Source organism: Lissotriton vulgaris, chromosome 6, assembly GCF_964263255.1.
Source record: "Lissotriton vulgaris chromosome 6, aLisVul1.2, whole genome shotgun sequence".
Classification (NCBI taxonomy): Eukaryota; Metazoa; Chordata; class Amphibia; order Caudata; family Salamandridae; genus Lissotriton; species Lissotriton vulgaris.
In genome coordinates this window covers 630260927-630333015 of record NC_141694.1, presented here as the reverse complement: position 1 = coordinate 630333015, position 72089 = coordinate 630260927, and positions in this window count along the sequence as shown.

The following is a 72089-nucleotide window of genomic DNA, read 5'->3' as shown; positions in this document are numbered from 1 at the left end:
AGGTCTCGCCTTATCCAAAATTGCCTGTCGAAGGACAAAGTTACCCAGGGAGATAATTATCTCCCTCTTTTGCGTTTCTTCTTAAATTGAAGGGAAAACGATGAACTCTTTGTAACTCTGTTGACCAATCCCAACTAGATAACTCTGGAAAAGCTTGCTGAAATAGTTTAATCATGTAACCTCTTATGTCATTTCCTTCAGCCCCTTCCGGAACACCCAAAACTCTCAAGTTGTTTCTTCATAACCTGTTTTCCAATGCTTCCAGCTTCCACTGAATATCTGACATCTGAGCACATTGAGCATCCACTTTAGAAACAGCCCCCGCAACCTCGGTTTCAGCTACCACTACACGCTCCTCAAGATTAGTCACTCTATCCCCAGTAGTAGCAATGGCTTTAGAGAGTTTACGTACCACTCCCTGCATCTTCCTCATCACCGCCTGTGATTTCCTGCTATCCTGCTGCGTCTCCTCTCTGTGTGCCAATATTTCTTGATGAATGGTTTCTAACAGGGACAATTGTGTCTGTTCCATTAAAGGGCTTCCGATTAGAGGCTGGGTGGAGGAGTGATCCCAAACTAACTCTTTTTGTTCTAGCTCTTGCCCCCTAGCAGTCTGTTTAACTTTCATAGCCGTCGCTGGGAAGTCATTCTCGAGGTCAGTATCCGTCTCTTCGCATGAGCTCTGCTCTTCACCTTCTTCTGACCACTCTCCTCCGGAGACCGAGAAGAAAGCCTCACTAGGCTCACTCTCCTTATCACCAGTGCCTCCCGCCACTGCCCCATCAGCCTTATCTTCAGAATCAGACTCTGGGAGCTCTGACAGCATTTCTACTATACCAGGGATTTTTTCCATTCCGGCCGGTTTAACCCCCAGTTCGCACGGCGCTGGCTCATTTTCTATGGTACTAGGCAGTGACTCTTTTAGACAGCATACTTCCTCGGGCTCTTGCATAGGGAGGGATGTGGCTGGGCTCTCTGGTGTATTATTATCAGCCACATGTATATTTTCATCAGGAGCCCTCTGTCCCTTCTCCTTACCGGCCTTTACTAATAGATCCAAAACGGTAGCTGTAGCCGCACAGGTTTTAGGGGCACCCTGCTGTCTCTTACTCTGCTGCTCTGTATTTTCTGCCACCTCTTCGTCTTTCTGTGCTTTTTTCCTTATATTGCCGGTTTTGAGGCTGGAGTTCTGCTTTGGAGCCATTATCCTTCCGTGTTGCCTTTGCTGCCTCTGCCGAATGAAATCTGCCCCGCTGGAACCACACTCGAAACAGCAGAATTCTCGCTCTCTCCCCCGCCTCTGCCTGAGCCGGGCTGAGCTTCGCAGCCGCTGATACCGCTGACTCCGCTGACCCGCCCACCTCTCGGCTCAAGGCAGCTGGGGATGATGGCTTCGAGCGCCCGCAGTGCAGCCCACAGACGCCGTCTCGAGGACCCGATCCGAGCGAGGATCTGCCGCATGTCCCTTCACTTCGCTCCGCCTCAGTTCAGTTTCGAGTTGCCAGGTTAGTGTGTGTGTCAAGCATTCATGGATTCGGGCATACTGGCTGGCTGTCTGGCGTCCTCGCCGCAAGCTCTCTGCACCAGACGCTCAAGCGGCCGCCATCTTGCCTCTGCCGCATAGAGTGATTTTCAGCGAGTCTTATAGGCATAGAGTTGAGAAATTGTATGAAACAAAAGCTTTTGGGGGTATTTATCCTGCTACTCTGCCTATACTATACTGTGCATGAGATTATTTAAAAGTGTGCTTGTCTTGTGGGGGTTGAGTTGGTAGAGGTGGAGGTTGAGTTATTTGTAGTGAAGGTTGAGGTGATGCAGTTGAAAGTTGAGGTGTTGCTGGTTGAGGTGGTGTGGGTGAATGTGGCAGAGGAACGTGGTAGGTAGGTGGCGTTTTCCTCCTAGGGGAATTGCCTCTGTAGAATCTTGTGCATCCATTGGTCATGAAGAGTGGCATTGGCATATTTTGCCTATTGCCTCTGTCATCTACATGGCTAAAGCATGTTGTCTTGCACTCTCTTCCCCAACACTTCGAAGATGTTCTTGGTGTGTCTTTGCCATGTCTTTGTAGCATTTTGCAATGTTATTCAAGGCACAGGTTTATCTGTCAATTATTTGAGGGAGTTGTTTAAGGGCAATAGTTATCTACTTCAGAGCAGCCCCTAATGGAAGGGTATCTTCTCACACAATAGACTGCTGTTGGAAAAGATGATCCTCTGAGAGAGCAGCACTAAACCATTCAAAACCCCCACATGAGTGCCCATCTGACTAGGGTTGCAGGTTACCCATCTTGGTGAGGGTTGCCATCTGCATGATTGTGGGGGTGGGAATGATGAGCAAGGGATATCTGATCCTCTGTAGGGGTGCTCTTTCCCACAGGTGAATCAGAGAAGATCAGAGATATACCTTTATGGGGAGTCTGCAAGAGATTGTACAAAGGTACCTGTCAATCCAGGGGTCTATGAATGTGAGCCTTGCATAGACAGAACAAGCATCAATGGCTGCTTAGCTAATGACTGGGGAATTCCAATCTTCAGAAGGATTTTTGGAGAAAATCTGCCAAGTTCTCCACTTGGGAATAGTTGTCCCTAGTACCCGGAAGAAGAAGATATAAAGTTTGTCAAATATACTTTCGTGTTTAAAGTTCAACACAGTACTTCATTGACATTGTTCTATAAAAAAACAGTGAAGCTGTGTGAACATAAGGAAACATCTGCAATTAAGGATTGACCCACACATGGAAATATTATGCCTTGACAATGGCAACTTTCCACCTCCAGCCACAGAAAATTGATTTCTGTATTCTTAAGGTGTGTTGGTGAACCTGTGTCCTTATAGGTGTTACTTTCAAGGTATCAACTGATCCAGCAATTAGGAATTATGTTCAATTGATATTGTTATAAAAATAATCATTACCACAAATGCTGATGCATTAGAGATACACACTCGAAAGATAAATGATCAACACCAGTAAAGAGCTATTTACCATTTTAAAACAAAAGAATTAGATGATAAGTTATTCAAAGGACTAATGATGCAGTGCAAAGGTTTCATAGATTCCCAAACATACCGGTCCAATGGATAGTAAAGGGCCTTATCACTGCTGTCAGGATGTCTCTGGTGTCTGACACCAGGGGAGGTTGTATGACAGAAACTGACAGGAGAAAGAAGCACACATTGGCGAGTATCCTATTATAAATAATACAAGAAGATGCTATTTAGATGGTATAAATACTTATTTTGATACCGCTGTAGATTCCTCTCTTGCAAGTTAAAACATAGCCAAACAGATCTCTTATAGTGCTTTCCATACTTTGGCAAATAAAAGGACAATATTATAAAACAATGTATAACATTTACATACATATTGACCAGGGTGCAAATAGAGATTTGTGAAAAAAAGGTGCAGCTACTCTGCCAGTTACAAATAATGAGGTAAGACCCAAACCCAAAACAACAGACATTTGACTTACCAGTCTCTCTGTCTGCTGTGTGATTCCAGGGCCGGTTTTGGTGCAATACTAGGATCAGAAGTCAATGTTGTGACAAGTGATGGATGGGATAACAACATAGGACGTTAACACAGTTAAACATATGTCAGAGCATATATTGGGGTTCTAATACATGTTAGAGTTAGATTTTACTACAATAAACAGCCATTATAAAACACATTTTACAAAGGTAGTGTTAGGGGTTTCCACAAACCAAGTGGTAGAAATCCCACACTGTGTTTTAGTAACATTGCTAGCATAAAGACACAGATGTGTGTGTGTAGTTGAGTTACATTGCAAGATCTGCCCTTGTTTTGCCCTGGTGCACTTGCAATGACTTCTGCCACAGTCAAAGCTTCCAATCTACTTTAAAGAATAGCTTTTGGAAAAGAGTAATGATAAAATAAATATATTAAAACATCTATGTATGGTTAGTATGTCTTAGATTTTCTGAGAGGACTGTGTGTGATATGTACCTAAAAATGTAGGTATGGCTGAAGAACAGATATGGGCGAATGACTGCTGGTTTGTTTTTAGTCAGAGGGATTGAGAGTTGTTTAGAATCTTATCTGGTACCACAATAGTTTTGTTGAAAAAAACGCAGCTAATATAGTCGGTGATTATGTTTTGTGAAGAGGACAGCCTCCTGGAGGGGGCTGAGATAGAGATGTGATCTAGGAGGCACCCCAGGATGACCTTGTGCCAGGTGAATTTAGATGAACTGAAGTAAGTATTTAATTGCAGATTAATTAAAACCATTGCACTTCAAATAAAATATCTTGTTAAGAAAACATTGTGTGTTAAAAGTAATTCCTGGTTAAAATGTCATTACATTGCAGGAATGCGATGGTCTGAAAAAGAACAATTGTCCATGAAGTGCTCTGTGGCATTGTCCACGATTTTAATTTAGCAGCTTTGTTGGCGATTTTTTAAATGCTGCGTGACGGGGCGTGGCTAAGGCGCCAAGGAAGATGGCCGCAGTTCCGGGAAGCTCCGGTACTGGGTGAGACGACGAGAGCCCTTCCGGGCACCTTACTCCCTTTTGTTTCGCCGGAACAGCATTGGCGCATGGCAGAAACTCTCTGGTACCCGCGCATGTGCTTCCCAGCCTAAAAGTCGCTGCGCACACCGGTATTGTGAGCCTACATGTTCCTGGCGGCTTGCGTTTGAAGCGCAGCCGCCATTTTGATGATTTTTCTACCGCATTTACCGGTTATATGAAGGAGAGATGCCTCTTTGGATTACTCAACCTCTGCTGTGCTGTGAGTTCACTTCTGGTGCATACTGGTCATTAATTGATTTTTGATGCATTTTCCCCCATCTTGAGCGCTGTTTTTCATGCTGAATGACTAGCATTAATCTCCTTTTCCTCAGGATGTGTCCACCATTTTAGTTACTTTCTTACTTTTGCCTCCTGGTGACCTTTACTCCCTACTGCATATCCAAAGATCCTCCTCTGGACTCATATGTGATTATTTTTCACTTTTTTGTTTTTACTTTTTATTATTGCGATGAGTGCGTCAGTGTTGAGCCATTTCTATTGACTTTTCAAAAATTCTTCTCCTGTTTTTTCTCCTCACATATTGGTAGTTTTTGGAAGTTTTACTTCTGGCATACTGTGTTATCTAGTAGATCTCCTCATTTCAGTGATTTTTCTCTGCCAGTTGACTCGCTTTCTCAATGGCAACGTCACATACCAATCATACGGCTGCCCTTCACCAAAGCACTACTTCTAATGCACCATTGTAGGATGTTAACCCTTTTAGTGTTTTACAAGACACATTGGATGATTCACAATCCGATAACACTGCTCTCAGGGGTTCCTCTACTCCTGCTTCACGCCCATCTTCAAAACAATTATCTAAATCTTCCTCTCCATCTACTTCCACCAACTCTGGAAAGAGGGTCAAAGCCAGTCCTCCATCTCCCACCAACGTGTCAGAATCCATATCTATGGAAATTATATTGGAGGAGATCCGAGCTCTTAAACCTTATATGACAGAGACTAATTCCCGCCTCCAGAGTCTTGAGGATAACTGGTCTCACACACAGCAGAGAGTGGATCACCTTGCGGGTTCTTTTGCTTCAGCTCAATCGGTCATTGCCCAGGTTCCCACAATGCAAAAAGAGATCACTTTTCTCAAGCAGCAGGTTGAAAATTTGGAAAATCGAAACAGGCGTAACAACCTACGTATTTATGGTCTTGCCGAAAATCTTGAAGGAGCAAACCCAATTATATTTTTTCAATCCTTTCTTACCACTCTTCTTGATCTCCAAGCGTCACCGCCCCTAAATATTCAACGCGCTCATCGTCTAGGCTCAGCCTCTCGACCCTCAGCCTCCACTTCCCCAGTGAAACCTAGAGGTGTTATCCTGTATTTTCTGGAATACACGGATCTTCTTTGAGTCCTTCAAGCAGCTAAGCAAAAAGGGAAGATTTTTCACAATGGCTCTAATCTCTACTTTGCTCAGGATTACGCTAAGGCTACTGTTGATCGTCGTAAGACATTTTTGGACATGAGACCTGAGACCTGCTTTACGGGCCTTGAATGCCCGCTATGGTTTGTTTCATCCCTGTCTTTTTAGAGTCACCTACAATAACAAGACAACGTCTTATGAAGATCCTACTCTTCTGCAGCAAATTTTGGATTCCTGTAATGCTGATTCGATGGACATCCCTCATGCAAGTCAAGTCAAGTCAAGTCAAGTCATAAAATTTATATAGCGCACTACATACCCGGAGGGTTTCAAGGCGCTTGGGGAGGGGAGGGGGGCTAGATATCCTTAGGGAGGGGGATTATTTGTCAAATATCCACGTTTTAAGTTGTTTTCTGAACGCTAGGTGATTCTGGGTGAGGCGAAGGTAAGCGGGGAGTGAGTTCCATGTTTTGGCAGCCAGGTATGAGAAGGATCTGCCTCCCATGGTGGTTTTGTTGATGCGAGGGACAGTGGCGTGCCTCCTTCCTTCTGTGGTTCCTCCATCCCCGGTTCTCTTGGTGTTCTATTGTATGTCTTTTGTTTTTGAACCTCTGTTTTCATCTTCTCTTTGTACCTTCTCCTTTTCTTGTTTCTTGAATCATCTATTTTATTTCCTTCCGTTTTTCTTCTCTTTCTCTCATTACGATTCTCAACACTTCTATATTTCTTTCATGACATTTTGATACCTTCTCTTCCTTATGTATTCTTCTTCCTTTTTCACTAATTTGATATATTGTTGGCACTTGTTCCAGCTATCACTCGCTGTTGATTTTCTTGTTGATTACTATTCATAATGTTATATATTTTTTGGAGTTTTAAATGTCAATTAATGTAATCTCTTGGGATGTTAAAGGTTTGGGTTCTCCCATTAAGAGACAATGTGTGCTTTCCCACTTAGCTCTTTGAAGGGAGATATAGTGTTATTACAGGAAATTCATATCCAAGATGTTGAGGTTTCGAAATAACATCGTAATTGTGTGGGACATGTTTTTGCATCACCCGGGAAAGGAAAGCGTAATGGTGTTGCTATTCTCTGTCATAAACGTTTGAATGTTCAACTTGTTAAGCAGGATAATGACTTGGAGGGTAGGTGGGTTGTTGTATCGTTGTTGGTTAACAAAATTCCTTTAACTATTTTCAATTTATATGCTCCTACTGTGCAGGATAAATTGTTATGGCCTCAAATTCTTTCTTCCACAATGCAATACACAGATGATTATTTTATTTTAGACGGGTATTGTAACATGGTTATGGATCCTTTCCTAGACCGTAAGTCGAATTCCCCCCTCTCCAATGCATGCTCAATTCACATCTGTTATTTCCCAAAGATCCCTAGTTGACTCCTGGCGGCTTTGTAACCCTACCTTGCAAGAATATACTTATTTTTCCCCTGTCCACTCTTCCCAATCCCGTATAGATTATCTCTTTATTTCCAAAGCCCTCACCCAACATATTACACATTCTGATATAGGTTCCATTTTGATTTCAGATCATGCCCCGATTTCCCTTCAGCTTGATTTACTTCCCCCTAGTAAAGGAACTAGGAGATGGAGATTCAATAACTCCCTCCTTTTAGATAAGTCCTTTTCCTCTGCTTTTCTTGACTTTGCTTCTCTCTTTTTTACAGTCAATGAATCTCCCCAGTCCTCACCTCAATTGATTTGGGACACTTTTAAAGCTGCCTCTAGAGATTTCATTATTTCCTATGTTGCCAACAAGAGGCGTTTAGCCACACAAGCTTTGTCCAGTCTCACTTCTCAAATTAAATAATTAGAAAATTTATACCATTCGACTAAATCACAATCTGATCTCAATATTCTTATCACTGCCAAACTCTCCTTCAATAAATTGTCTACTGACTCTGCTAATCTAATTTTGCTTAAGTCTAGTGCTAAATATTATTCTTCACAAAATAAAGCTGGCAATATGCTCGCGAATTATCTCAAAGTTAGAAAGGAACGAATGAAGATTGATTCGATTGTCTCCTCTTCTAATACCATCCTTCATAAAGATGAAGATATTTTAGTTGAATTAACCAAATTTTATCATACTCTCTATACTCCCAAATCCCCTTCTTTATCTTCTGACATTGATTGTTACTTATCTTCTATTCCTTCTCCTTCAGTGTCTGATGAAGATCTTTCCTCTTTAGATAAAGATATTGGACTCCACAGACATTTTGGAAGCCATTCGCTTTCTTAAAAAAGGTAAAGCCCCTGGTCCTGATGGCTTCTCCATGGAATTTATTCTCATTTCTCCAGTTTTCTTGTTCCTAAACTTCTTCGATTATTCACCTTCTTCATATCTTCTCAGAAATCTGAAGGCTCGTTCCAGGAGGCATTGATTTGTCTTCTTCCCAAAGATAACAAGGATCATACTTTATGTAAAAATTAAAGGCCTATTTCTTTGATTAATCTTGATTATAAGATTTTTGCAAAAATGTTAGCTTTACGTTTAGACAAAATTCTACCTCAATTGATTGGTAAGGAACAATGTGGTTTCATCATAGGACGTCATCTCTCAGATAACACTCTACTCTTCTTCAATGTTCTTAATAAGTCTCAGACTTCTGATCATTCCTTGGCTGCTATCGCATTAGATGCAGAAAAGGCTTTGGACAGGGTTAATTGGCCTTTTCTTTTGTCCTCTCTTAAATGGTTTGGTTTTGGATCTCAATTTCTTTCTTACGTCTCCTTGTTATATTCTTTTCCTGGATCTTTTATTTTTGCTAATGGTCTTGTGTCTTCTTCCTTCCCCTTGTTTCGTGGAGTTCGTCAAGGATGCCCTCTCTCGCCCCTTCTATTTATTCTTGCGTTAGAACCGTTCTTGACAAAAATTCAGCTCAATGATGACATCTCTGGATTCTCCTATGGTGACAAACAAGTAAAACTTTCTGCCTATGCTGACGACATTCTCCTTTTTATTTCTAATCCTCTAATTTCTCTCCCTGCTTTTCTCTCTGAAGTCTCGGATTTTGGGGCTGTATCAGGTTATAAATTGAATGTCGATAAGTGTGAAAATCTTCCCCTCAATAAGCTTTGTTTTCATGCCGACTTCCTAATCTCCTCCTTTCATTGGAGCCCTTCCAAAATCAAATATTTGGGTCTCTGGTTTACTTCTTCAATTAAGGATACTGTAGCTCTTAATATTAAACATTTACAAGCTACTCTAACAGAATCCACAACATGATGGCATCCTTTTTTTCTCTCCTGGTGGGGTAGATTAGATTCTATTAAAATGATGTTAGTACCTATTATTTTATTTTTCCTTTCTAATCTTCCTGTTAATATTCCAAAATCTTGTTATAAAAACATTTACTCTATATTGTCTCGCAAATCTATAAAAAATTACATGAACCCTCTGTTGATAGAGATAAATCGAATGTTGAACAACAATGGGAACTTGATTTAGAGGAGTCTTTTTCCATCTCTTTGTGGCAGGATATATGGAATAAGATTAGGAGATCTTCTAGAGCAGCTAATACTACCCAAACGTTATTTTTTATTTATAACCGGCTTTTGATCACCCCTGCTAAACTACATTCAATCAACTCCTCTCCATCTTCATACATGTTGGTCCTGCTCGGAATCGAAGGCAGATCCTAAACACATGCTTTTCTCATGTCCTTTGGTCCATATTTTCTGGTCTAAAGTATGGCGATAACTTAACACAATTTTTTCTACTAACTTCCCCTTCTCCCTTACACATATTTTTCTAGGTAGCCTCTCTGATATATGGTCCTCCTCTGACTTTAATACTTCCATTATCGACCTTCTCCTGGCTGTGGCATTTCAACAAATTACTAAGGCTTGGAAAGACACATCGTCCATCGCCTTTCAGGCTTGGTGGTATGGTGTTTGTTTTAATCATAGGCTAGATAGAGCATATGTTTATCCTGTTACACTTGCTATCAAACGTGACTTATTGTGGTTACCTATTACTACTTTCCTAGACTCATCAGCTCAATCCTCCATGTTGCATTCTCCCCGTATTGAGGAAGTACCTAAACCCCCTTGATATGCTTCTTACTTAAATTTACTTCTTTTTCTACATATACCTTGTTCCTTTAATTTTGTATACAGTTTTCTGGAAGACTTGCAGGTCTTTTCGATATGTTACATTTTATATATGGATATTGCATTTTAATTGCTGAGTTTCTTTCCCTCTCTTCCCCCCTTCTTTTCTTTTCTCTTCTTTTCTTTTCCTTTCTTTTCTCTTTCTTCTTTCTTTATATTACCCACATTTTCTACTTGCATTGTATTTGACATTAATATTGTATATTATTTCTTTATTGCACTCTTTTTGTTTCAATAAAGTTCTTTTAAACTATTTAAATGCTGCGTGATTAATGTTTAGCTCCCAGGCCTCATGTAAGTTGAGGGATGACAAATGCAGGAAAACTTCTCCTTCATCCTCCTCTTCTCATCTGTCTTTTCTTATTTTCCACACAGTGGATGCCTCAGCCTTAAATGGATTTACAGAGTCTGCTTTCTCCTACAGTAAGGCTGCCTTCTATATTGTAATGAGGGTCAAAGAGGCAGGCTATGTAGATTTTGAAAAGTTGTACCAGAAACTTCACTACAAAGGCCGTCTCATTCTTACTGAAATTTATTTTCTTCTTGACAAAAGGGATATTTTACTTCAGGACCAATATAGTAGCCGAAAGAGCTGATAGGAAAAGATAAATAAAGCAGACCCTGTGATGTCAGTTCTGAATGATTTGGCTCAGGTGTATATAATCCTCTGACTCCAAATTCCCACTCATATCATCATGGCGGCTATTCTCAATATCCCTTGAGCTTGCTTTCTTTAGAGACTCCCAAGCGGACAGGCTCGCAGAAAACTTTGCCACTAACTCGAGATCGGCATCAAATCATGGCCTAGAATGGGAGGCTTTTAAGGTCATGGTGAGGGGGTGCTGCCTGGGCCAATTAGTGGGTATTCGACAAGACCTGTAAAGAGACCTCCAGAAGCTGGAGGTTGATCTCCATGTAATGGAGAATGAGCAAGGTGGGAGCGGTGCAGCGCTTCCATGATTGCTGGGGACACGCAAACTGTATAATGCAGCTCTGGAACCCCTTTGATGCAATGATTAAAAAACTATGCAGATTGGGTATATGAAGAGGAGGGGAAATCGGGATGGTCCTTGCCTGGCTGGTCAGCAAGTACAGGTACGGGTACCCTTATCACTCGCCTAGTGTTGGCAGAGGGGACAGCCATCTTCTTACCAATCCATATTAATGAGGTATTCAGGAGTTATTACATGTCCCTCTATTATCTACTTGAGATTGGCCTCCCAACAGCATTGGAATGCTTTTTGGAGAACCTGCCACTTCAGACCCTCCAACAGGGGGAAAAAGAACTACTTGGTGCTCCAGTGTCAGACGTGGAAGTCAGAAATGCCATTGAGACCAAGGCGACTGTAAGACACATGGTGCAAATGGAATCCCTTGGAGTTCTACGTTTCACTGACAACATACCAACACCTTAAACATTCCCATACCACAATATCTAGTCATAAATATAGATGTAAAAAATATTGATATCCTATATTTATAAAGGTAAGTACAAAAATATTGAGAAAAAATATTAGTGACATAAACATAGATGTAAAAAATAATATAGTTTTTATATACATATAAAAGAAAGTAATAAATATTAAATATATTAAATAATAAATGTAATTTAAAAAATATAAATAGATGTAATATACATTTAACAAAAGAAACAAATAAACACACATATATAATAAATATTATATATATTTACTATAAAACAATTAACCCGTTCTCCGCGGCGCGAATACTGCCGTGGCGCAGGCGGCTAGGGGGTGAGTACAGCGCTTCCATACTCATGGGTGACGTGCGCTCATGATGGTGTGGTTCCGTCATGACAATGCCCGCTCACTAATTCGCCCACACATGCGGGGAATTAGCGCCTCATGGGAGGAGCAGCGACAGCATGACGGAACCACGCCGTCATGAGTACACGCCGCCCGTGGCTCTTGACAGGGTGGTTCCGTTATGAGCAAACAAGGGCTTACTAAACTATTCATTTACATTTATTTAAAATTTAAAAAAATATAAAAAATTAACAAATAAATATATATATGCATATACGAATAACATAACATTTATGCTAAAAAAACATTCTATTATTCATTAAAATATAAAAATATTTAAAATATTTAACCTACATTTCCCACTCCAATCAAAGCATCAGTAGGAAAAGTGTTGGACAGCGTAGGGATAAAAATTACTATCCCCACTCCAGTGAGTGTAACAGTAGGGAAAATGTTGGATAGCGGAGGGTTAAAAATTACTATTCCCACTCCAGTGAGTTTACCAGTGGGGAAAGTGTTGGATAGCGGAGGGGTAAAATTTAATGTTCCAATGCCAATGAGTGCAACAGTAGGGATATTGTTGGATAGCGAGGGGCAAAAATTGCTATTGCCACTCCAGTGAGTGCAACAGTAGGGAACACTGTTCGATAGCAGAGGAGTAAAAATTACTATTCCCACTACAGTCAGTTCAACAGTAGGGAAAGTGTTGGATATCAGAGGGGTAAAAATGACTATTCCCACACCAATGAGTGCAACAGTACGGAAAGTGTTGGATAGCGGACGGGTAAAAAGGACTATTCCCACTCCAGTGACTGTAACAGTAGGGAAAGTTTTGGATAGAGGAGGGGTAGAATTTACTATTTCCACTCCAGTGAGTGTAACAGTAGGGAAAGTGTTGGATTGTGGATGGATAAAAATTACTATTCCCACTACAGTCAATTCAAAATTAAAAAAACCAAAATATCAACAACAACTAATATTTGAAAAGCTAATAAATAAAATAAAATAAATAATACGTTAAAAATTAAAATACAAATATACGTAATATTATACATTTTTTTAAACATGTTACAATGTTAAATACATAACAGAAATACCTGCAAATATTATATTAAATAAAAAATTGAAAACAAATTCAAACAAACAAATATTTGTAGGTAGAAACTATTTATAAACAAAATCATTATTACATATATTTATTTTATTTACATCCTACCCTATAACTAATTAAAAACAATTAAAACACATAAAAATTAATTCACTTCCCACCCTTTACCCCTATAAACCCCACAAAATACACCTAAAATGAATTAATAAATGCCCATATTTTATTTCCAATTAATAAAATAATCTTGAATAACAACTAATTATTAATTAATGAAAAATAAATTACTTCCTACCCATGCTCCTATAAAACCCGCAACCCACACTTAAAAATAATTACACCATTTTCATATTTAATTTTCAAATAAATAGTTAATATTAATTTACAAATTATTCATTGAAAATAAATCACTTCCCATCCTTTACCCTATAAAACCCACAACCTGCACCTAAATTTATTTAAAATGTTTCCATATTTAATTTTCAATTAATTAAAAAATAATAATTGACAACGTATTATTTATTAATTACAAATAAACCTTTACCCCTAGAAAACCCCACAACCTGCACCAAAAATATATTAAGCAATTTAAATGTTTAATGTTCAATTAATTAATATTTAATAACAACTAATTATTAATTAATTAAAATAAATTACTTCCTGCCCTTTACCTCTCTAAACGCTACAGCCCACACCGAAAATTAATTACACAATTTCCATATGTAATTTCCATGCAATTAATTAATAAATAACAACTAATTATTATTTATTTAAAATATTTACACAATTTCCATATTTTATTTTCAATTAAATAGTTAATATTATTTAACAACTAATTATTAATTAAAAGGAAATGACTTCCCACCCTTTACCCTATAAACCCCACAATCTGCACCTTAAAATTTATTACACAATTTTAATATTTCATTTTCAATTAATTAATATTATTTAACAACTAATTATTAATTAATTAAAAAAAATTCCTTCCCACTCTTTACCCCTCTCTAAACCCCATAACCCGCACCTAACATTAATTACACAATTTCCATATGTAATTTTTAATTAATTAATAATAATTAACAACAAATTAATATTTAAATAACGTTTGATTACATCCACAATTAAAACTATAAAATCTAAAATAAATATTAATAAATAAGAAAAATCATTTATTGTAATTAAATTACTTCCCACCCTTCTCCTGAATAAACCCGCAACCCGCTACGGAACTAATACATGCAAAATTCATTAAAATGAGTTTGATAACTACTTAAAATTAACACATGTATTACAAACATAAACAATACTTATACAAAACAAAAATATCATATACATTTAGAATAAATACTAAAATACCTAACACTGATTTAAAAATCGATATTTTAAACAACTATACTTTTGCAAGCAATATTATTGACTTCTATATTTTTTAAAACAATATTTCTTTCCTTTAAATCGATATTCTTGACCATGATAATCTTGCTGTCGATATATCTCACTGACGATATTTAGGACTCGATATTTCTGCACACCTATAAGGTGATGATATGTTAACTGGCACCTAAACTGACCAAAATGTCTGTGGAAGCCTATGAGACGGGAATCCTCCCTGCAACAACAAGGGAGTGCCCCTGTCCAAATCCACCGTAGCACCTTCAGACTTTTGACCCCTATCTATGCTGAACTCTGATTCCAAAATAAAGAGCAAAATATTAGCATCCCAGCTGTTTCCCATTATGCAGGCCCTGATTCATGGTGACCAAAACGTGTTCATACCAACCTGTAACACCTCTTACAACCTCTGCAGACTTTACTCGGTCTTGTATGCCAATGACCAGCCACCTAACCCACAGCAGTGATTGTGTCAGTGGACTCAGAGAAGGCCTCTGACACAGTCTGCCTGCTCCTTGAGAAATTCAGCAGGTGCTCAGGTCTCTTGGTAAACCGGAGTAAAACATTTGTGTTTCTGATGATCGACAGACCATGCTCCCTACTTCATGCCCACCTGACATGGTTTTTGGGATCCTTAATATTTCAAGTATCTAGGGGGGTCCCGCCCGCCATCCTATCAGTGATTGGGACCGCCCGCCATAAGGGCAGAGGTCCCGTGGGTGGCATTAGGATGCACCCGCCACTCTGGCGGGCGCATCCTGCATTTTTAGCATTGTGGCGGGCGGTGCTCTCAGCACTGCCCACCACAATGCTAAAATGCACGTATGCGCCAGGCACCGCGCAGTGCCTGCTGCTTTGTTTATGCAAATGCAGGGGGGTACCACAGATACCCCCATTGTGCACCCCCCACCTCTTCTTCACTCTGGGGGCCCACAGGGGGCCCCAAAGTGAAGACCGCATGCCTTTCCATGGCGGCATCGCCGCCACAGAAAGGCACCTAAAGAAGGCCATGTTAATATGGATGGCGGTGTCTGATAGACATCGCCACCATAATAAACCTTTTCCGCCCCGGTCGCAAGGCGACCGGGGCGGACAAGCGGTGGACGGTCTTTCTGGCTGCAGCGGTACCCCCGCCATCCTAATATGCCGGAGGGTCATTTAGGTAAGGATGGCGGGCAGATTGCCCCCGCCAGGCCAGCGGTGGCTACCGCCAGCCTGGGGGGGGGCAATCAGCCCACCATCCTAATGGGCCCCCTAGGTATGCAGGTCTTCCATGACCTGGAGGATCTCCAAGAGGGAAACCTGGGGGGGAACCAGGTGCATGAAATTCCCCGTCTTCTTCAGGCAAGTTACCAACTATGGCACATAGAGCGCCCTCAAAAATAGGCATGCTCTAGAGGATTCTTCATTTCTTTGTAAAAGTGTGTTTTAACTTTTTCAAATTCGATGAAGCCCATATGTTTTTTTGCTTTTCATTCCCTTATCATTCATTTCTCCTCTCTTTACTCTGCCCTAATATTTCATATGTTATCCCATTGCTGCATCTGTGATTTCCTGCCTGTGCTTCTCTGCACTATGCTTTCTCCACTCCCTGTTCTCGTGTTTCACTACAGATATGTTACCTAGGGGTCTATTAGGATGGCGGTTAGGAAATCAGCCCGAGAATAGGATTAAGGCAGAGTCCTAATCTCTTGCACAGGGGCTGCCAGGACTGCCGTCTCTAGCATTGGGTTCGAGCGGAGAGCAGAGGGCGGAGAGGAGAGCAGAGGGCGGAGTGTGAGCTTGGCGTTTGGCGTTTGGAGCTCGGAGTGTGGAGTGTAGAGTGCGGAGGAGCACGGAGGTGGGGAGCGGGCGTCTGAGTGGCATCCGTGAGCTGTTGAGAGATGCAGGTACCATGGCATATTGGAACAGCGGAACAGCTCACCCTGACTCCGATTTCCGATTCTGATTCAAGACCATGTTCTCGTCCCGATTTGGCGCACTGCCACGCCGCGGAGGCTCCAGCTTCAGCTGAGAGCGGCAAGGGAAGTAAGGTGAGCCACCCCGCCCCCCCCACACACTGCCTCGCACTGTTTCACCTCGCCACACAAGCAGCAGTCCCCGCTGCTAACGCTGCCTGCCCCCCCCTTGACCGCAGAGAGACACGAACAATGGCGGAGGGGAGTGGGTGATCTAACGAGCAGCGAGGCGGGCTGCATCAAGGAATCCCAATAACAGCTTTGCCTCCGCTTTAATCAGTCACCACCTCAACAAATCACTTTTTCAGCCTCCATCATACCGCTACTGCCAGGTCGGACCCCTTTCAGATAGAGATAATTGGCAATTACGGCGGTATCTTTTGAACAAACTCCCCCACCTGCTATCACCGGACAACTATCTCAATTATCTCAAACGGAAGGAAATCGCTAGCTTTCCTATGCTTGCCTCTTTACTTGCCTTTTTACACCTTCCTATATCGGATAAGATACTGGATAAGATTGGACAAATATTGTAACTCATATTTTTAAAGTCCAGACACCGTATTAAAGACCTGACTTTGGGTGCCGCTCGCAGCTGTGGGACAAAAGTGGAATCTGACCCTGTTCTCCCTGCCAGCTTTCTCATTTGGGACTCTGCTTTTACCATATTTATCCAGGACCACAGCCGATTGAGGGACTGAGGACCGGAGGATTACCTGCAACATCGCCGAGGGAGTGGGACTGTGAGGACCAGCAGTCTGTGCGGGATCACACCGGCCGCACCTGGTTCCTCTTCCCGCCCCCTTCACCAAGCACATAACGGCTCGCACCCCGCTTCGTGGGTGCCGCTCGCAGCCGTGGGACAAAAGCGGAATATGACCCTGTTCTCCCTGCCAGCTTGCTCATTTGGGACTCTGCTTTTACCATTTTTATCCAGGACCACAGCCGATTGAGGGACTGAGGACCGGAGGATTATCTGCAACATCGCCGTGGGAGCGGGACTGCCAGGACCAGCAGTCTGTGCGGGATCACACCGGCCGCACCTGGTTCCTCTTCCCGCCCCCTTGTTTAACTATATAGTCAAGTACCGGCGCGCGGGACGGCGCCAGGCGAAGCCGGGCCCAAGGGTGGGCCCGTTTGTGACCGTTCGTGACTGGGCTTAACCGGACCGGGCCCCCCTCTTACTTCTGCTGCTACCCCTTGCTATTCTTAGGGTGGGGAGATGTCCTGTCGCGAAACTAGGAGTAAGTCCTCCACAGCTGGAGGGGCCATTGCCGGAGGTATGGAGAAATTTTTGATTAGAGCTAATACCCTAATTGATACCGAAATAAATGTCCTTGAAAAACGCCTAACTAAGGAACTTTCGGCTTTTAAGAGATCTTCCCTTGGAACATTAGTCAATGCCAAAACCCCTGAGCGGCCCACCGAGTCTTTAAATAAGGCTGCGGTTGGCCAACCTTCAACATCCAAGGAGACAAACCCGGGGGCTCTCGATTTGGACATTTTGGTCAATGAAATTCTCCCTGAAATCGATATGGTTCTTGATATTAATGTGTCCATTTCCTCTGAGCCCGATGTTATCTGTGACAATACGTCAAATGGGGTTAAAGAAGGGGCCGCAACCAAACGCAAAAGGCCCTATAATACGAAATTGGGTGGAAAAACTAAAACAGCCAAGTTTAAACACAATACCCCCAACCCCTCCCTAGGTCTAACCAACCCCTCACCTAATAAGGATTTCACTCTAGAAAACCTGGGAGTTATTTTTAAATCACTTTTATTCCCCCTAGAGTCCAAAATGGAACAGATAGAACTCCGGCTTACTAATATCGAGAAAATCACTGCTGCTATATTAGCCAAATTCCCCAAGCCCAATACTTTGTGTAACCCCCAATCTATTCCCACTGTCCCGGTCCCCCTTTAGCGAATGACGCCACAAACCCTCCATATCCCCCAACAGGCCGTCTAGCCCCTACTCACCTTAGCAATACTAATATTCCCCCTTTACTACCTTTAGGACCAGCCCAATCTATGGATACTACTAACGGGGTTACAACTGACAGCCATATAGTCTCCCCAGCACCTGAACAGATTGCCCCTAGACCACGCAGGCCAGACCTGCCCCCAGAAGCTAACCGCTTCACGGTAGTCCTGGCCGGAGCTCCTCCACTGGAAGCTGGGGAAGCCGAGAATTTCCAATCCCTTAAAAGTAAAGTTGTCAGATGGCTAAACTGGAATAGACATCTCCCGGCCCACCTTCATAATGAAATTATCATGGTTAGAAGGGTGCCTTGGCTGGGCAAAACTAGAAAGTCTATAAATGGGGACTGTATAGCGGTCAGTTTCAGAGACCCTAGAACGGTCTCGCACATTTGTGCAGGCTTTAATAGATCCTTCGATTCTACCATTCAGATGCTTCCAGTGTCTTTTTTCTTCCCCCCCACCCCTTGTATCATGATCAAGGTAGAGACAATTGGACTAGGGTTGAACGGAGGGGCAGACATCGAAAGTTCGATGCAAGACCGGTCTTGTTGCCTCCGGAGACCCCTTTTTGTGATTTTAACCGATTTAGCTGTCTAGACAGTTTAGATGGAGTAGACTGACTACCTACGCCCCATGTCTTAAACCCCCCCTTTCCTAATACTGGTAATAGTTCGCGAGATGTTAAGGGCAAAGGTATACCAAAGGTCTCGGCACCCATAATGCCTTCTACCCCTACCTCTTTAATATCTCGGGGTGTAGACCCCCTTGTCACTCATTACCCACCAGCATATATGGTCAACCCTGTTGAAATCCTGCCGTCAATAGGATCCATTTGTGTCACCGAGCCCATTGAACTTACAACGTGTATCTCTGGCTTCAAATTTGCCAGCTGGAATATCGCTGGCTGGAATCGGCTAACGACGTCCCTGGGTTGGAGTGAATCCCTTTCCCAGTTTGACGTCTTATGTTTACAGGAGACCTGGGTAACAACTGACATCAGTTTCGATGGCTTTGTGTCATATAACAACCCGGCACAAAGGTCCAACATGGGTAGGGCTAAAGGTGGGCTTGTAACCTTACTCTCTGTGAACTTTCCTGCTCGTATGAAATCGCATTTGACTGTGGGATTCCATTCACAAATTTTAAGTTTGGAACACAAGAGGGGTCATGATACCTTGTTGATCAATCATTATAATAACATGTTTGATGCTGCAAATATGTCAGTTGTGGATGAGCTCGAATTAGCAGTGAGGAATATCTGTAAAGCTACCCATAAGTCCTTTGACATCATTTGGGGTGGGGACACTCCTTTACAAAAGTATGTGGGTTTGACGGGGAGAATGGTGAAAACCTGGCACATTTACACATACACCTTACGGCGACTCTCTTAACTCCCTTATGTTTAACCTTGATTTATTGATCCAATACCCGGCTACTGATAACGAGGGTAACATTGTACCAACTTTTGTAGGTATGAACACAGCCTCTGTTATTGACCATCTACTGGTATAAGCACATATTGTCCCATTTTGCTCGGTCCTGATTGTTGTAGACCTTGGTAGTAGCGACCATAATACCATCACTATGATGACATCTATCTGGGGGTCCCCGGCCAGTGCTCAGCGCACGATAGTAGAAGATATAATCCCCTGTAGGCAGTATGGTATCCGTATTAAATGGTGTGGGGATAATTCGGAGAAGCTGATCTGTAAAATTATGGAAGCGGGGTCTGAAGTGATACTTAAATGTTTGGACGATGATGCTACCCCCCAGTGCATTATTGCTTATTTTGAAAAACTGGGTGCCATCATAAAAAGATCCCTTACCATCACCAAAGGCATTTCGAAGAGGGCAGTGGTGGGTTGGTTTGATAGTGCTTGCACTATATCCCTTCAATAACTTAAGCGGGCTCTGTCTAAACAACCCAGAGATAGGGAGGTTATTACACACCTCAGGTTCAAATATAAAAAGCATCTTACCTGTAGAAAACAAGAGCTAAGGGAGCTTGCTTGGGATAACATGACTAAAGCAGCGGCACTGCGCAACAGTAAGCTCTTCTAGAGCATGGTCAACAGTCCCTTCCTCCTAAAGGAAGATTTCCCCATACTTACAGCCCAAGTTAGTGAGGAAAATTGGGTACAATATTTTACAGAAATTTTTGATCTAGTTAGGGAGGACTGTGCTAGCTCTTCTGCCGCCCCAATTGAACCTATCTACCCCTGGGGATTACCCTCCAAGAAGTAGAAATTGCCATCCGTAAGAGCAAAGGGGGAAAGGCACCGGGACCGGATGGGGTCCCGGTTGACCTGTATAAATCCAACCAGGCACTTTGGAGTCCGCTCCTGACTCAGGTGTTTAATGCATCAGTCAGTGATAGTACCCCTTCTACTTGGAGTGAATCCATAATCCTTCCGATCTATAAGAAGGGAGATAGAGGAGAGGCTAAGAACTACCGCCCTATCTCCCTTCTGGATTCCTTACTTAAGATCATGAGCAGGGTCCTACTAGCGCGATTGGAGGAATGGGACAATAAAATTCTCGCAGAATCCCAATTTGGCTTCCGCAAGGGTCTTGGGACAATTGAGCAGTGTATTAACCTTGACCTTATCATAGGCAAATATACTAAAGCGAAGCAGGGCTCATTATTTCTCTCTTTTGCCGACCTCTCAAGTGCTTTTGATCTGGTGGATCATACTTTGCTATGGTCCACTCTACTTGAAATGGGAGCCCCGCCAGCAATAATACACTTCCTGGCCAGATTATATAATACACTTTCAGCCCAGATTTGCTTTGGCCAGGCCGGGGAATGTACCAAGAAAATCAGGGTTAAATCAGGTATAAGGCAAGGCTGTGTGCTGGCCCCGTTACTTTTCTCCCTTTTTATAAATTCCATGGAGTCCGAATTAAAGAGAGTTCAAGCAGATTCCCCGCAGATTGATGGCCACCCCGTCCCGGTTCTGCTATATGCAGATGACACAGTCCTCCTTTCGAGAACTCCGAATGGATTCCAAAACCTCATGAATTATTTTTATGATTTTATTCAGGGGAGAAAACTAAAAATTAACAATTATAAGACTTTTATTATGGCTTGTGGGAAAAAGATGAAACAACTTAAACCATTCCACTTTAAGGAACATAGAATAAAGGTAGTGGACACATTTTGTTATCTTGGCATAACGTTTAATAGTAGAGGGTCATGGGCATCAGAGATTTTAAATGTGAAGGCCAAGATGGGTAAAAGCTCTTCGGGAGTATTTCGCTTTGCATCAAAACTGGGCAGTCGTCGCATCCCTGATATGTTAAACATCTACAGGCATAGATGCGCATCAATTGCCCTATACGGTTCAGGTGTATGGGGCTACTGCAACTGTGGGGATCAGCAAGTCACAGAGAACCAGTTCCTCAAAAGATTCCCGTGCCTTCCCTCCTCGGTATCCTACGAACTGAGTCATAGAGATGTTGGGCTGGACTATCTCACAGATTTAATGGGCTTGAAACCCCTTATGGTTTGGAGGTCAATCTGGGCTAAGGATGAGACAGGATTTGCCAGGCGAATTATTCTAGATTGTCTCCGACTGGACAATGTTCGTAAGATCCCCTGGTTAAAATACGTTCTAACGTCCTACAATGACATTTTCAATCTGGACATTTTTGATGACCCTTTGAGTTCCGTTACTGTACCCAAACAGGAGGTTAAAAAAGTTTATCTGGGGACCAAATCTAACTTGTGCAGAGTCCACTGTAGCCACTTTTCAACCCATGTTTTTTATCATTCCAACATGGAGGTTGGCCAGGGTATACATATGTATTTAAGAGTAATTACCAAACATTCGCACCAGTTTGTCCTCACTAGACTGAGATTAGGCATTGCCCATAACCTGGTGGCTTTCCCACAGATGAAAATTTATAGCCCAAGTCCTTGCCCGTGTGATGGCACCACCAAGCAAAGCACACTGCACTTTTTGCTTATCTGTCCATCATACTTGCACATTCGTATACGTTATCTCAAACCTGTTTTAAAAAAATATTCTGTGTCCACTACTGCCCAAGCCATGAAATTACTATTTGCACTTGACTCCCTGGATACCTGTTTCTTTACCGCTACATATATTTTAAAAGCTGTGTCCCATAGGAAAAGTCTGGTGTTTTAAGCCTGATTAATTTGTTAATATTTGATTGTGCGGTTGAATATTTGTTCCCAATTGAGCTGCTCCATTTAGTGTAATTCTGTTGTGTATTTTATCCTGTATTTTTTAACACTGTATGCTTTTATGATTGTTATAAAATAATCGAATAAAGCTTTGAAATCTGAAATCTGGCAGAGTGTTTATTCTCAGTTGTTAATTTCTTATAGGAAGCTGTTTAAGGCTGTTTCCGCACCCACCTTGGCTAGGTGGGTAAAGGAGGTTACGCATAAAGCTGGTGTGGATATGAGTGTCTTTGGGGCACACTGTGTTAGGGGTGCTATGGCTAGTAAGGCGTTTATGAGAGGTTTTAGTTTGAGTGGTATTTTAATGGCGGTTGATTGGTCGAATGATTCAATTTTTAAAAAGTTCTATGTTAAACCTGTGGAAACATTTTTGGAAAGAGCTTTAGATGAACTATGAACATGCATAATATTGGCCTCCGAACCTTGCCTTAAATGCAGATTTTCCACAGTTTTAGTGGGGAGAAAATCATGATTTTATTAAAGGCACGGAGGCTAAAAGTATCTCTCCACTGACACGCCGATTTTTTAAAAGCTTTTTATACTTTTTTTGTTTAGGTTAAAGAAGAAGACTTGGATATTGGGGACAAGTTATGGCGAGAGCAATGGTTTGGACTTTTTGGCACAGATGATGGTTCTATGTTTTTGGACTCTGTTTATTTCGCAGCAGTTAAAAGAGGAAGATGGCTGCCTGTTCTATGATTATATGCATGTTCAATGTTCTAGAGCTTTTAAGTGTTCTAATTCTAGTGTTTGATGTTGCTGCTGTTTTTGAGGGCAATTCAATGCATAAGATTAGCCTCTGCTCCCTTAATAGAATCAGGATTTTCTATCCATTAAAACTGTGGAACATTTGCATTTATCCATCCTAACCTCACCCTTTCCCTATCCCTAAACCCATCAGCAGCGGCCATCCGTCTGCCATCCTAATAGACCCCTTAGTCATCGTCTTTTTAGTATGTGCTGTCTATTCTTCATCTGTATCAAGATTACCTTTCCTTCTTTTCCTTTTTTATGTATTCTATTTAGTCCACAATTTTGTGGCTGTGGTTTCTTGCTTCTTTCAGGTTTCTTTGTACAATATTGTAACTTTTCTTTGACTGTTTATAAATTGTTTTCCAGCAAATCAACAGCAGTTAATGCTTCAAACGTTCACCTTAAAACTAGTGCAAGATTTTATGGAGGCCATAACAAAACAGGCAAATTGTTGGCTAGTTATCTAAAAAAACAAGAAAGAAGATACCAAAGTGGAGTCCTCACCAAGGGATACTGGTACACTTATATATACACATACAGAAAATAGGGGCATATGTACGAGGAAGTGGTGGAGTGAGTCTTTAGCCATCATGGCTTAATGTCTCACTCCGCCACTTCTGAAACGCAAGTCTTCACCATATTTACAAGGATTATGTGAAGCCTTGCTTTTCCCCCTGTGCTGGCGCTACACTTAGCAGAGTAGCGCCAACAAAGACACCCTTGCAAAATAGTGCAAGGGTGTTTGTGCAGGGGAGAATTGTTTATATGTGGGAAGGTGTCTCTTCATGCACATAAACAAACCTGAAATTCCATTTTGTCACTTTTGTGTGTGCTGTTTCATGTAGCACACATGAAACTCACAAAAAAGCATTTTCTTACAGATTATTTATGTACAGGAAGGGATACGTACCTTCCTGTACATAAACAATCCATGGCAAAAACGAGGCGAAATAAAGCATTGTCTTTGTTTCGCCAACTTAAGACCAAGTTTTACCTGGTCTTAATTTTGGGTCTGAATCCTAGGTATGCTAACCTTGTACATAGGGCGTACCAGCAAAATCAATGGATGTTGTGGTGGAACACCCACCCCTTTCACGCTAACCGTAGCGTGAAAGGGGGCCTTATTTACAAGGTAGCGTTAAGCCTTGTTAAGTTGCTTAATGCTTCCTTGCTACGCAACTATCGCCACCACAACGCCTGGAAAAGTGACGTTGTTGTGGCAATAGGGGCTTGTACATATGCTCCATAGTTTATAAATTTGTGACATTTTATAAAAATTGAATTTCGCAAGAATTTCCCTGTAATCTTTAAAAAACTTAAGACTTTTCGTTCACTCCAATGCCCATCTAAAGATAAGTGTGTCAGTCAATAAATCTTTTTTTGTGTTCAAATCTTTTGATTGAATTTTCTGAGAAACAGGATAAACAGTACATATGCATAGAAGTACAGTGGTAAAATAAATAAATATACAGGTAGAGCGTGAAGTAGGGATACAGAGGGTGGGAGGGAGCAGACACTGTAGTATGTGTAGTGGGAGCATTGCTGTTCTGTTGACCTTTGGAGACTACCAACAACAATCGATTACTATAAGTTTTACAAAACATTAGATTCATGGCGTGTTAGGTCGTAGCAACAGTACATCACAATATCATTGAATACATTTTGACAACGTTATGATGCCAACTTTCTACCTATTAACTGTGATGCAGCAGTAATTGGAGCACCAATAACACAGGTGATGTGTAGGTTATAGATTGGTTATGAATTGGATACAAATCCTACATGTTAGAATAAAAGAGTACGAGGACCCTATGTGGATAGGGAGGATATCGAGATTGAGAATGTGTTATAATGTAAATTGGCTGTGAAAGAGAGAGTCTTTAAGAAAGTAGAACACTCTCCTGAGTTAGTTGTTTACTGTGGTTTGTAGCTAAGAAGTTTGGTATCCAGTGAGCCCCAAATTGGTCTATGAGGGGAGCGCTAGGGGGAGATTTGTACTGTCACGTTATCAGCACCTCTAAGGAAGGTGATCCATTCTTGCCATATTCGGAAGGAGACCGCCCTGAAGTTCTTCCAATTATGTTGTATCAGTTTGCATGCTAGGATAGGCATTAGGTCTATTAGATGGCGATCACTATCGGTTTTCAATTGGTTGTCTAACGGGCAGAGAAGGATAAAAGAGAACTCGCGGGAAGGAGTAATATTGAAAGTATGTTCAATGCAGTCCGTTAATTTACTCCAAAAAGTCTCTAGGATTGGACAATTGAAAAGCATGTGTGCTAGGTTGCCTTCATTTTCCCACCAGTTCCAGCAGTTGGGATTAGGAGTGAGCCTTATTTTAAAAAGTCTGGAAGGTCCAATGTGTTCTGTTGAGAATCATATCTTTAGTTTGTGACAGTGTTGGTGATATCTTATTATAAAAAGTAAATTTGTTAATGCGTTCCCAGTCAGAGACCACATTTCTAGTATTTAATTTGGTTTCCCATTTTACTCGGTTGCGTGAGAGAGATATTTGTTTAAGTTTGGTGACAGAAGTTTATATATACCCAAGACCATGTGGCCGACTCTAGCTCGACTCAGCTTAACAAGATAGATAGGGATGGAGCTAACGCCTTAAGGGATTTTTTTGTTAATTTGAATTGGTTCTGTAGCATTGAGAACGGTAGTGGAAATGAGCCTAGGTATAAGTCAGAAGATTTATGCCACTGTTCGACCAATTTGACCAGAAGATTGGGGAGCCATCAATTTTGATACTGGGGTTGTTCCACAGGGAGGTAAGTTTGGAGTTTTTTATTTTCACCTCTGATTGTGTGCCTAAACAGAGGAGGGCATTTGTTGTGTTTTGTATAATGTTCTTTGAGTGTGGCAGGTTTGTTGTATGCATAGTTACTAAAGCTGCGAGAGGAGCATTCTTGATGAGGGATCTTTCTATGGCTAGCCAAGACGGTTCGTATGCTGGATTGTTGATGAGCCAATTGGATCCCTGTTTGCATAGGTAAGCAGTTTCATAATTCTGGAAGATGAGCAAACCGATACCACCTTTGTTTTTTGATAGTTTAAGTTTCTTCAGTGAGATTTGTGGCCTCTTCCATTGCCATGGGAAATTATTAAAGGCTTTATCCAGTTTGTTTAGAAAGTCATCAGATAACAGAATTGGCCGCATAGTACTGAGGTAGTTGACAATGGAGTGACCATTATTTTTTGTATTTCCGCTCTACCCCACCAAGAGATGAATTTAGGTGACTGTGAGTTGAGAAGTGAGCTAATTTTCTTATTTAAGTTATTCTTGTTGGTATGTAGCGTAGTTATCAGGTCGTTTGTGAAGTCTAGTCCTAAATATTTGATGTTCCCCTGTTGCCAAGCTAGACCGGATGAACCTAGGATGTCCCTATTGCCACAATGATTGAGAAGCTTAACTTCTGATTTATCTTTATTGACAGAGTATCCCGATACATCTGAGAATTGTTGGATTGACCTCATTAGTGCTGAGATAGAGGAGGAGGCATTATCTGTGACAATAAGCATGTCTGCAGCGTATGCCACCAATTTGATCGTAGTTTTATCAAAGGTGATCCCTTTGAAGTCCTGATTTTCTCTGAGATGTTGGTGAAAAGGTTCTAGTGCAAGGAGAAAGAGTGTAGGAGAAAGAAAGCAGCCCTGCCTAAATAAAAACTCACAGTTCCAATTCTATCCGAACAAATCGCACAAAATACTTAAAAAGATCTGCGCAAAATTCAATGTCATAGACACGCAGAGAATCCAGAACCCCTCAGAAAGAGAATATACATTTTAATATCTTCCCTATAAATCTTACTCCTGTATAGATTACATCTTGATCACAGGTAATGCAATGAGTAAAATTGACCAATCCACTGTAGAGCCTAGAGTAATATTGGATCACTTGTGAATCACTCTTTCCATCACTGACCACACATTAAGAAAACAGCAATCAATGTGGAGGTTTAATGATGAAATTGTTTCCTCTCAAAATAACATTAAAATCATTACAAAATCTATTCATAACTTTCTCATAGATAATAAGGAAGGTGATACGTCAGATCTCACATGGTGGGAAGCTCTAAAGGCCACAATTAGAGGTGAAATGATTAAGATAAGAGCCAACATGAATAAGGAAGCCAATTCCAAACTATCCCAACTAGAGAAAGAAATCACAGATCTAGAAAAAACGTATACCAACTTGTATATACAACTATATTCTCAGTACAATCCTAAATAAGAAATACAAATACAGGAACATCGTTAGTACATGTGCTGGAATCTGAATTAATAAACAGAAAAGCATTAAACTTTGTGAGTCTAATAAGGCGGGCAAATCACTAGCATTATGCTTAAAGTTTAAACTTCAAAGACATACCATTAACTCTATGAAAGAGAAGGTCGGTAAAACTACTACCAATCCTGACAGAATATCTGAAATCTTTAGAGGATTCTATCAGAAACTATATGCAGAAAACTCTGAAGTTAACCACTTAAACTGCAAACAAAAATTAAATAGCATCGAATTACTGTCTCTCATAGAGGAAGAAAAGACCTCCATTATGGGCTGATCACAGACAAAGAAATCTTGGAGGCCATAAAAGATCTGAAATCTGGCAAAGCCCCAGGCCCAAATGGGTGCAATGCAAAAACTTTTTAAAAATTCTCCATGTCCCTAGTTCCATTGCTTACTAAACTATATAAACACTTCTCCAAATTTGGCCAGGTCACAGGCACCCCAGCCGAAGCCACTATAATAGTGCGACCCAAGGAAGGGATAGATCCTCTTCTACTGAAGAGTTACAGGTCGATCTCGCTGATAAATCTGGACTGCAAGATCTATGCCTCAATCCTTTCCAAACGCATCCAACAATGCATGTCAAAACTGATACATACCTCACAAATCTGCTTCTTAAAGCATAGACTATCCGGAGATAACACAAGATTACTGTGCCATACTATCGAAAAAGCTAAACTAATAAACACACCCACCGTGGCGATCACACTAGATGCTGAAAAAGCTTTCGATAAGGTAGACTGGAGATATCTGTGTGCAACGTTAGAGAAATTTAATCCAGGGGCAACCTGATTAAAATGGTTTTGGCCTTGTATTCCCAACCAAGGGCAAGAGTCAAAGCTCCTTCAATCTAAAGCAAGGTACCAGGCAAGGCTGCCCTCTTTTTCCTCCACTCTTTCTCCTTGCACTTGAACCCTTTCTCCAACATGTCAGTCAATAAACCTCGATTCAGCCATCAAAGACCATAAAAGCACATAAGGTAAAACATTTGTACCCTAAACCAAGTTCAAGACATGACTTGTTAAAATCAGACCAGTAATACATGTTCATTTCCAATTTGATACAGAAAAAACATCTAAATTATTTGATAAGAAATGGGTTAAAACATGACATTAAAAACATAGCACAAAAACACAGACTCAAAGCTATGTGTTGCATGTAAAGTGCGGATATAGTAGTGCAGGCACTGAAAGGATAGCTTCAGAAGCTGTCTGTAAAACAGCCGATAATTCATAATACCTGCTTAGTTCATCTTGACACAGAGACAAGTAGGAGCTCTCTGTTCATTAAACAGCTTCTTCCTGTTTCTTAGGGCTTCTGGGAAAAAGCTTGCAACTCCAAAGAAGCCCAAGGGAGAAGACAGCATTTGTAAGTAAGCCAGGGTGGGCCCCACTTTTGCAAATGTACTGTTCCTTATCAGCGGAGAAATATATTTTTTCCATATAATATTTTCAAAATCTCAGAAAAAGGTAAAGGGACAGATGTACAAACGTTTTTGGCAGTCGCAACATGGATTTTGGCCCCTTTGTGACTGCAAAATACGTCAGCCCAATTCACTAACCCTATTTTGTGAGTCACTAATCAATTAGCCACTCACAAAATAGGGTTACCGACTCGCTATTAGCAAGGGGCATGCCAGGGGCATCCCTTCCCACTAGCGAGTCCATACCGCATGTATGAATGTTTTGCAAATGCAATTGCGGTCGCAAAACAATCACCGTTTACCAACCTCCCCAGAAGGGTGGTTAGCCACTTGCAAAAGAGAAGGGGTCCCCAGTGGACCCCTTCCCCTTTGTGAATTAGTGCACAAATATGTTTTAAGAGCTGGCAGTGGTCCCAGGGACCACTGCCTGCCCTTAAAAAATGGAACCGCAAAGTTCAATTTTTCTTTTTTAAATGCATCCCATTTTCCTTTAAGGAAAATGGGTTTCAATTCTTTTTTTAAAACTGCTTTATTTAATAAGCAGTCACAGACATGGTGGTCTGCTGACCCCAGCAGGCCACCATCCCTGTGGATGCGAGCCATTCCTAATGGGTCGCAAATTGTCACAACCTCATTAATGTTTCATGAGGCATGCAATTTATGACCCCATTGGGAATCGCAAACAGTGGCTTAGGCACTGTTGTACATTAAGTTTAGCAATTTGCAAATTGCAAGTCGCAATGTTGCGTAATTTGCGACTCGCTAAACTTAATGCTCGTACATCTGGCCTTAAGTGTAGAGTGTCTTGCTCTAAAAAATGATTGGAAGGACAAGGCTTTAAGGCTCCTGGCTCTGAAATTCCTCTGGGCACAGCTAAGAGTTAATGAATAAAATTAAATCTAAATCTGATCAGGACAAAAGGGTGATGGACGTTATTGACAAAAGACCAATAAGACTGCTCCAGTGGACTTGTGCTCAATATTATATAATGCCTCACTGTGGGTTTGACAAGTTTGTTGCCTTCCCTTTCCCTCAAAAGCCTAGCCAGGAACATATTTTTGATGTCCTTCAAATCACTAGAAAGAAAAAGAAAAGATAAAAACGAAATTGCCTCCTCCACCCTTATTCAAAATTTACAACTCAAACTATAATTTCTGTAGTTTGATAAGGTATTTTTATTTATACCAACCATTTTTATGTTTTTGAATTGTTTTTACAGATTCATAAATGCAAGACAAGACCACTGTACATTAATCTATTTACAACACTATACATTATCATTAGAAATATACATGTAACAAAGAAAACAAATCAAAATCAATTAATCAATATCAATCATTCATCCCGAAGAGAAACAATTCTAAACAAAACAACACATTATGTACACTTCAAATGTCAAAAATGAATAGACAAAGTGAGACAATGAGGAGTTCAATTAATGAAAACAATACATCTACACAGCAGATATTATTCATTGATACTGTGATCGATTATTTACTCCTCCCCGTTTGCCGACGCGTTCCGATCCCGGGGAACCAGTTCCCGGAATTTCATCAGGGCTTTGTCATTATCTACATGGAATGTAAAAAACAATAAAGTTTTATTTACAAAAAATTGGGATACCTCTCAATTTAAGTTGCACTGGTTGACTATATCTGCCAATGTGCAGACAACCTACCATAATATTAGCAGAAGAGGGTTGTAGGGAAGATTCCTTAATTTACAAAAAATGGCGTGGATTTCTTCTTATAAGTATTCAGTCTTTTGTTTGGATCGAGCAGTCCGGCTCCGATCTATTCTGCCACTCACCAACCTACCCTAGGGATTATAGGGGCTACCGTTTTTATTTATTTAAAATGGAACGATAATTAAAGAGAAAGGGCCTTTTTAGCTGGCACATACCTCGTGAGTGTTTCTGCCAAAATTCAGCAAGGTTTCTTTTGTTAATCCCTTAATGGACAGCTTGTCTGTTACTTTCGCGTTCACCATCGCCGGGTGCTGTCTAAAAGTGGGAACGCTATGCCCAGACGTGGTTCCTGTGCTCACTGTGTCACTGGATTCAAGCTAGCCTGGCTGATGAGGTATGCTACCCCGAACCCTGTCCCAGGATGCTTGTTTTCAGTCTAGGGAGGATTTGGCTTGGAAGTTCAGGCTGAACTGATCCTATGAGGAGCAGGGTCAAGACTGATCTGCATGTGGGTGAATCCAAACTGGGGTGGCATGGTGAGCAAAAAAAAGTGATGGATTAAACCCAGATCTTTGTCAATGAGGGTGAATGTTTGCATTGTTCAGAACTCCGGCCATGATTTGTTCTTTTTGCTTTTGTCATCCGAAGTGGGAAAGCATGCCCAGATATGGGTCCTGTGCTCAATGTGTCACTGGATTCAAGCTAGCCTGGCTGATGAGAGGTGCTACCTCAAAACCTGCCCCAGAATGCTTGTTTTCAGTCTAGGGAAGATCTGGCTTGGCAGTTCAAGCTGGACTGTTCCTGTGAGAAGCAGGGTCAAGACTGATTTGCACATGGCTGGATCCAAAACTAGGGTGGCGTTGCGACCAGAAAAATGATGGATTAAACCCAGATTGTTGTGACTGGAGGTGAATGTTTGCATTGTTTGACACTCTGGCCATCATTTGTTATTTTTGCATCTTTCTAAAAGTGCCATATTTAAAACTGTATTGATAAATTAAACTTCATCTTTAAAGAGGATTTATCATTATAGTTCCATATGTACTACGTATTACAGCACTACCTCTTTCCAACTGGGAATTACAGCTTATATGATGTAACAAGTAATTCCCAATGTTAACCTATGGGAAGGATCTCCTTACAGTGGTCAAAAAGAATTTTGGGAGTTTTTCAATACCAGGACATGTTTAACTTAAGAGTACATGTCCTACCTATTAATTACATTGGACCCTGCCCTATGGGCTTCGTAGGGGCTTCCTTAGAGGTGACTTGTATGTAATAAAAAGGAAGTCTAAGGCTTTCCAAGTGGTTTTAAATGCCATGTAGACAGGGCAGTGCACCCTCAACACACAGGCTCTGCAATGGAAGGCCTGGGGCATGTTTAAAAGGCTACTTAAATGGGCTGTGCTATCAGTGCTGCAGGCCCACTAGTAGCATTTCATTTACAGGCCACATGTAGTGCCTTTTACTAGGGACTTATATGTAATTTAAATATGCAAATCTGGGAAAAGTCAATCAAACTATGTTTAGGAGAGTGAGCACAAGCACTTTAGCACTGGTTAGCAGAGTTAAAATGCACAAAGTCCTAAGATAAACAAACAAGAGATCAGCACAATTGGAGACAAGCAGACAAAATGTTTGGGAAAGACCAATCTAAGGCTGACAGGTCTAACAAGAAGCCTGACCAGAACCTGGGTAGCATCGCAAATGACAAATGGTTGATACTAAGAAAGGGGATGAGTTGAGCAATAGGAAGAAAGTACAAGTTGACAAATGTTGGACTAAGAGAAAAACCCTGATGGACACAGTGGGAGAGGGACTTACATTTCAAGTGGAAAGACGGGAGGGGGAATGCATAATTCTGCTGGTAGGAGGAAATCCAGGAAAGTGCCTTGCCTTTGAGCCCTGTATGGAAGATGTGATGGATAAGAAGGTCATGACAGATCATATCGAAGGCTGCAGAAAGAACAAGGAGGATCACGGCTGCACTGCTGTCCTGCTTGACCAAAATATTTAGACCCACTAGCATGGACACCAAAGCTGACTCTGTGTTCTGAGTGGGTTTAAAGCCCTACTGAGCTGTGTAGAAATCTTATTGAGCCACCAGGGGCTTGGAAACCTGACAGTTGTTTTCCTTTTCTAGAATTCAGGTAGCAGTGGTATATGAGCGAGAAGACTTAAGTTACTCAAAGTAGAAGGATCTGCAGAGGTTTCTCACAACAGAAGAACCACCATGGTGGCTTTCCATAGGATAAGGACAAAGACAAGAGAAATAGATTTATTGCAGATTAATTGTAATACCGAGGGATCTTCATTTTTCCCAGGTGAAGAAAGTGAGCTGGGCAAAGATCAGGGATGGAGTCAAATCATGAAGAGAGAAGTAGTTCTGTCTGATAGAAAGATAAAAGAGTAAAATCATAAAGAATGGGCAGGGAAGAGTCTCAAAGAGACGACTGTGTAGCAAACGCCTTGAAAATAGTATTTTTTTTCCAGCAAAAAAGGTCAAGAGAATGTAACGCAACTGTTGAGGTGGATCAAAAGAGATGGGGCAGCACTCCAGGCATAAAAAGAGGATTGTAAGTTTCAAAACTCTTTAGAGGAGTTGCTACAGTGTATGGTTCGAGGGGGCGACATAAGAGTAACAGGCCAAACAAACAAGCGTCTATCTCTTTGTAATGAAGATTGGCCTCTTTGAGGTGTTGATTTAAAACAGGGGGGGAGTGCTAAGACAGTATTCTTGTTGCACGCAGGCGTTCGTTTACTTCTACATATCTTGGTATTTCTTCAAATTACAACAAACTAAATGAAAACTGCAAAAACAATTACAAAACAAAAAGATTGTCACTAAGCAAAAAGCTAACTCTAAAGCAAATAGAAGGTAATGTAGTGATAAAACCTTCCATGGTGAAATTGGATCTGTAAGGTTTAGCTGTGATGTAGGGTTAGCAGGCAAAAAAACAGAATTTAGCATCCAATGTATTAAAAACATGCCTCAAAAGCAATTTGTGAACAGTATTCTTGTGACCAGTAATTATTTTTTACAAACTGACCTATGTACTAACAGGTAGGTCGCAAAATTCTAATTAAGGGTGGGTCACAATCAGACCTACCTTATAAATATTTATTAAAGGGAGAGGGAACTTAGAGGATACCTTCCTTTTTTGAATGTTTTACTACTCCAACTTGGGAGTCAGTAATTCTTCAATGTTTTGGAACCCGATTTCAGTCAAAAACATTGATTGAGTCAGTATTTGTTAGGGACACCAACAATATGCCTAGTCAACATGCTGAATCGGAATCTATTCGCAAACCTGTGTTAGGAATCTGTAAAACTTTATACTGATGCTAAAATGGGATTTGTACATTTAAAAATCATTTTGCCTTCACACCCCTGATTCAGAGTCATTGCTACTGCAAAACTAGATAGTAAGTGTAGCCCACAGTTATTTAGTTAGACAAGTGAGTGAGATTATGTCACAAACGGAGTCATATTTAATACATTGATATTATTTATGTTTCACTCCAGGAATGACAGAGTTGCACTAAAGTAAAAAAAAAAGTTTGATAAATAGAGTCATTCTGACGGTATATCATATTTATTGCAAGTCCTAGATGGTTTATTGCAGAGATAAGAAACAAAAGATTTTAATTTTGTCTTTAGAAACCGCATAGTCCAAGTGGGTACAGTGATGCGTCAGATTGAAGATATCCAGTGTCTCTGTTGTGTCATTCATTCCATTCCACTTTCTCTTTGCCGACTATTAATCAACATATCCTATAGTGTATGTTTGGCTGTGAATGTAGTGAAGATAGGAAAAGTTACTAGCTTCCACTGGATCTGGTATTCAAGTGAGTGTATTTTGACACGATCTGTTAGAATATTAGAGGGAAAAATATCAAAGTCTCAAATGTAGTGGGACAAAAATTAAACTCAAGAATATCATGAAGGTAAATATTTATAAGTATCCAAACATTTACTATTCTGAACTTCACATCTACGTACCTTTAAGATATATATGTACATCAACACGCTTAATGTATGTTTAGTTCAGTGTATGAAATCTATACTTAGCTATGCATATTCTTACTTTCATGATATTCTGGTAGTTAATATCTTTGCTATGATATATTGACAGGTTAATATTTACATGTCAATATTATGCTAGTAATCCAATGGTGTTGCTTTGGTATTTCGATTATGTGCACTATTCAATGATTGGAGAATACCCTTGTCCCAATAATGTCATAATTTTATTCAGAAAACTCAGGACCTTATGTACAATGATTTGGCCTAGGGCAGCGACGCAAGTAATTTTGCTTCGCTGCCCTATGCCAAATTGATAAGGCAGGAATGCACCATATTTAAGAGATACAGTGCATTCCTATTCTTTCATCTGACACTGAATATGGTGCCTAGCACCAATGCAAACACCTTTGCTCCGTGGTGAAAGGGTGTCTGCATTGTTAGAAGAATTGTTTCTGTGCAGGAGGAAATGACACATTTCTGCACAAAAACAATGCATGGAGGCATTTTCCCCTCTCTATGGGGCTCTTTATGATGGCGGGCGGACCAGAGTGCGCCCGCGATAGTAGCGGTGTTTGGGACTGCCCGCCAGACATGTAGCAGTTCCACCACTGCAATTACGATTCGCCCGCCCTACTGGTGGAAGCATTCAGGGCGGTTAACATTGTGGGCGGTACTGCTTGCTGCAGCACTGTACGCAATGTCAAGATGTCATGCCGTGAATTTCCCTGCACTACATGGCAGGCAACAAGCATTGCCTGCCAAGCAGTGCAGGGAAATGCCCAGTGCACAGCTACCTCCTCCCAACACAAGGGGGGCCCACAACAGGCCCCCAAATCCGTGTCCACCTGTCTTTTCATGGTGGGGTGACTGCTGTGATAAGACAGGTGGAAAGGCACCGCAGCAATGCTGCCTTATGTTTTGGTTCCCCAAGGCAGGTGGAAAAGGACCGCCTTGTGGAATCGTGGCGGACGGTCTTTGCGTCTACCACGCTTCCTTGAGGATTCCCCAATCAATCATAATTAGGCGGGGGAAATGCTGTCAGATGGTGGTGGACCCGCCACCGCACGGCTTGAGGTGGTGGTCCCTCTGCCATCGTAAAGAGCCCCTATGTGTGCTGCAGAATGCAGAATGAAGCACACATAGAACGAAGAAAAACGAGGAGAAATAAACATATTTCTCCTCATTACACCTGCCCTGGAGAGGCATACACTTTACCAGTTTTATAAATACTTGTAAATCTGAGAAACCCATGGATGTAAATCTGAGAAACCCATGGATGTTGCATAGGAACATCCCACTGCAATGCCTCCCTGAGAGTGTAAGGCAACGCATTGGCTTACACTGTACTAACGACTCCATGAAAGCCACAGTAAGTGGCTTTGCATGGCCTTCTAGATGTGGGTCTGCACTATACGCCGCCAGAGCATCAGAAAAGTTACGCATCGATGGTGCAAGGGGTTGTAAATAAGCCCCTAAATCTCCTTATCCAGCATGTTATTTATCATCCTACTGAAAACCTTAAAAGTTGGTTAATTTTAACAAATCACATCAGGTTCTCCTCCCAAAAGCATTAAATGCCCTCCCAGATAAGCCCACATGTAATAGAAAACTTTCTTTGTTCCAGGTCTGTGAATAACATAACCTTCTGCATTTTGCAGAGACGATTGTCAGAGAGAACCCTCTGGGCGTAAGGCTTCTTCCACCTAACCCCACTTTTGAAGTATTCATGTGAAATGGAAAGCTGTTGCTGTTGTCCTTTGTGTTACCATCTAGTCCTGTCATTCATCCTAAATATTCAGTTTTTTTACTATAACACTGTTCCTGTCTTTTGACTTCACCCTAAACTGAAACTTTGGTGCTACTTGAATAAGACATTGACGGGTTGACTTCCCAAATGCAATAAATGGAGGAGAAGTGTGGCTCAATGATTAGAGCGGCAGACCCTGATGCAGAGGTCTAGCCCGGGACCAGGGTTCAATTCCCCGCCTCGGCGGGTCTTGGGCTCAAAAATTCCCCGGACCTGATAATTCTCGCCTCGGTGCCTATTCCAATCATGGAGTCCCACTCTGCAACTCTGGGCAATAGCTTACTTAATCTCCACAATGGCCCCCACAATGCTAAAGATTCCTGCCCTCCACCTTGGGGATGCCCAGGAGTGGACGCCTCACAGGGAAAGCCAGGATGGGTTCCACAGCGGTATTCGTACATGCGCCTTGAGACCCTTGCGGGTGAGCAGTGCGCTATACAAGTATCAATTTACAATTTATAAATGCACTCTTTGAAATAGAAAACAGCAGTTTTCCAATACTCCTTTGGAGGAATGTACACACAGTCACACATCCATTAACACAAACACTTGGACTTTGTCTCAATATGTAGAAGTAATTCTAACACTGGACAGAATCGTTGTCCTGCTCCTTGACATCATGGACTGCATCACAATCATTTGAGGTATGGTCTCAATCTGCATCAGGGAAACCTTATCAGTGGCATGCACAGGAAATGCTTGGACCCTGATCCTCACTATGTGCCATGGAAAATCCTCTCTAATTCAAACCTTAGTATGAGTTATCCAACCAGTCCCCTGACACTAATGCAGTACACAACACTGCAGTGGCACCCTTCAGGTGTTTTGCTTGTTATTCATTCCACAATATTTCTTCATGTATGTGACCTGCCTCCATGGGGAATTGAATGATCTGTACCCGCTAGACAGAAAAAACATCATCCCATAGATTTCTTTTGCTCAAGAGTGTGCAGGTAGATGTTTGAAACCTGAGGTAGCATCTATATTGGTTTTTGAAATGTGTTCCCCATGAGAGTGAAGGCTATAAGGTTTTTCTTGTTTGTCATATCAGTAGGTTTCTTGGGTGACTTTTAGCTGAATCTACCCCTTCACTTCACTAGGTCAAATGGGACAGTATATGATCAGTAGCTATTTCACTGAGTGACTCTGCTGTCACTAGAACATAAATGCTTGCACATTGCATGCAATGAGGTTTTTTGAGGAGCTCACATTTTTATACAGGATTCTTAAAGCAGCTGTACACGCCATGGTATGACCTCTGGAACTATAAATGTTTTATCCTTTTGAAGTCCGGTATCTTGGTAACTGCGATATCTTATGTTAATTTGGAATTGTGGCTTCAGCTGGAGAATTTGGTTCAGTTGTGGCGTTCTTTGTGGCATTCATTGACATTTTTTTATACCCAAGAACTGTGCAGAAGGTTTTTGTATGTAAGTGCCTCTTTGTACATGGTTAGCTACCACCTTTTGCCTGTACAATGGTGTGAGTTTAAATGAAAGTGCACTGGGACCTTGTTAACTAGGTTCCCATGGCAAGACCACTTTCCTAAGACTGCACAACGATTGGCACAACTTTAGAAACCCCTGTATGTCCCTAGCAAACGGTACCCCTGATACCTAGTGCATTGGAACTGAAGAGGGTTGCTACCCGAGGGACCCCTCACCAGGAAGATGCAAACTGCCATTGCAGGTTGCATGTCTTGGTGCAGAGAAAACTGAAGATTCAACATGCCATGCCCACAGACACTGTATGAGGTATAGATATGTTACCCTGAGTGCATGCCTTCATTCTCTAAGTCAGGGTGCACTATACCACATGTCTGGTCATATCTGCCTGATCGGATATGACCCTACAATATCTAAGCCCATTCTTTGATGGTGCAAGTGTGCCGGGAAGCCATATAGCGTACATGGGATGACCGCCCATCATTACAAGTTCCCAAGCAGCATGGTGACTTCACTGCTCACAGGGATGTTTGGTACCAACCATCTCATCTTAATAAATCCACACTGATGCCAGTGTTGAATTTATTAATAAAGGCACACCGAGGGTACCTTAGATGTTACCCCTGGAATCCTATTAAGCACTGGTGTGTTCTCTGTCTAATCTTAGTCAGCCTGCTACCACTAGACATCATGGAGTGAGAACCTTCACTCTCTGATGCTGGGAACAATGTCTGCTCTGGGCGTAGTTGCTTCACACTTTATTTAGGCCAGATTGGCATTTCAAGGTGGGAAGCTTCAATGGTGATGCCTCCTGTGAAATACAACCCAGGAATCACCAATGAGTAGAGGAGGCCAACCCCCTGTCCTGCTCTACCTTTGACAGGAGGACAGGCGGCAAAATGAGTTAGATTAGGAGCTGGGCCCACATTCAGCCAGCTAAAACGGGGCAGATGATGTGGACCCCACTTTTTCAATTACTCCATCTTGTGTTGAAAAGACTTAGTCAACCAGGGTCAGGGTTATGCCAACTTCCCAACGGATGTGGTCATAGGAGGGTGATGTCACCCTAAAGATAGGTAGCCCATTTGGCTACAGCAGGTAGCTGGCTCTGTATATACTATATCAAAGTAAAGTATAGTGCGCACAGAGTCCACATGGATTCCCAAAGGCTTACAGAGGTTAAAGTAGATAACAGCTTACTCTCTATTTGTGATAGTGTGGGTGATCAGTAAGACTTTAACAGAGGGTAGTGTTAAGCAATTATTGTACACACTCATGCAAGAAATAACTTCACACACTCGAAGACTGAACTCTGAACAATTATTTTGTAAAACAATATTTCTTTGTAGTATTTTTTTTTAACATAGCCAGTCTTGGTGCAGGTAAGTAAAAAATAGCACTTTCTGATAATACAGTTGAATGCAGTTGAATGTAGATACAGGTGGGTCAAATGTTCAGAAGCAGTTGAAATTACTTTTCAAGTTACTTTGCAATTTATTTGTGATAACTTGTTAGATTACTTTCAGACTACATTTTCTACTCAGTGTGATATCCCTAGATATCACACTGGGACATTTCCTGAATAAAAGTTTAGTAAGTCAGTTTTTGTAAACACAATGGGGCTGATCCACAAAGGTAATCTGAGCCAAAAGTCTAACTTTAGGACTTTTGGCATTCACAGAAGTCACTTACGACTTTTGGTATTCACAAAAGTAATTTCAAATTCATATCTTTACGTCTGCACTCGGGGCGGAATTTCTGCACCCGGGCCAGAATCTCTGCACCCGGGCCGGAATGTCCACACCCAGGCCGAAATCTCCACAGCCAGGCCGGAAACTTTGCAGTCATGCCGGAATCTCTGTATTGAGGCTGGATGATCATTGTCTTCAATGCTAAAACTGTGCAAGTGCTTACCATCCCCACCATGCTCCAGCTGAGACACTGCAGTTCAACAGCCATTCCCAGCCCTGAAACACATATAAAATCAGAGCTGACATATACAAACCTCTGTCACTGAGTGTGTTTGCAGCTCTACCCCTTGCCATGCGGCAAGAAGTCTTAAGGAGGATGAGGAGGAGGAGAATGGAGAGGATATTTAGACAAAGGATTAACCTATTTGGGACATCCAGACGAGGTGTCAGGGCTAGATACCATTTCCCTCCAGATTTCATGTTGGAAATGGAATGTGAATGGGAGAAGGAACTTGACTCTGTGACATGTTGCTCCTATGCAATCCCAGTTTATCTCAAGATCCTTTCTGCTCTCCATTTCTTTGTACGGGGTCATTATAAAGGGTCTCCAGTGACCTTGTGGGCATCTCTCAGGCAAGCCAGTCGAGGTGCTTGCACCAGGTGCTGAGCTGCATTAATACAAGAGCCCACCTCCACATATGAATACTCCATTAACTGGACAGGAGACAAAGGACAGCTAGGGATTTCTATCTCATTTCCTGCTTCCCTCGTGTGCTGGGTGCAATGGATTGTACCCATGTGGCTCTTCTGCCACCCCACCGCATTGCACACATCTTCTGCAACAGACACTGATGGCATTCCATCAATGTGCAGGGTGTCTGTGATGCCAGTGGTAGATTCATTGATGTGCATGCAGTGTTTCCAGGCAGTGAATGCCATCTCAGATTAACAACCATTTTACAATACGAATCACAATACCAGCTACACAGCCTCAACAGACACTGCATATGCCAAATTATAGATCATGTTCTGTACAGATGTAAGAGGGTAATGTTATCAATTGCCCTATTTTCCCTCCCCAGGTCATGTTGGGTATGCACTCTCCCCTCAACTCCTCACACCATACAGAGGTCAACCACTGTACCTCAGCGTAGGTACAATAGGGCACACATATACGAACTTGAGCCATCATAAAGCCCACTTTTGGTCTTCTGAAGTTGCGATTCAGATGTCTTGACTGAACACGGGGGCTGCTGATGTACTCCCTTGTAGTAGTGTGCAAGAACATATTGGCCTGTTGTGTTTTGCATAACATAGCTTTAAGTCATGGCTTACACATACCTCTTGTACCTCAGCTAGCTCTAAATCCGGGCAACTGGTCATTGCACTGTACAGAGACAAGGGTAATGTGGACTGGATAGCGCCATACCTGGAAAGAGTGGTGGAATGGATGACAGATAGCTGCCTGAAGCTGAACGGGGAGAAACCCGAGCTTATGGTGCTCGGAAACAAGGTGGTCCCCAGGCCTATGATCAGCTGGCCTCTGTGTCTAGGCAGTCCACCAATCCCCAATTCGACTATGAAGATTCTCAGCCTCTGGCTCAATAAGGAGCTAACTATGGAAAAACAGCTACAAGGAACCTGTTTTGGGCTGCTTAGAATGCTCTGTAAAATCATGAAGCGCATTCCCACGCGACTCAGAAAAACAGTAACCCATGAGTTGGCTACATCACACTTTGAATATGGTAACTCCCTCTATTTGGGGGCACCAACGTATGTCATAAAGAAACTTCAGGTTGTAAAGAGTGCTGCAGTTAGACTGCTGTGTAAAGCCCCCATACAGGAATCCTTGGGGGAGCAATTTAAAGGCCTACACTTGCTGCCGATTGAGGTGAGAGTCAAATTCAAGACACTCTGAATCAAATGAGCCAGATTGGGCAGCAGATCTTTTACACACCTGGCACCCAAGCTATGGAACTCTATGCCAAGGGAGTGTAGATTTGTGTCAGCTGAACCTATTTTTCGATAAAAGGTCAAAACCTGGCTCTTTACTCAATACCGTTAACCTCCCTTAGCCTTAGTATCAGTCTGCTCCGCTAGGGGTTGGAAGCCCTTGGCAGTCATTCCCTCTGTAAATCCCCTAAACATAAACATAATCAGAGGTCAGGGTACGCACGTCCATGATAAGCTGGTTGGCACTTTTTTCACCGGAGCAACCTGTTGTGTTATGGACAAAATGTGGTTTCCAGTCTGTTTTCAGTGATGAAAGTTGGTTAATTACGACTTAGTCCAGGAATTCTATCCTGAGACTACTTTGCAAGCCACACTAAATGTATGTAAATCACAGCTGTTGATAGGAGTCAAAAGATGGACCATTGTGGCAGGTCATGTGCAGATGTTAGCAATCAGTGTTGTCAATTACCCTAAGGAATCCATTGCCTCAGAGGATTAGTTGTATGTGCATGTGTGAGATCTCCCAGGACCTTTTGACAATGGGTGCCTGATTCACAAAGGGGCCTAACTATTACATTGTAGAGTATTTGCCCCCAACTGTATCAAATCCCCAACAACTGAGGAACCCCCAACATGAGTGATGATGAGCTTGGTGAATCCTGCCGTTTGTGTCTGCGATACACAGCACTGCTTCCTCCGAATTTACTGTAACACATCCGTCAACTCTTAAGTTGAGCACAAATTATGGACTACATGTACAATAATGCAAAGGAGCAAACTCTCTTGGGATGTGATTTTGTGCCTGGCCACAGCCTTTTCCCCTGGCATAACATTATTTAATGGTCTTTTCTACCTTTTGTTTCTTGTTTCTGATGTTCCTTTAATGGGTCATTTTAGGGGGGCTCCACTACAGAGCAACAGGATGGCAGAAGATGGGTGGCCAGAAATCAAAAAAGATAGGGGAAACACGTCAAAAGATGTGAAGTCTAACACAGCTTCACTGCCAATGTCACTTACTTGGGTGCTGCCATGTTGTCTGTCTTAGCCCAACGTCCCTCCCTAATCACCCTTCAAGTTTCTCCCTGTACGTTGGCCCTCACTGTTTCCCCCATTCTACTTGTGTATTCCAACCTCATATGGTGCCGAGTCCTGCACCAGCCAGCCAGGAGCCCGCTTCGAATTTAGAGGCTCTAAACATTGTGGAGATTGAGAATGACCAGAAGGACAGTTGACCTACTGAAATGTTTTAGGACATATATTTCCTTTGTCCCCTGTATATAGACTGGTTCCCCTGACACTTCCTGACCTCTTTTATTTATGTTGTACCCCCCCCCCCAAGTCCCCTTGTCCTTTCTGTATAAAGAACATTCTTTGTTTCCCGTTCTCCCTTCCAAATGGACTGGTTTTTTTTAATTTTCCAAACGTTTCCATTTACATAAACTTAGATTTTGATTCATACTTTTTCTATATTGTTAACTTCACTGTGAATGTCATGTTTAAAGTATGAAATTATAGATAGCGCTGTTTAATCTTCAAACAGTGCCCTCATCCAGCACTCCTTTGGGGTGGTCCCCCAGAATTATTCATCAATGGTAAACAAAATATTAGTAATTTTTTCAAAATTCTTCACATTTTTTTTAGCCATGTTACGTCACAATGGTATTGCAAAAGGTCATCTTCACAAATTATTTTGTTGAATATACTGTAATTCAAATCCAACGATAGGAGTTCCGTAGAATATACACGTGAAATATGTATTTCCAATGCATTTCGGGACCAAGCCCTTCTTCAGGGATACATTCTAAAATGTAAAACAAATCATGATTCAAGGAGTCCAGTCCTCCATAAGATAAAGAAAACTAACAGTGGACCAGATGTTAAACAAACATATAGGTGGTAGCTAGGTTTCGTGCAATCCGATGTTTGATTCAATACAACATGTAAAACACTTTGAGAAGTTAATAAAGGCACACAGATACACTAAGGTTTTGTGAGAAAAACGTGCACCAAAAAGGTAAAAGTGCTGCGACATTAGAAACTGGAAGCATTCGGCATACTACATAGCGGGAACGAGTGATGCGTAAAAAATGTGCCGATAAAGATCGTAACAAACAAGAGTGGACGTGACTAATATATACAGTGATTTAACCGAATGTGAACAATAGGAATCTGAATCATGCAGGTGAAAACACAAAATGTGATTTGTGAGGTGAACCGGCTAACTTTAGCTGGTGATAACAATAATTCATGAGTACGGAAAAATGCTCAAGCATGTGGAAAAAACTTACGTAAAACTGCTGAAGATGAAATGCAGTTTTAACAAACTGAATATTTTCTCAATGAATCAATGCATGGTGTAGTTTAAAAAGTAAATACGTTAAAACGTGAAAATCAGTGATCACAATAGAAAAGAACGCAAAGATCTCTACTACCCGACTTGGGTCGAGTTCTTACTGGGTTAAATTGGAAAAAGTGCTCCGAGATGAGCATAGGGTAACGTTCAGTCCCAAGCGTTAACAGCCTGTGTGAACTGGAAGTTAAAATAGAAGGCCGGTGCCATCTAAAGGTGCACGATAGTCAAACGCGATCAGCAAAAAGTACTAAAGAAAAGGCGGCCATCTTGTGACTGTGCAAATAAGGTGAAAACATAAAATAAATGTGCAGAAAACCAAATGTAGGTGAAAAATTGTGAACCCGAAGATTACAAACACATTATCCATGATTGACAATTGGAGTAAACCTTGCGACACTAAATAAGGATAAGAAAAAAGATCAGCCATTAATACAGAGTGCAAATGAAACAGCAAAAGATAGGAAGTTCACTCCTCTTAAAAAATACAAAGATACCTGCGTGTTTAAACGACACATCTTAATGCGACATGTTTGAATCACTTTACAAATAACAACTATATTCCAAACGTTTATTAAGACCCTTCGGATGACAAGCATCACATTTTCAGATTCAATACAGTTGATGTTGTAGCAGTTTTATTTTGTTATCTACACCTTCCTTCAGTGTGACAATTTCCAAAACCAGGGGCCTCATTTATGAAAAATGACGCACCACTGCGTGAAAGCAGCGATGCGTCATTTCTCAGTGCACACTCCTTGCGACATACCTGATGCGTCATATTTACAGTATGTAGTATAAGAATGACAGGAGAGAACCCATAGACCACGTTGGGATGGGTGTGTTATATAAATAGTAACAATTCCCAACAGGTATCATGTAGGATCAATTTAAGTAATGTATGCAGTCTGCATTACAAATTAATAAACAAGGAGTCACTGGATTTTTAGATAAAGGTGGTATTATTCACCAAATAGGCACAGGGAGAGGTCTTTCACATGGTAATACAGTTTAAACAGCACTGTACAGAACAGATCATGTGACAACCATAGTGGCACTTGGTGCGTGGTGCTATATACAGTGATAATGGTGAAGGTGCAAGTGCTCAAGTGAACAGCGTGATCGGCGCATAAAACCAAGTTGATACATCAATCAAAGGCCCCGTGAACAACAAGTTGTAATCACTTAAAACATGTTTGCATAAATTTAAACAGGAGCACAAAGATTGATATGCGTCGTATTATTTATGCTGTAGAGTCGACGGAGTTTCGATCCTAGTTAGTCCGGATCGTCATCAGGACAGGGTTGTAGATGGATACAGTGAGTGCACCCAGGCTGGGAGGCATGGGCGTCTGGGGTCCAAGCAGTCAATGGTGGAGGAGCTCATTCATTGCTTGCAGTTCGTCCCCTGTAGAGCCCCAGTTGCCGACCACCGTCCTGATTAACACAGGCGCCGCGTACCCTGCCCTCTGATCGGATTTATCTACACGACCAGCTCACGAGTCACCATTGTCTGCATATCACTCTTTGTGCTCCTGTTTAAATTTATGCAAACATGTTTTAAGTGATTACAACTTGTTGTTCATGGGGCCTTTGATTGATGTATCAACTTGGTTTTATGCGCCGATCACGCTGTTCACTTGAGAACTTGCACCTTCACCATTATCACTGTATATAGCACCTTGCACCAAGTGCCACTAGGGTTGTCACATGATCTGTTCTGTACAGTGCTGTTTAAACTGTATTACCATGTGAAAGACCTCTCCCTGTGCCTATTTGGTGAATAATACCACCTTTATCTAAAAATCCAGTGACTCCTTGTTTATTAATTTGTAATGCAGACTGCATACATTACTTAAATTGATCCTACATGATACCTGTTGGGAATTGTTACTATTTATATTTACAGTATGACGCATCATGTCGCAAGGAGTTACAGATACGTCAGTATTTCTGACGTATCTGTAAGCGCAAAAGTGACGCATTGCTGGAGTGTGTCACAAAAGTGACGCAACTCCAGCAATGCGTCCGACCTGCGTCAGTCTTACGCCTGCTGTGAGGCAGAAGCAAGATTTTGACACAACAGCATCCTAAAAGTGACGCAGTGAAATCTCATAGATTTCACTGCGTCACTTCTACGACCCTTCCTTGTGTCAATACGCCCCCCTTGCATACATTATACCTGGCGCAGGTATATTGTGGCGCAGGGGTTTACAAAGTGACGCATCTACCTAGATGCGTCACTTTGTAAGTATGGTGCAACAAGGCGCATTTTTTGCGCCACTGGTGCGTCACAAAAAGTGACGCACCGGCGGCGTAAAAGTGACGCACGGCCTCATAAATGAGGCCCCTTGTGTCAATACGCCCCCCTTGCATACATTATACCTGGCGCAGGTATATTGTGGCGCAGGGGTTTACAAAGTGACGCATCTACCTTAATGCGTCACTTTGTAAATATGGTGCAACAAGGCGCATTTTTTACGCCACTGGTGCGTCACAAAAAGTGACGCACCGGCGGCGTAAAAGTGACGCACGGCCTCATAAATGAGGCCCCAGGAATCTGAGTTGACTCACATTGTTTTTGTTTATAGTAATATGGGCGGCCACTGGTGATTTTTAAACATGATTTCTCATGGTACTTTTTTGTTCGGATAATCATGTTTTGATTTTACATTCGATTTTACCCACATAAATTAGCCCATATGGGCACTTCAACAAATAAATCAAGTTTTTTTAATCACATGTAGTTGTGGTAAATAATCAGATGAGAGTTCCCATGGTGGGGTAGTTTTCAGGGTAGCATATGCTCAATGAAAAAGAACATGTCCCCTTTTTTTGCTAACCAAGAAGTAACATCTTAACAGCATTAACTATTGCCACTACCGGCCTCCAAAACTTAAATTAGGATGGAATGTTTTTATGAATATACAATTTGAGTAAATAAAAAATGAAAAATAGAGAGACCCTCATTATGTTGACCAAATTATTATATGAAGTGCAAATGTGTTTCCCAGCGGGTCATGGACTAATACTGTTTTGATTAAATAGTTCAGAATTTTCTTCCAAGTACTAGAATTCATTAACTGTTTGTACTTAGGATACATATTTAAACAGGCATAATAGGATAAAAATTATTGTAAATGGAAAATGTTCATTATTATCCTGTTTTTTAACTATAAATGTGTGTGTAAATATTATTGTAAATAATGTTTCTGTAAAGATAATATATATTGGGCCCGATTCACAGAATAAACTTAAGACACAATCCTAAACTTACTACCATTTTGTTATTCACAGAATGAACTTAAGACAAAATCCTAAACTTACTACCATTTTGGCATTCACCGAATAAATTTAATTCAAAATTTTAAACATTTTGGCATTCACAGAATGAACCTACTACTTTTGGTATTCACAGAATGAACTTACTACTTTTGGTATTCACAGAATGAACTTACTACTTTGGGTTTTCACAGAATGGATTTACGACTACTAACTTTACGTCCGCACTCAGGCCTGAAATTCCGCACCCAGGGCGGGAATTCCACTTACGGGCCGGAATCTCCGCTTTTGGACCGGAATTTCCGCTTCCGGACTGGAACTCCCAATTTTCTGCCGGAATACCACCATTTTGGCCTAATGAACGTTTCAAGTGCCTACCACCCCCCACCACGCTCCACCTGAAGTCAATTAACACTAACTGCAAGACCAGCACCACCAAACATATAAAAGCAGCACACATTGAAGGAACAGGTTTGGCCACAGAGAGTTTGTGTTTCCAATCGCTGTACTTCGCCAGAGGAAAATAGAACAAATTAGGAGGAAGAAGAACTTTACCACTGAGGAGACCACCATGCTTGTGGAGTACATAGTGAGGCACCACAAACCCCTTTATGGACTCCCCCCTTACTCCACCTATGGCACACAGAAGGCAGCTTTATGGCAGCAATCAGCCACTGCTGTCACAGCTTTGGGGGAGGAGAGGCGCACAGTCCAGGATATCAAGAAGAAGTGGCAGAATGAAAATCAGAGGGTGAAGGAGAAGTACTCCAGCATCAAAATGAACAGGATCCTCCCTGTCCCACACTCCAGAACCTTCCTCCATCTCACCCCACTAGAGGAAGAAATCCTCACCACAACCTACCCACACATGCTCCATGGGCTGCCTGTGAGTGATGTCCGCAACGTGGTTCCAGGTAAAATTGGATGACAAGAAAAAGTGTATGAAAAGATTGTCTGTGTTGCACTGGCAATGTGAGAAAGGAAGTTGTTCAAAGTGTATATAAAAATATAGTCAGTCAGAGACTCATGTGTTATCCTATGTATTAGAAATGGCAAATCCCTCTCCCACTATTGAAAACATGGGCACAGTACTGCTGTGGTATATACCTAACCCTGCTAAGTAGCAATTGACAAAGTGCCCTTTCCACTCATCCAGATGTGTCTGAGTCAGTCAAAAGTGTAAGGGGTTGCGGAGCATATGAAAATCAATTGACAATTGAATTGGGACAAAAAGGGGGGGGGGCAGATTTACAAGGACTGGCGCATCCCTGCATATTAGCAGGGATGTGCCAGCACCAATGCGACACGCAATTCTACCCTTGCACCACCATGGATGCATCGCATTAACAATGCTGTGCACCAGGGCACAGGGATAGACCGATGTGTGTCTCGTCTAATGGCATAAGGGCAGCGCTTTGCTGGAGTTGTGTCGCAAGTTCAATGCAATTGCAACAATGTTTATGGACCACCCATACATAAATTGTCTCGCCACTCCTCACATCTGCTCCAAGCATGCGTAAGGTTTCATCGCAGTGGCCTATGAAAAGTGACTCTGTGGAATCTTGTAGATTTCACTACATCACTTTCACGAGGCATTTCACAAAGGAATTCCCACCATGCAGACATTAAACCTGACACAAGTTTAATGTTGCGCAAGGGTTCACAACGTGAAGCATCTCCCTAGATGCGTCACGTTGTAGCTAAGTCCCAACGTGGTACATGGTTTCCGCCACTGCAGTGTCACAGAAGTGATGCTAGGGTGGCTTAAATATCTAGCAAGGTGCCTGTAAATCTGCCACAAATTATCCAAAAAGCACAAAGCAGGAGGTGAGAGAATCTTCAGATCAAAGTATGTCATTCACACATTTCCCACCCTGCCACACCATTACATCCCCAACGCCACACTGCACCTACCTGCCCCGTCTGCTGCACTTCACAACACTGTTAGCATGCAGAAGATATGGGGTAATGCCTGAAAAGTTCCACATGTACAGTTCCCATTTGGTTACTTTTTTCTCTTCTCACCTATTGGCATATTCAGCCAGAGCACAGACAACCGCAGTAGCAGAGGTCCCTACATCTTCTGGGAGGAAACAAAATCATCCAGAGCAAGGCATACCACCCTCACAAACTGGTAAGTCAAACTGGTCAGGAGATGTTCAAAATGCATACATTGTCAGGAGAGAACAGAGGGACATGTAGTGCCCGAATCTGAAAGGTAACCAGAGATGAAAAACTAGCTTACCAATTATTGGATTTGTGAATGGACATTCACCTTTAGCAAATGACATATGTGAATAGTGAAAGATAAAATATAATATGTCTTGGCTCATCATAACTTTGTAATTGGTGGACTTAACATATATTCCACCAACAGTCCCAGACCTGGGAATTCAATCCTGCAATCGAGTGCTACAACAAGTCAACAGGGTGTCCCCACTATATTGTAATAGTGTCTGTAGACATAATCAATAATTCAAATGTTAACAAATATGACAATGAGGAACAAGAAGTGAGTACCTTTGTCAGTAGTAATGACAATGCATCTACTGTTCAACTCAGAATGATTTCACTATGCATGAAATCGCCCAGTCCACCCAGCTGGTCATGTACTTCTCACATTGGATGGCTTGTTTGTTGGCCATCAACAAAACACGATAGTGGACCTTATTTCAGGATTCGGAGTCATGTCATTCTGATATACGTCGCTTCTAGGTAGCGGGCCCATTAGAAGTTATATGTGGGATCACTCATGATATTATGTGACACACACTTCTGCAACGGTGGTGCCCACAACTGCTTGTGCTTATCCTTTTTACCTGAAATTGAGTGTGTCACATGTGCCAGCAGAAATGTAAAATTGCAAACACACTTATCATTGTAGGTACAATGAGGTCCTCCCAGAATCAGATACACACACTGACCTCTGCTGCAAGGTTGGCTGTGACATCTGGTCCGGAACCACACACACTGGGCCGGTGCTGGGCTATGGTAAGTAAACCCAATAATAATGTACCTGAATGCTCATTAAATGTATGCCAAGTGAGTGCAGAATGGACATAAAATAGTACAATGTGTCAAATGAAGTGTCCAAAACACAACTGGCTTGCAACTCAATGATATGAAAACTCCCTAGCAAAATATCTATGGCAAACTCATATTGAAATTGGAATAAATGAGGCTCACACTGATGCCAGTTGTGCAGGCGTAAAGCATCAAAGCTTCTTAACTTAGCAGCAATGTGGGATTCAGGCATAAAGTGTGTCACTAGCTTAGATTACTAAACTATGACAGAGATCAAGATCCCTTTCTGTAATGAATCAGCAGTTGTTGTTTACAAAGTGACATACATATATTGAGTGTCACATGTGCCTGTTTGTCAATTCGTAATGCTGATCATTAAGAAGGTTGTCACTTCCCTCTACAGCTGCTGCATCGTGGACAGCCATGTCAACAACATCAATGAGCAGACAGGTTCCGCATTTGAGAACAGGGGTGATCGCGAAGGGACAGAAAGTTGTGGCTGGAGTTAGTGAGTTTGTTTATATAATGTACATCTCAGTTTAACACCTCAGTGCTATGGTGTGAGCTGTCATTTGTTGTGGTACATTAACCTGGTCATATGATCCTCATCTGTTGATGCAAAGTACAGTTAAACCAACCCTCGTGTTGCATCACCTGTAATACCAGGTCAATCACTAACATGGTTGCAACCTCTGTGTTTCAGGGGTTGAAGAGGATGAGGATGACGGACCTGTGGGATACGGGCAATCAGAGGGGAAAATCCACTGATCCGCCAGGCAGTTATGTCGGTAGCAAGTACTCTGCAAGAGGAGGAGGAAGTCACTGAGGACGAAGACTTGGAAGAGGGTGTCGACTATATGTCCATCCTCTCTGGGGATGACGATTCGGATGCCATCAACAGCAATCGTACCACATCGCCAATATCATTCATGGCATCACATCCTCCGCCCAGCAACATCCGTCAGCCTCCTCCAAAACAAACAATTGCCTGTCCCCAGCATAGGGCGAACCAGCCACGCCGCCCAACACAGATTTCACTCCCTCACAGCCCTCATGTCCAGACATCACTCCCTCATAGCAACAAAATAGAAGGGGGTTCCCAGTCGGGGTTTTAGGGTAAAGGCCGGTCAAAAAGGGGTAAATCAGAACAAAAGAATAAGCAACAGACCCTGCCAGAAATATATACTAGGGTCCAACAAGAGGATCCCCAAATTCATAAACGGGTGACAATAGGTAGTATCAGAGCGAGATACATAGGAACATTTTTGGATTTCTTTATTTATCAACCATTTTATCACCGATTTTTTGGAATTTCGAAATTATTTGTTTAGACATTACACATGTTAAAATATATACAATTTCAATAAAGATTAGGGTCCCACACACACGGCACACATTAGAGCTCAATTTCCACTATCTTACATTCAAAATTTCTTACACACATTCATACACCACATTCACAGGCGGTACATCAATGCCTATAAGTGCAATCAAGATGGACAATATTACACTGACAAAAGGACAAAGCGGGGCAGGAAAAGGATGGAAAAGGTCATCTGAAACAGATGAAGTTCTGCCACCTCACCAATATCATTCATGGTATCACATCCTCCACCCAGCAACGTCCATCAACCTCCTCCAAAACAAACAATTGCCTGTCCCCGGCATAGGGCAAACCAGCCACGCCGCCCAACACCGATATCACTTCCTCACAGCCCTCATGTCCAGACATCACTCCCTCATAGCCCTCACATCCAGACATCATTCCCTCACACCCCTCACGTCCAGGACCAACATGGTGGTTCCCCTACATGCTCTCTCTATACAGTGTATCCCAGGCACCCTCACCACCATTTGGGGGAAGTACCAACCCTGTTGTGGGGGAGGTATCCCCTGTGCACCATTCTCCTGCCCACAGGTGTCCACCTGACCCCCCCTGCTGTTCGACCTGCTGGTCCCATCCAAGGCAGACCCCAGCAGAGGGTGCCTGCACCAGGCTATGGTGGGGTACACATCCACACCAGCGCCCTGAACAGGCACTCCCACCACCTGCACAACCACCAGAAACCCCTGTACAGTCACTCCCACCACCTGCACAACCACCAGCAACCCCTGTACAGACACTCCCACCACCTGCACAACAACCAGCAACCCCTGTACAGGCACTGCCACCACCTGTAAAACCAGCTCTTCTCCAGGCACAAACACCAACTGTGGATACACCATCGACTCCTGTACATGTAGGTCACCCTCTACAGGCACATGGACAACAACCACATACATATAGGTGACAAGCCAGACCTGATCCCTCACAGCAATCATCACCTCCAAAATTGTGATGTCGCAAGCACGATCGCCATTGACAACATCCCAAAATTAGATTAACCACTATGAATAGGTGTACAGAAAAAGTAAAGATCTTCCCAAGTAAGATTTTGTTGTGTATCATGTCCTGTATAATGATGTAGGTGGTCTGGAGATGTGCGGAGGTATGTGTGTGTGTGACACAGTTACAAGTGTAACCCATCATTGCATCAACCCATAATGTGCAATACAGATGACTCACCAGATACGTGTCCATTTTCTGTACCAGACATTCACAATGAAGTCAAACAAGTTAAAGTCAGTAGGATTCCTCAAACATATTTATGTTAGATCATTAGAACAACCGTCCGTTTGGAAGGGAGAAAGGAAAACAAATGATGATCTTAATGCAGATTGAGAGGGGAACTTGGATTTGGGTTGGGCAACAAAAATATATCAAGTCAGGGAGCGTCAGGGAAATCAGTCTATCTACAATGGGAAAATACATTTTTGTCCACAAAGATGCATCAGTCAAAAAGTCAAGTGTCCATCTGGTCATCCTCTAACACCACAATGTTCAGATCCTCTGAGTCTGATGCAGGCACACATCTGGTCGGTGCAGGAACAGGCACCACATGGGTTTGTGACACACGAGGGGTACGGAGAGAAACAGTGTGGGCCTACGGACAGGGAGAGATATTGACGGTGGTATGGGAAGGGATTTGGGAAACAACAGACGAATGGCTGTGGCCATGGAATTGACACTGGTGATGAGGGTGGCAAGAGTTGCGACAAGCTCCGCTCGCATCTTGCGCATCTCCAGACACACCTGCAGAGTGATGCAAGTGGACATGTCTGGCTGACCCTCACACATCCACCTCAAGTCATCTAGAACAGCCACAGGAGGAACACAGGGAGGGGCCTGGGTGGAAGTGGAGGGATTTGGTTACCCTGGTCCAGAGCCGATGTTGTGGTCGAGCAGGTAGCTATGATGTAGGAGACTGGTTACAGGGGATGCAGCTGGAGTCCCTGATGGAATGGGGTCCTCTGGAGGTGGGGAAGGGCAGATGGCATGCCCAGGTTGTGTATTGGCCTGCCCCGAGGACACCATGACCAAACCCACTGGTGAATAGTCTGGGGAAAAAGAGTGGCACTCCACCACCCCATGGCGAGAGGTGTTGGGTTCTCCCCCCCCCCCCCCACTTCAATGTCCACAGCCTCCACCCAGGCTGTAGCACCAGATCTGTGTTCCTTGTCAATCTGGGTGGGCGCAATCCCCTTGCCTCCAGATGTTTAGGGTCCTTCCTCATCCTCTTCTTCCTCACTGGTCAAAAGAGTTTGTAGCCACCTGCGCACTGATGGCCTCCCTCTCCGGACCTGGTCCTGTTGTTCGGCCAAAGCTGTGCCTTCTGAAATGTAGGCAAAATCATGATGTGGTGGTTGTTTTATTCAAGAAGGAACACATACATAGATGAGCCAAGGTCAGGCTTTGTTTTCCTCTGACCACACTATACAGTTGTCAGTGTTTATGAGCTTACATTACGTGTATGTTCACTGTTATCTCCTGAATTGAGTCTGACTGGGACATCTCACATTAATATTTGTGGCTTACACAACAGTGTTGGTCAACCCTGAACCGTGGCATTCTTGTGATTGGTGTGTCCTGTCACTGCTACATGTGCAGGTTCCAAAATCAGTCCACCAAAGGGGAACAGAGAGTTCAGATTTAATCAAATTTGCCCAGTGATATATAGTCGCAGCTCATCTGCTGTATTGCATTGCATGGGACAGGACAAATGCAGAATGTGGGTCACACATCCCCATGGGTCTGGGCTATTTGTTTTGCTACATTGTGAGTCTAGCCTTTTATTGTGCCCTCACAAAATCTGACAATCCAGTGCCACATATTAGCGTTGGTGACTGATAAGTTAGTGCAGTACACCAGTGACCAGTAATAGGTCGTTGTGACAGCTATCTGTACATGTGAAATGGCATACATGCCACTGAGGGTAAGACACTTTTCAAATTTAGAACCACTTAGTAGTGAGGCAAGTATCTCAAAGTCTGTCTTGACTCCATGGCACATGATGATCTACCTCAATTAGAACCCAAACACAACAAATGCAATGCAAGTCACAGCATCCAATACCGTTTGTCCTGCCATACACACACTGAACAGTGTCTGTACCATTGCTCATCCAATGCACACATCAGTTATGATTCCCTTGGTTCACTGGTAGTGTTGCTGGCAGAACAAATTACAACACAAATGCACAAGTGTCGCTCATTTACCCAGTTGTCAGGAATAAACTGCAACTCCCAAAATGCACTCTGCCCTGTACAGTCCATATGCCCCAGTGTGCCTTTTTATTCTTGATGACTACTGCATGGACTTGGTATAGATGAATGGAGGCATGGAACACACAATGGTACAACACAGTCTTCACTCATATCATACTCCCTGACACATTATGCATAGGATGCACTTACCAGGTCTCTCTGCTCATGCTCCTCCAGCTGAGCATGGAGGGTGGGCCAAGCTGCTCGCAGGACCATCCTGTACAGTGGGGAGAGGCGAGGACGATGCACATGGTGTTGGGAAGACTGGCCCACCAGCTCTTCATCCTTGTGCCGGGACCAGCGTTTTAGGTCCTCTCAGCGCTTGCAGCATGCCCTAGCACTCCTGGTGTGGACTCCCACTGCACTGCAGCTCTCACCAATGTTGGCCCATAGTCTCGCCTGGGCTACAGTGCTCAGCTGTTGTTCATGGTCCCCATATAGCCGAGGATTTTTGGCCAACACCCCCTCTACCAAGATGTCTAATTCCCTTTCTGTGAAAGGGGGTGCTTTCTCTTCATAACCCTCAGCCATTTTGGGGCAAATAAGTTTAATGAGCAGCAGGATGGCAGAGGATCTGATCTGTGATAGAGGATGACTCAGAATGAACACAAAATTGGTTCCAACAACTTCCTGTGATGTATTTCCTGTCTCCCACTTCCTGTATAACATTTCCTGTATAAAATGATGTATTCTTGGTTATTTTCGGAGGTTACAGCCCGAAAAAGTAGTTTTGGGTTCCGGAGCGGCGGGTCCGCATCCGCACATTATGCTCCAAAACTGGAAATTACGTATTCGGGCCAGAAACTCCAAAATTGACCCAGAACACATAATTTCATACAGGAAATGTTATACAGGAAGTGGGAGACAGGAAATACATCACAGGAAATTATTAGCAGCCATTTCGTATTCATCCTGAGCCGTCCACAATCACTAATGAAATCCACTGCCATTCTGCAGTTCCCGTTGTGGAAAAACCTGAAATGACAGTGCAGTTTAAAATCATGAACATGTAGGGGTAACAGACCATTTAATGACGTTTCTGCGCGGACAGGGGGTGACACAACATCCAACCCCAGTTTAGTTTTCTCCTACTTTGCATTATGGTGCAAGTAGTCCAAACTGAGTGCTCATTACAAGAGTTGTGTGATGTGTTACATAACAATGGGGTGGAGCAGTGCTGTATATCACAGACATATGATGCCTGATTCACCCATGACATCATCTCTCGCGTTGTGGGCCCATCATTTGTGGGGGAGTCAAATCTGTTGAGTGCACAGGCCTGAGACTGCAAGGGTTATGGCCTTTTGTGATTGTGACCCATCCTCATAAGGACCAGGTAGGTCTCTCAGAACATGTATAGTTTTACATCTGCTTGAATATATTTTTTAGGGACATCCAGTATACTGATCGCTGACATGGGCACATGACCTGAGGCACGCTCAACCTTTTGACTACTGTTCAACAGCCATGATTTACATGCAGTGAGTGTGGCTTGCAAAATAGCCTCTGGATGGAACATATTGACACAGTCGTGTCTATCCCAGTTTCATCATTGACAACAGACAGCAAACCACATTTTGTCCATGACACTACAGGTTGCTCATGTGAACAAAGTGGCAACGAGCTGATCACGGACTTGCATACCCTGACATTGGTTATGTGCAATGGCCCGGTTTCCCAGATTCAGAGCTAGCCAAGGTTCCAGAGGTATGTGTAAGCCATGCGTTAAAGCAATGTTGTGCAAAACTCAAGAGGCTAATATGATCTTGCACACAACTTCAGGGGAGTATAGCAGCACACCCCTTATACGGTCAAGACATCTGAATCGCGACTTCAACAGACCAAAAGTGCGCTCTATGATGGCTCTAGTCCATATGTGTGCCCTATCGTACTTACGCTGAGGTACAGTGTTTGCACGCCTGTAAGGGGTGAGGAGATGTGGGGAGAATACATACCCAGCGTCGCCTGAGGATGGAAGAAAGGGCAGTTGGTTAAATTTTTCTTGTTGAATTGCACAGGACATGATCTATACTTTAGTACATGCAGTGTCTGTTGGGCGATGTATGTAGCTTATGGTTCTTATTGTTCAATGGTTAATGGTGTATGGCATTCAGACATTTCAATAACACATATCCCTCATTGTTAGTGCTTGGAACTTACCCAGTAGCCGCATGTCTCCAAATTCTCCCACAGCCATCCCCCGGGCAAGAGGTGACACGCGGAATACGAAGCTGTCATGGGTACTGCCTCGGAACACTGCATGCACATCAATGAACCTCCCACTGGCATCACAGACAGCTTGCACATTGATGGAATACCATTGGTGTCTGTTGCAGAAGATGTGTGCAAAACGGGGGTGGCTAAAGGGCCACATGTCTACAATCAATTATACCCAGCACACGTGGGAAGTGTGCAATACGATAGAAATCTCATGTTGTCCTTTGTCTCCTGGTCAGTGTATGGGGTATTTGTATGTGGTGTGGGCTCTAGCAGTGATGCATCTCAGTACCAGATGCAGGCACCACAACTGACTTGCCTGGGAAATGCCCACATGGTCACTGGAGACCCTTTGGAAAGACCCAGTGGCAAAGAAATGGAGAGCAGCAAGGATCTTGAGAAAGGCTGGTATTGCATGGGAGCAGCAGGTTACAGAGTCAAGTTCCTGCTCCCACTCACATACCAAATCCAAGATGACTTCTGGAAGGAAACTGTACCTGGCCCTTACATCTTGGGTGGACATTCCAAAATTTGTTGATCCTCTGTCTGAAGATCCTCTCTGCTCTCCTCCTCAAGTGGTTTTGCCGCATGGCAAAGGGGCAGAGTAACAAACACATTCAGCGACATGTTGAAAGGGTTTGTGTGTGTCTGCTCTGCATTTATACATCCTGCGGGGCTAGGATTGGCTGCAGTCTGTCAGCTGATGCATGGTGGGGGGTGGTAGGCACTTGGACAGGTGTTTGCCCTTGAGGAAAATTATCAATGACCACAGCGCGTGTATTACGGCCCAAAATCAGAGATTCCAGGCCGTAAGGGGAGATTCCGGGTCGTAAATGGAGATTCTGGCCCGTAAGTGGAAATTCTGCTCCGGGCGGAATTTCTTGCCCGAGTGCGGACGTAAAGTTAGTAGTCATAAATCCATTTGGTGAATACCAAAGGTAGTAAATTCATTCTGTGAATACCAAACGTACTAAGTTCATTCTGTGAAAACCAAAAGTAGTAAGTGCATTCTGTGAACGCCAACAGTAGTAAGTTTAAGATTTTGGGCCAGATGTAGGTCACCAAATACCGGTCGGTAACGGCTGATTTCGGCCGGTATTTGGTGATTGAGACGTGGGGGCCTATATTTTACAGAATCAGTAAATTTACCGATTCGGTAAATTTACCGATTCTGTAAAATACCGAATCGATAAATTTACCAATTCGGTAAATCTATATGTAGGTGGCACTGGAAACAGTGCCACAGGCCCCTAAGAATTCGGTATTTACCATGTAATACTATTTCATGGTAAATGACGAATTCCTGTGTACATGCACATCTGTGCATGTACACCTGTGCCATGTGGGACACATACATGCCCTGAGGGCATGTATGTGTGTCACATGGCACACAAGCCTGAATCAGGGGTGCAACAGGGTGTCAAAGTGACACCCTGTCCCCCTTGTAAATTCGGTAATTTTACCGAATGGGTATTTACCGATTCGGTAATTGACATTGGTTCCTATGGGCCTCAAGGCCAATAGAAATCAATGGCAATTACCGAATCGGTAAATACCGATTCGGTAATTACCGAATGTTACAGATTCGGTAAAAAAATCGGTAAAAATACCTACATAGCATTTACCGATTTGTAAATACCGAATCGGTAAAATTCGGTATTTACGAATCGGTAAATGCCATTTACCTACATCGGGCCCTTTGTCGTAAGTTAGTTCCGTGAATCGGGCCCCAAATGTGCACTTATTTGTAGCCCTGAAGAAGTCCTTAGGGACGAAATGCATTTACTACGGTCATGTGTTTTTAAGAAGATTATGAATAAAGAATATTCATACAACACCTGCTGTATGGATCTGAAATGTTGTTGAAATAGATCTGTTTTACTATTCAGCGGAGTGCTGGATCACTGTGCTTTTGTTTGAATTTCACTTCTTGTTCGTCATTGTTAAATTTATTAACAATGGATTTCCAGGTTTTGGGCCGGGTAAAAAACACTACAGAGGACGCTCCTTTTTTAATTGTTGTGGCACTCGATTCCACAGTTCAGTTAACAGTTCTGTCACTGTTGATAGAACACATGTAATGTGCCTGAATCACAAAGGTATACCGAGCCAAAATATCTTATTTTTTTCGACTTTTGTTATTCACAAAGGGCATTTACTTATCGTAAATGTTCTTTCTGAATACCAAAAGTCATAACATTAGACTTTACTCTCCGGTTACCTTTGTGAATCAGACCCTGTATGCCCATTTGTTGTCTATTGACAATGTAGGCTTTTTGACCCTCTCCTGACCAATTTAACTTACCAATTTGTGAAAATGGTATGCCTTGCTATCGATTATGTTGTTTCCTCCCAGACGATGCAGGGACCTGTGATTCTGTAGTTGACTGTACTCTGGCGGAATGTGTCAATAGGGGAGAACAGAGAAAAGTCACCAAATCAAAAATGTACATGTGCAACTTGCTAGACATTTTCTCAGTGCTTCTACATGCTAACAGTAATGCTAAGTGCAGCCACAGCCAGTGCAGGTAGAGCATTGGGGCTGTGGGGGGCATGGTGGGGCAGGGGGGGGAATAGACAGATGACGGAAGAGGGAAAATCAATGTCTTAAAAATTATGATTCACTCACCTTGTCTTCGGCAATGCCGTGAGCACAAGGTAAGTGGTTTTGTTTGTTAATTTTATTTAATTTTCCCTATTACATTGGCAGTCGAATTACCCCGGCACCACACCCCTCCCACCTCTCTTGACTGCCCCAGCCGCGGCTTACTCAGTGGAAGTAGCACTTTGTCAAGGGCTACTTACCAGTGTTAGGTATAACGGCAGCAAGACTTGGCACATCTTTTCAATAGTGGGAATGGGATTTGCCATTTTTATTCTCAAAGGATTCTGGGATTTGTGGTGCAACATATAGAAGGAGACACATGAAGCTTTGACTCACTGTACTTTTTATACATACTTTGGACAACTTCCTTAATCACAATTGGGGTACAACCAGACAGTCATTTTATAAACATGATCTTGTCATCACATTTTCCTGGTACCACATTGTGAATATCACTCACTGGCAGCCAATGGAGCATGTTTGGGTGGATTGTGTTGAGGACATTCTCCTCAAGTGCGGTGAGACGGAGGCAGGGTCCGGATTGAACACCAGGGAGAATTCTGGCCACCTCAATCCTGGCGTATTTCTCCTTCATCCACCTCTTTTTGTCCTGCCACTTCTTCTTGATGTCATTGACAGTGTGCACATCCTCCCCCAATGTTGTGATTCCAGTGGCTAAATGCCGCCATAGAGCTGCCTTATGTGTGCCACTGGTGCAATAGGGGGAAACTAAGGAGCCGTTTGTGGCGCCTCACAATGAACTTCAAGATCATAGTGGTCTCCTGATCTGTGTAATTTTTCTTCCACATCTGGTTGAGCATTTTCCTGAAGTGATGCTCAGAGCACGCAAGCAGGAACTCTCTGTGGACAAACCTGCTCATTGTTTGTGTGATGCTTTTATATGGTATGTGGTGCAGGTCTTGCAGGTGGTGTTGATTGACTTCATCTGATCAAAGCAGGAGGGATGGTAAGCAGTTGCACAGGTGTTTAGCGTTGAAGACAATGATCATCTTGTCCGAATGTGGAGCATCCAGGTCTCTGGCCCGTTTACGGAAATTCTGCCCCGAGTGTGGAAATTCCGGTCCGAGTGTGGAATTTCCAGCCCTGATGCCGAGATTCCGGCCAGGGTGCGGAGATTCCGGCCCGGGTGCCAAAATTTCACCTGAGCGCAAAAATGTTGGCCCAAGTGTGGACGTCAATGTACTGAAGGGGAGTGCTTCAGCCCTTAGAGGCCTTCCCTTGTCACAGGGCCCTTGGTACCCATAGTAACTTTTACAAGGGACTTACATGTGGCCAGAGAGTTGCCAGCGTGTGTGCAACAATACAGTTTAAGGGAAAGAACATAGGCCCTGGATACCTGGTTGGCAGAAACTCAGGGTATAGCTAGTCAAAAGAGCATCAATATCAGGCAAAAATTGGGGGGCAAAGATGCAAAAAGAAGCACTTTCCTACAGCTACTAGCCGATACTCCCTTTACCACCCTTAAATTTGGCATTTAGGTGACACCCCTGAAGCCTGAACTTGAGATTTGATGGACCTAAGAAGAAAACAGATGAAGAAATTCTGCCTACATCAGAACCGAGTACCTGCTGCAGAACATTGGTGTCAAACCCTGCCTACTACCCCAGGACTTGACCATCATGGTGTGCTGTCTCATCCTGCTGCTGTGAGGCCTCGAAGAACACCAAAGCACATCCAGCCCTTCAACATTCACCAGAAAACTCCTTTGGAGTAGAGGACTATGCCTCTGCAATCCGCAGACACAGAACCTGCAGAGTCCAGCTTACCGACTTGCTGTACCCCGGTGACTCAGACCCAGCAACCAAACTAAAAGAGGTACACCAGCTTTGGAGGGTCAGATCCATCCCCCAATAACAACAGGACCTACCAGAACCGTACTATAGCAATACCCAAAGCACCACCACCTACATCCGACACTGAGATCCAATATGAATGCCAACTGCACCTGTTGAGGGACATTGATCCTCTGAGACCTACACCATGAGTGGCCCAGCTGTCCTGGAATCATCCCTGCAACGTGCCTGCTCCTGACCCTAAATAGCCTCTTGATGCACAGTGCCCGACTAGCATGCCTGCTCTGCATCCAGGCTAGGCAGGCTGGATACCAATGATCCTGAGGCTCTTGAGGTCGGATTTGTCATTAAGGATCCCTGGACTTCCCAGCAAGTCCTGTTGTGCAGTCTGTTCTTAGGTAGCCGCTTCTCTGTATCGCCTGTTAACAAAGACCTCAGCACCCAGCTCCTGGCTAAGTCCGAAACGCTCCTAACGATCCGCTAGTGGAATATTTGTCCTGGCTTTGCTCCACTCCTAAAACCCGAAGGTGAACTCCATGAACCAACTTTAGGATTTTCTATATATTTTTCTATTTTTCTCCATAGACTTCTATTGTGCGTAATTGCACACAACTATGAGTTTTATTCAGAAATTTGGAAATTCATAACAAAAGAACTACTTACCTGTGAACTAAATTCTTGGACTCAAAAATGATATAAAAATCGGTGTTAATTTTGCAAATTTGTCTCTAGATTTATTCTTTTAAATTCAAATTTGTTTAATTGATTTCAAAAACAAAAACAGGCAATACAGTGCAATAGACAGACCCACCAGGATATAGCGGCATGGATTCGCAAATTTAGCGGCACAAAAATGGAAATTTAGCGGCACAAATATGGAAATTTAGCGGCAATTTTGCGGCATTTTTTGTGCCCATTTTTCCTACAACAAACACAGATATCTTAGTTTTTTTAGTTATTTAACAACATTAAGCTATGTATATTTGGTTTACTTACAATGTAGACACTTTGTCTCCCTCGAGCGTGTGCTTCACAATTATGGGCGGCTGCAGTTTCACAGAAAATCTACAACTAGGAAGGAATATTTCTTTCCTGTCCATATTTTATTGTATCTTGCTCCCCGTCCCATCCTTCCCCTGTTGTTGCAACAACACCTCCTCACTGTACAGGAGTTTTTCCAGCTAGTACTGCAGCCACTATGTCTGGTGCACTACGTGATTTTAACATGGCAGCTCCCAGTCTACCAATACATGAGTTGGTGAGCGCCCAATTGTCTATACCATACCTAGGAATCCTACTGGCCCCCACACCGGTGAAGACACTTGCAGCCAACTAAGGCCCCTTCTCGCCCAGACCAACACAACGCTCCCTGCATGGAACCGCTCAGGGCTGTCATGGTCCGGCCGTATTGCGGCTGTCAAAATGACAATACTCCTGCGCATTCTTTTTAGATTTCAGACCCTACCATTAACCCCATTGCCAGCGATCCTCCGTAACCTACATCTTGTCATTAACTGGTTCATCTGGAAAGGCAAGAATCTGCGTCTTCACCAACAACAACTTATCTGACCCAAATCGGAGCGAGGCAGGGGGTTTCCCCTGATCCCATGTTATTTCCAGGCTAAACATCTCAGATAATACGTGATGACCTCACCGAGATCACATATGAAATCACCAATGGCATCATTGCTGACGTCATTGTATGAACCAGTGTCATATGGGATACAAAGTATGTGCACATCAAGCAATAACTATGCATACTCCTTTTGGCCTTTGGCAGCGTGCCCCACGCATTGGCCACAGTACCTGTTCTGTGTCTAGACCCTGCACCCAAACCATGAGCCCAAACCATTGGGAGGCTAGCCAAACTGCACATAAACTTACGCGGTATGTCCAGACTGCACTTTCTACTAAAAATGGCTTTGCCAATGTTTAAGTCAAATTGACCTTTAGAGAAGTATATAGATTTTCAGAAAGGCAAGTACATATAAAAAGACACTATGGCTTGGTGCGAGTAGTTCATGTAATATAGAGAACAAGGCTAGGGTTCTGTCCGACTAATGAGGCGATTGTTGCAGTTCAGCCTTTCTGTGCCGTGGCCAGTGCCTTCTCAGACAGCAGCTGAGTGACAGATTCAAGTAATTAGTAGTAAGGGGAGAGTAGTAACATACATATGACCATAGCTGAGGGAGAAGAGATGATATTTAAATTGAGCAGCATTGACATTTACAGTATAACATGCATGCCACTATTTGGAAGCAGGAAAGAGGGAGATTTTGAAAAAGAAATGGGGAGAAGTATCTTACCCATTGACCTACATTGAATTGAGGGCAATGTTAGGCAGGGTACAACTGAAATAAAGTCACATTTGGCTTTAACGGTCGTGAGTCTCCTTCCTGAATAATGTGTGTTTGCATCTATTCAGCACGGACAATTCCCATGAACAGGAGAACAAGAGAAATGAGAACCTACTATAAATTGTATGAATACAAACATTAACAATGTAATTAAATATAAATCATTCATTTGTTAACTGTCAGACAGAAGCACCATTATAATATACACTTAAAAGTTGGCATTTTTCAGAGCATGTAGTGTCCTATCACAAATAAGTGAGCAGGGCAGGTTTGTGAAAAACATAAAATATCTACAACGGTATTGAGTAGGCCAGGAACTAGAACATTTCGAATAAACGTAGTCCATAAAAGGCAAAGTATGGGAAGGAAAGAGAGAGCAGGAGAAATTGGTCTGGACACAGACGCTGTCAGTAAGTGGTAGAGTGAAAGAGCATAGAGCCAACAGAGGATGGGTGCCCACACAGAGAGGAGTGCCTATCTATAGACTCCAGAACCACAGCAAAGAGGAACAGTCATGAACTGTGTTTCAAACCCAGGCTTCTCAGATGGGAAGGCTGGCAGAGAAACCACAGGCATTACATGATGGTCATTCAGTGGGTGTAGGGAACGGTTTAAACTTTGTAGAGTATCACGTTGCATCTGAAAGGGGGGGGGGGAGAGAGAGAAAGAGAGAGATCGAGATCGATCCTGACTGCCTGCCACTACCGTCAGCCGCCATCCGATGCATGCCAGAGCTCATGTAGCCAGGGAACTTCTATAAGCCCCGGCGCTTTGCTGATGCACGCACATGCGTTTCTCTTTAAGTAATCCATTCTTTCAGAGTCAGCCCTAATGACTTCACTTACAGCGATCACATCTCCCTCTGTAAGTCAAAGGTGACTCTTTGTTTCTAGCGAGCACTGTCTAATCGCCCGTCCCGTAGAGCGGGTAAATGCATTCTAGTGGACAATGCATAGGTCCAGACTGCACTCCAGGAAGTCGATCACGGAGCTTAGTCACTAACCAGACCCCCCAGGATATAATATAGCGGCGGCTTTTGTAAAAATGGGCCGCGATTTCTACTAAAGTGCCGATTTCGCGGGCACTTCTGTAAAAATCGCGGCATTTTTACAAAAGTCCAGATTTCGCGGCAAAACGCGAAATCGCGATATTCTGGAGGGTCTGAATAGAAGGGCATCATATAAAGATAGCGGTTGAGACAGAGATGCTCGTCTTCTCCACAGATCAAACTGCATACAGGGTACATCTGCCAGGCAATAAGTGAGGTGTAAACCCCGTATGTGCTGAGCCTGATATAAAAGCAAGACTTCAAAAACAGAAACCAAAACTCCCCTCCCCTCCCACCCCAACCAGTGTGCCATATCAATAAAACAATCGCCATTGTGCCCACAGTTCGTTTAGCGAATCCCTTAATGGGGTCATGGAGGGTCGTGTGGGGCGGTGCACAGACAAAATATCGACTACAAAATATCGAATGGACAAAATATCGAGTTAAAAATATTGACAACAATAAAATATCGATTACAAAAATATCGTTGGTCAAAATATCGTATAAAATAAAGATAAAAAAATATCGAGTACAAAAATATCGACTCAAAAAAATCGATATGTAGAAAAAAGGTTAAAAAAAAAATAATTATTAATAGTAATATAAATTGTAGTTAATGTTTAGGAGCGGGATGTTGGGTTAATAGGGGATAAGGGTGGGGAGTAATTTAATAATAATTAATTAATTAATATATGTTTGTAAATATTTTTAATTAATAATTAATTGGTAATTAATTAATACTAATTAGTTAATTAATGAATATAATTTTGTTCATATTTTTAATTAGTAATTAATTGGTAATTAAATAATATTAATTAGTTAATTACATTAATGATAGTAATTTATTTATATATATGATTTTTAGTTATTGTTAATTAATTAATTGGGAAAAATAATATTAATTATTAAATTAAATTAATTACAGCTAATGTGCTAATATATTTACTTTATTGTTATTGTTAATTAAGAATTATTTGGTAATTGAATAATATTAATTAATTTTGGGTAAAGGAGTATTTTTAGGGTTCAGGGTCAGTTTTCTGTTCTTGGGTAAAGGGGTATTTTTTGGGTTCAGGGTCAGTTTTCAGTTTTTGGGTAAAGGGGTATTTTTAGGGTTCAGGGTCAGTTTTCAGTTTTTGGGTAAAGGGGTATTTTTAGGGTTCAGGGTCAGTTTTCAGTTTTTGACTAAAGGGGTATTTTTAGGGTTCAGGGTCAGTTTTCAGTTTTTGGGTAAAGGGGTATTTTTAGGGTTCAGGGTCAGTTTTCAGTTTTTGGGTAAAGGGGTATTTTTAGGGTTCAGGGTCAGTTTTGGGTTTTTGGGTAAAGGGGTATTTTTTGGGTTCAGGGTCAGTTTTCCCTACTGTTGCACCCACTGGAGTGGGAATAGTAATTTTAACCCCTACGCTATCCAACGCTTTCCCTACGCTTGCACTCTTTGGAGTGGGAATAGTATTTTTTACACTTCTGGTATCGTACGGTAATATAATAGTATCTTATTTAATTATAGTATGTTACTATATATATATGTTTTAACAAATAGGATTGTAAAAAATTATTTTTATTATTTTTATTTATTATTTAATTATTATAAGTTAATTTAAGTATTTTTAAGTATATTTTAGTAATTATATTTGAATATTAATTTAATTTAACACTGTTTTTAATAAAGTCGATATTTTTTACAACTATATTATTGTAAACGATATTTTGTCCACGATATTTTTGCAAGTCGATATTTTGTCCCTCTATATTATTTCAGTGATCCGTGTGGGGCATCTATAAGGCGTAATAAACGCAAATATCTAGGGCATGTGATTTTGTTGAATTAAGTTGAAAGGAGGGACAATAGTGGATGCCAGACCTTACGGAACATGGCAGCAGACTGTGTGAGGGTGGCCTGAATACGTTCAATGTCCAGTGTAAACCAGATTTTATGCAGCCATCCCGTGTGAGTGGGTCTGGTGGGCGATCCCCAGAGTGACAGAATATGTTGTGATGCAGCTTGCATAGCGATCCCCATTTGACATCCTCGGGGTGATTTCAAGGGGAAGGTAAGTGCATTGGGAAGGCCTAGGATAGTTTAAGCTGGGAATCTCGGGACTTCAGTGTCAAATGTGCTGTCTATGTCATCTAAGACCGCCTTCCAATAGTCCCTAACCTCTCTACATTCCCAAAGAAGATGAGTCATGGTAAGCCGGTCTCCGCAACCCCTCCAGCAAAGTGACTGCGAGTTGGATTCCCTTTGTTGAGCCGGACGGGGGTAAGGTGCCAGTAAAGGGCCAGTTTCACCGCTGCTTCCCTGCTTGCACTGTTGCGCATGGTGTGGGATGCCCTATAATATAAGTAGCTCCATTCCCGGTCCGTCAGGGTCCTCCCCAGTTCCGCTTCCCAACTCCTCTGTCCTGCCCCCCGACCTGACGTAGGTGGGGGTGTGAGCATCTTGTATAGTTCCGAAATGAGGTGCCTGTCCGACTGCTTCGTCGCTAGCCATTTCTCGAAATCTTTCATATGTCTGCTAACTAGGGGAGCGCAGTCTGGGTGTGTAAGCCAGTGTCGGAGTTGAAAGTATTGAAAGCTGACCCCTAACCGAAAATGAGCCAAAACCCGCTGTAAGAAGGCCCAATTCAGCCGGTCAAACGCTTTTTCCGCGTCAATGGCCAGCAAAGCTGAGTCTGATTGTTGGAAGTGGGCCTTGTCGATCAGGTGGAGGATCCGTTTGGTGTCATCACTGCATTGGCGGCTCGGGACAAAGCCCGATTGGTCAGGCTCCAGGATCCCAGGCAGGCACGGCCCGAGGCGGGCAGCTAGTACCCCCGTAAAGAGCTTCAGGTCCAAATTAAGGAGAGAGATAGGGCGAAAGGTCGAGCAATGTGTAGGGTCCTTGCCGGGTTAAGGCAGCACCATGATTTCAGCCTCCAGCATATCTGGAGGGATGGAGCCCTGGCCGTTGAAGGAATTGAAAAGCCGAGTGAGGACAGGGGCTAGTAGTGGGCTGAAAGTTTTATAAAAGACGGCTGAGAAGCCGTCTGGCCCCGGGGATTTGAGGGGGCGTAGGCGAGATATAGCCGCTATCACTTCATTCAAATGGATGGGGGCATCCAAGGCCTCCGCACTCGCCTGAGACAGCACGGTGATCTCCGCAGTCTCCAAGTAGCCATCGATGTCCCCACCCGAGACAGTGTCGGCGCGGTACAAAGATGTGTAGAAGTCCCGAAATGCTTCCGCTACCTGTGCCTCCCCATTGATTTCCACTCTGTTCCCATCTTTGAAGCCTGCGATCCTCGAGCGTTGGGATTTGGCTTTCAGCACGCTGGCGAGTAGGCGACCGTTCCTGTTCCCCCCAACATAGTAAGTGTGGCGGAGACGGAGAGCAGTGAACTCTGCCCTGTCTGTATCCAGGCTGGCCAGTTGGGCCCTGGCAGTTTTCAATTGCCTCCACACCCGGGGAGCCCCAGTGTGACTGTGAACCCTCTCGAGTTCAGAAACTTGGGCAGTGAGGTCCTCTCTCTTTGCTGTGCGGTCCTTAGCCTCCGCCGCCGCAATCGCGATTAGTTCATCGCGGGCCACTGATTTCAGGGCCCCCCACAAGGCTGAGGCCGTCGTCTCGGGCACGTCCTTAATGGCTAAGTAGTCAGTGATACACTTGTGAAGTTGCTTAGTAACCTCTGGGCGCTGCAGGAGAGTTTTGCGCAGCCTCCATGTCACAGGGGGACGTCTCGGTTTGGGAATCGTGAGAAGTAGCTCAACAGCATCATGGTCGGAGATAGCTGCTGGCACAATGCAAACGTCTAGAAGGCTTTTGGCTAAGTCAGAGGAGCCGAGGAAATGATCAAGCCTGGCATAGGTGCGGTGCACGTGGGAGTAAAAGGTGAAGTGGGATACCCCGGGATGTTTGGCCCTCCATAGGTCCACCAGACCTCGTTTGTGTAGCAAGGCCTTACCCATAGTGGAAAGGGCGCCTGTATCCCCGCACCTATGTCCAGACCTGTCAATGTTAGTGACCATCACCAGATTAAGGTTCACCCCTAGGAGCAGGAAACAGTTAGGGGACTGAAGAGTCTCTGAAATGGTGCTTTTCAAAAAGTATTCTTGTCCTGTGTTCGGAGTATATAAGGAACCAATTGTCAGTTGCTGGCCACCAATCAAGAAGTTATGGGTGAGGAGTCGGCCCTAGATCTCCCCCGTTTTATCCCCCACCCACCCTTGAAATCGCTTGGACAGTAGAATGGCTACCCCTGCTTTTTTCACTGGGAGAGATGAGATGAACTGCTGGGGGAAGGCGCTGGAGCGCATCCTATGCCAATCTTTCGCAAGTAGATGGGTCTCTTGGAGTAAGCATATCTCGGCCCCTGAGTTTTCCAGGTACGAGATCACCGCCCTTCCGGTAGATGGGATTGTTTAAGCCCTTCACATTAAGGGTCAATATCTTCAGGGCTAGGTCAGTCATCGCTGGGCAAATGGGTAGGAAGCTCTACACGCGGATGGTGACGCCGCCGTGTGAGATGGAAGTGAAAGGCGATTGATCTATCCCGTGGGACCCCCCTGGCACACCGGTTCCCTCCCTCAACCCTTCCCGCCGTCCCCAACCCAACCCCAACTGAAGACCCCCCATCCCCACCCCCTCCCCCCTTACAAACTCCATCCCCCCAACCCACCAACCCCCCTTTAGAACTTCAGCCGACCCCCCTTGAACCCCCTGCCCCCCTTCTGAACCCAAACCAGAAATCCCCAAGAACAGACCATAGTCCCAGGCCTATCAGAACGCAGTTCAGGCCTGTAGAGTCTTAACGTAGAGGAGTTTGTGGCAGTGGCGACCTTGGTGGCTCCCCCGCCCCTCCCCCCGCCCTCCTGAATCCAAAGCAATGCAGGCAAATCCCACGCCAGAATGCCTCAGGAAGGGACCATCGTATCTTTGACCACCTCTTGTATGGCCCCGGCCTGTTCCAAGGCCATGGTCGTCGGGTCTGGTTTAAGGCCCACCTTGGGGGGGGGGGGGCGGCGCCTTCTCACTCGCTGCCACCCGTCGGGAGAGCGCTGCGAGGATCCTTCCTGCGGCTGTCGTGGTGAAGTCTCCTCCGGCCTCTCATCCTCCGATAGGTCAAGTTCCAGTAGGGCACACGTGTCCTGGAGAGAGCGGAGTTGATGCAACGCCCCCTTCCATTTGAAAATCAAACGAAAAGGGTGACCCCAGGAGTAGGGCACCCCGTCGTCTCGCAAAAATGTTGTAGCTACCCGGAAGGCCTTCCTTTTCTGGAGTGTGATGGCCAAGAGGTCGTGAAATAGGGCCAGAGGGGAGCCCTGGAAGTGGAGAGGCTGTTTCCGACGGGCCTCCTGTAGAATCCGCTCCTTCAGTGGGAAGTCCAGGAGATAGGCAAGGATGTCCAGCGGAGGAGCAGGTGCGCGCCGCGCCAGGCCAACTCTGTCCACGCGATCGATGCGAATAGCAAAGTCAGCAGGTTCACCAAGAATCTCCCAAAAGAGCTCCTGTAGGTAACAAGTGACGCTGTTTCCCTCTGCTTTCAATGGCACTCCCCAGACTCATATACGGAGGACTTCCTGTTGTAGTAGTTCCACCTCCTCGCTGCAGGCCTGATTCGTTTCTTCCATTGAGGCCACCCGTTCTCCCAAGCCATTGACATCCCATGCGAAGTTCGCGTTGTTCCCCCGCCAGATCCTGCTTCAGAGTCTGGAAGTCGTCCCTAAGTGTGTTGAAGAGGGATTCTAGGAAGGCTTTTGTAATGGGGGCCCCTCCATCATCTTGTCCAGGGATGTTGACCGCCGTCGCTTGCGAGGAGGGATTCTGGGACTTTCCCCCTTTTGGGGTACTTTTAACTAACATATCCGTGATAGTACGGCTGCCTCTGCGACCCGCGTTGGCCACATCGCCACAGGCATGTGGACGTCGAGGGGTAGAATGTTGTAATCCGGTGTGCGGAATGGGCACCTCCGGGACAGGCAGGCAACTCCGCTTGGGCCAGAGCAGTGACTCACTTTGGGCACCCATGACCGGGGCCGTGTCGTGTCTGGGCAGCTATCCCCCTTTCATTCAGAGCTCCTCTAGTCACACCCGGCCGGCGTGTTGGACGGCTTGCTGCTGGGCACCTCCACTCCCTTCGTGCCCCCTATCACCTGTCGAGTTTGGTGCTCGCTGTCGGACAGAGCGGGCTGGTAGGCCGCCAGCGCCGTGTCACCCCAGGTCTGAGTTCCCACCTCCCGCGTGGGTCACCACCTTCACGCCAGCAGCTCAGACTAGGCCCAAAAGCCGGGGCCTCGAGTTTCGTGACTACTCACGTTGCATGCACCGGTCCCAGCTATCCTGCCAATGGTGCCTCTTGAGAGTTCTTAAAAGCAACTGGGAGGAGCAGAGGGTATAGCGGTCGCTGGCTGGGAGTGTGTGTGGTACCTTCAGGGCCGTTGCGTAGGTGAGCTGCCTTAGTCTTGTCCTTGGACCCTCCGTGCACTGGCTTGCTGCGGGGCTCCCCCAGATTGCGTGCGCTCCTCCTCACCTTATCAGCGTCGGGGCTTGCGCAGTGGTAGGGTGATTCGGGTCCCCCAAGGTACCCCGGGCAGTCACCCCAGCCTCAGTGTCCCAGCCGCTCACATCATGGTGTAGGCCCGAAGCCTGGGCCTCGATTTTCGTGGCTCCTCTGCACCAGGCTCACTGCAGGCAGCGCGCACCTCCTTCGAGGAGCCGGCAGCCGGGATCAGTGCCGCCCCATCAGTGTCAGCTCGTGATGTGCAGACCCTGGGTGGGGCCCGTCGCCGTCTCTGGGCACCTGCCGGACTTGACCCACCGCTCTGTGTAGGCCCGGGACCGGGACCTCGATTTCGCTGTGTGCCGCGTATTGCCTGTGGGTCCGCGTTTCCGCTGCCGCATGTATTGCGGCTGCCAGCGCCGGACCCACCGATCCAGACTGGGTCCCGGTCTCCTTCTCCGGTTGTCTCGCTCTTGTTTGTGGGCCCGTTGTTGAGCTCCACCGCGGGGCCTCAGCTTCAGCTCTTCCGTTGTGCAGCCGCTAAGACCGCGCGGTCCTCGGGTCCTTGGCGGGGTGGCAGCTTCAGGGAGAGCTGGTGGACTTATGCGGGCCAGAAGCCGGTCAGGCAAGTCCAGCGGACAGTGGCAGAATTCGCCAGGGCTGCTATGGAGGCATAAGATAGGAAAACGGGCTGAAAGGAGTTCAGGGCCGGGGAGCCTCGCAGTCGGACGTCTAT